The sequence below is a fragment of the Hordeum vulgare genome, chromosome 3H (genome assembly GCF_904849725.1).
Source record: "Hordeum vulgare subsp. vulgare chromosome 3H, MorexV3_pseudomolecules_assembly, whole genome shotgun sequence".
Lineage (NCBI taxonomy): Eukaryota > Viridiplantae > Streptophyta > Magnoliopsida > Poales > Poaceae > Hordeum > Hordeum vulgare.
Genome location: NC_058520.1, coordinates 582029272 through 582100422, shown reverse-complemented (window position 1 = coordinate 582100422; position 71151 = coordinate 582029272). Strand labels below are relative to the sequence as shown.

Here is a 71151-nt window from a genome sequence, read left to right as displayed (position 1 = left end):
CTATGACCGCATTTACTTCGTCATTGTAGTTAGCTTCTAACGTAGTTGAGGTACTGGACCTACTTGCATTTACATGTTCTCTGTATATATCTACGCACACGCGATTGATAAATACACAAGTTGAGTCCTCTCGTGCTCTTCTTCTCTACAACTCCGTGGAGCGTAGCCATCACGGAGTTGGACGACTACGCGTGCACCGCTGTGTGGTGACCCCCTTGACCTGCCCAGAGGCATCAAAGGTCGCAACGACATTGTTGTGGGTTAGGCGGTCAACTCCACCGCCAGCCGCCAATGTCCATGTAAAATAAAAATACAGTGCAGCGAGCGGGAGCGCGAATGTGTCCTATGTGATGGCATGTATCCAGACTTGGCCATCCGTGGTGTCATGGCACACATATATTGAGTTGGGGGTAGGGGTGAAGGGAGGGAAACAAACATGCAAGCAAAGCGGATACGGCGAGCGATCGCGACACCACCTTTTCTTTTCCCGCGTGATGGGTCAAAGGTCACTGTGCTCACCTTTGCTCTCCCTCCTTCACTCTTCCATGGCTTGCGGAAGGGACGGGAGAAACCCCTCATGCATGAAGATCCAAATCAAATGGGAGCTGGGTTTGGAAACAAAAACAGAATTGGGAATGAATCGAGAAGTATTTTTTTAAATGATGGATCAGGAAGGATTTATGGAAAGAAATCAAAACAAGTAAAAACAATCTGAGAAGAGGAACACCAAGTCAAAGGTGTGTTTCACTCAAAAAAGATCGATGGATTTGTTCCTTTGTTAAAAAAAATCGACGTGAGATGGAATAAAAATCGACGGGAGGTGTGACGAATGAACCGCCGACCTATGTACATCCCCTTTAGGAGTAGAGATACTGAAAAAAAAACTTCCTACTATTAATTATTTGCATCCCAAATTAAATTGTGGCTAATTAATAAATTGAATTAATGGCTCGATTTCATAATTGTTTTAGCGCAAAAAATCCCTACTTAGATGGATTTAATTATTTGTATGTGTAATTAATTTTCTGTCTATTAATTATAATAATGGCTTGATTTCCAAATTAATTTGGTTCTTTGTTTCTAAATTATGTTTGTATTAACGATTGAGTACCGACGAGACAACGTACAAACTCTCCAATTAGGACTAGAGATTCTTCGTTTCTAAATCATGTTTGTATTAATGATTGAGTATCAACGAAACGACGTACAAACTCTTCAATCAAGAATAGAGATTTCCTTTTTCCGCGTGATGGCCCAGAGGCCATCGTATTCGTCTTTGATCTCCCTTCTTCTCTCTTCCATGGCTTGTTGAAGGGACGGGAAAAACCCCTCATGTAGGGTCGGATGGGGGTTAGGTTTGGAAACAAAAGCAGAATCAGGAATGTATCGAGAAGTATTTTTTGAGACGATGGTTCGGGAAGGATTTATGAAAAGAAATTAGAACGGAGCGGAATCAATCTAAGAAGAGAAACATTAAGTTAAAGGTGTGGCTCACTCGAAAAAGATGGATGGGTTTGTTTCTTTGATTAATTTTTTTGATGCGAGATGGAATAAAAATCTGTGGAAGGTGCAATGGATGAAAGCCTAACCTATGTACTACCCCTTTAGGACTAGAGAGATACGATTGGAAAAAACTTCATATTATTAATTATTTGCATCTCAAATTAAGCGCGTGACTAATTAATAAATAGCATTGATTGCTTGATTTCATAATTGATTTGACGCAAAAAAAATATCTAATTGGATGGACTTAATTATTTGTATTTGTAATTATTTTTTGTCTAATTAATTGTATTAATGGCTTGATATCTAAATTGATATGGTTCTTTGTTTTCAAATTATGTTTGCATTACCGATGATGTACAAACTCCCCAATTAAGAGTAGACATAATGTTTTTATTACGTTTGTATGTGGTCATGTGTTTTTTCTTTTCTTTTTGACACATGTAAATTTGGATCTGGCTCTCGTTAGATGCAGTGATGCACCATCCGATCCGATTAAAAAAGACAGACGTGTCCATCCATCTAATCGATCTAAACGAATAAAAAAAAAACCATGCGTCCGCTTGAGACCCGTAAGTTGAACCATATTTTTGTTTCTCAAAAGTCATGTGCTTTCCGGCTGTCCGGCTCACCCGCGGAAACGTACCACGTTGGACTTGCCCCGAGTTACCCAAAACGTACCTGTTCCAAAACTGACCGGCGCCGACTTCCCAGCGGTGACCGCCGATTAGCAGCATCCATCCATGCATCCATCCCCACGGCATGCATGCAACCGAGCCTATCACGGAACGGATAAAGATCGTGCCCCTGCCGTGCGTGTCGCACGATTTACTTAACCACGTAACCTCCCGCCGTGAATCTCGGCTGCGGTTGCCCGAGACGGAGCGGAGAGATTAGCGGAGCACTATCAATTAGCCGCTTGATTCCCCACGGTTTCCCCCGAACCCCAAACCCCCAAAGCTCCCAAATTTTCCCGTCTCCCTCCACCCCTCCCCACCGCCGGCGCCGCCGCCCCGCCACGGATTAGAATGCCGGCCCCCGAAGGCTACGACCTCCGCAACGGCGAGCTGCAGGGCCCCACCTTCCTCACCGTCCCCGTCCCGCCGCACGCCCCGACGCCGCCGCCGCCGCCCCCCTGCGCCGCCTCCCCGCCCAGCCCCGTCCCGCGGCTCTCCTTCCGCCACCTCACGCCCTGCGCGCGCTGGCACGACTGGGTCGGGTCGTCCCTCGCCGACCCCGGCTTCGCGCCCGTCCTCCGCGCCGCGGGCGTCTGCGACGCCGTCGCGGCATCCACCGCCGCCGTCGCCCCCGACCGACACGCCCTGCCCGCGCTGCTCTCGCTCTGGCACCCGGGCTCCCACGCCTTCCGCCTCCCCGCGGGGCCCGCCACCTTCTCCCTCGAGGACGCGCTGCTCCTCGCCGGCCTGCCCCCCTCCGGCGCCCCGCTGAGCCGGCCCCTCACCCCGACCGAGGAGGACATCTGCGCCCGCCTCGTCGTGGAGAAGGAGAAGATCAGGGCGCTCCACCCCTGCGCCCGCAAGGCCCGCCGCGTGTCCGCGGAGGTCTGGCTCGAGTGGTTCGAGAGCCGAATCCGCCCCGGGGAGGACGACGAGCTGCGCCGGCTCGGCTTCCTCGCCTACTGGCTCGCCTTCTTCGTCACCCCAAGGCTAAGGTCCAAGGGCGGCGAGCTGCCGGAGCGCGTGTTCGCGCTCGCCGCCCGGCTTAGCCTCGGGGAGCGCGTCGCGCTCGGGCCGGCGGTGGTGGCCAATCTCTACGCCGAGATGGACAGGATTGTCACTACTGGGCTGGAAGAGGGGGCGAGTGGCCGCGTGGATGTCTGGGCGCCGCTCTGGCTGTTGCAGGTGTGGCTGTGGGAGCGGTACCACCGCCTGCAGCCGCCGGAGCTGAAAGCGCCGGAGTTCCCTCTCTCCAATGTCCGGGCGCTCTACTGGTCTCGGAGGAAGAGGAAGACCACACAAGAGGAGGCTCTGCGTGTCCTGCAGGAAGAGGATTGTTTCGAGTGGAGGCCTTACCTCCGCAATTCGCTCGACTGGTCTGAACCTGATTGGTTCAGCAAGGAAACTCTCTTGGTGAGCTCCAGAGGTAAGGATAAGCCAGAGTGGTTGGAGGATTACATTGCGATTATCAGACAGGCGGTGTTGACTGGATCGTATGGGGATGATATGGATAGTTCGGCAATGTACAATCCCCACATTGTCGCGAGGCAGCTCGGTTATGATCAGGATGCGCCTTTTCCTCTTGTACATGGGTTTGATTCCAAGGGGATCAAGGTGTGGGTGCCTGGTATCTGTAGACGTGGCCTTGCTAGCAAGGAATATGTTGCGTGGTTGAATGACGAGTTCGTGACGCACCAGGAAGCTGACCGGTATGTTAGTCCAGTCGACGAAATCGGTACTGGCTCATCTCCACTGAATGCAGATACAGCAGCTGGTAAATCTGGAGAATGTACCATGCAAGATAACAGAAAACGTATCAGAGAAGAGCAGCAGCTAGCTCAAGAGGTCAAAACAGAGCTGATTGTTCTAGACCATAGTCCATGTGATATGGACTCCAGTGCAACCGCGGTGAAAAGAAAGAATGGGAACAGCAAAAGACGAGATGAACTTTCTGAAAATGGTGATATGCACAAGAAAAGTACGGCATTTGCCAGCGAGTGCCATGAAGGTCTCCAGCAATATGATGACGGACCTTCCACTGTCGGTTATCCTGAGAAGAATTCCTTGCAATTTGACGGCCAGAAGTCCCATGGTCTCCAAAAAGATCCTAATTGTTACATTAATAAATGTGATGAGCTGCCACAGCCTGAGAGTGACGATGAATGCATTGTTCTTGAACCAACATGTGAAGTCATAAACCTCGATGATGATCAGGAAGATGAGGACAGGCAACTTGTTCTGGAGCTACAAGAGTTTGTGCGCTGTGGGCTTTTCTCACAATGGGAGGAAAGCTCTGATGAAGATGAAGATGAAGGAGGTGAAGGAAAGAAAGAGACGCCAAAGAAGAGCAATATTGACCCTTATGCTGAAGCAGCCATGAGTGAGTACCCTCTCTTCTTTGAGCTCATTCCCCAGAGACCACATTACAAAGGGTTAGTGAACACCAGTGACACTATACGAGATCTGGCCTGTAGAGGACTGTGGTTCTTATTGGTTGGTCTGGCTAGGGAGGTACTCAAGACATCCTGTGATACAGAAGCTTTAGAGGTTGCACATTTGATGAAAAAAGCTCGGCAACTGGAAAGAAATGGGTTCAATGTGAAGCATTTCGTTGCCCGTCTGAAGGAGCCACAGACCCGACTCAGAAAGCTTGAGGATTCCAGGGCAAGGCTCGAGGATGCCCGGACCAAAGAGCAAGAACCAAAAGGTGTTAAATCACTTTCAACCCATCTGAGTAATCTGAAACACAATGTACTAACAATGCAGAGGCACTTGGAGGGGAACAAGCAAGCTCGTAGTGCATCTGTGCGTGATGAGTCGAGCGAAGGAATCGATCTGGCCAGCCTGGAGAAGGAAGTAGAAGCTGCAGAAAAATACTGTCAGGCGATGAAGGATGAAGTGGCTGTGATGAGACTGAAATACGCTGATCTTTGACGCTTTCTTGGTCTGTACATACTAAATAGTAGTCGATGGATTCACAGTATGCACCTGGTAGCTGATCCTCTGAACCTGATCCAGATTTTGATTATGAGGTTCAGGCTCCAGTGGAACTTTGGAAAGGTGTCGTACTGAAACACAACCCCTGTAACGTTGAATTGGCTGAAGCATGTTTCTTGTTTTTGCTCCTGCAATAGGGCCATTGTGTTAGTGGAACTGATACTTTATTAGAGCTTGATTGTTATCCATGGAATAGAGATATCCTTTTGAGCACAGTACTGCATTTTGACTTTATGATTTACTAACGAAGTGTGTCAAATTTCAAACCCGAGCTTGCTGTCATCATATAAGGTGAGTGATCCAAGACGTAATTATCAGATTGCTAGTTGCAACAGGTAATTACTCATAAGATTGGAATTCAAATGAACAATTTGAAAGAGCATAGACATTACGACATTCCTTATGTTAGGGAGCATAACTCATTCTTCATCTTCTCTAGCTTCTTAGAGCGAGAAAGGCCGGACACAGGACGACGACGGGGAGGGCAGCCTAGAAACCCACCAGACTTACCGTCGGTGGTTGAGTTGTGGCGAGCAGCAGCCATGGAGCACTTTGGTCTAATTTCTGGCGAAAACAGGTGTCCCGAAACAACTTGCACAGCTTGAAGCAGTATGTAACCCTGGCTAAAACGCTTGTATTTTCCCTTCAAATCACTAACTCACAAAATGCTCAGTAGCCATTTTTCCTGAAGTCATAAAATCCTATAATCTGTGCTTGCTTTTAGGATCTTGGCAAAATCCTAAAAGATGCAAAGTTTGATGTCATTGTTTTTTTTACTGAGGCAAAGCCATGTCATAGACTCATTCCCAAGTGAAACTTTTAGTGATCTGGACCTGTAATGTGGAAATGGGCCAAGCTAAGATTTATGTATCAAGTCATTCAACAGTTAAAATCGGAAGAATTTAGAAACTTTAGTCCAACAACCGTTTATGTTTGTGAAGGCGTAGTGGTGGACATAGATCCATCTCCATGCTTCAAGTTGTTGTGCGGGAGATTGGCACGCATCGCGCCGTCAGGGTTGGTACTCTGCTCTACACGCTGCCGCATCTAGCCGTAGTTGTTGCCGGGGACAGTTCTGCTAGTGTTGTGAAGATGCATCCATGTCTGCCCAAGGATACCAACGATGCCAATACTCTAATTTTGACCAACTTTATAGGAAAGTAAGATTATTTTTTCTAAACCAAATCATCATCATCATCATCAATAATAGATTCGTCATAAACTATTATCTGTTTTAAAGTTGCTTAGTGTTACAAATAAGGGCGCGCTACGCATTCACGGGCTGGGTCATGGGCCGTCAGATCTGGCGCATCAAGCAGCCGAGCCACCTCCATCTTGCAGCAGAGGTTTGTTGCAAAAAAAATGGCAACAAAGATCTTGTTGCAGAAATATTTTTTTGCAACATAGAATTTTTCCCAATAGAGTTATTGTTGCAATTTTTTTACAACAAAGATAATGTTGCAAAACATATTTTTTTTCGTCTTTGCTTTTTTGCAATATAGATGTTGCCGTGGAAGGAACATTTGCAACACATGTGATGTTTCTGAATAAATCACAACAAAAATAAGAGCATATACAGTCGAACCCTTCATACCTGTTTCAAATGTCCGCACAGGCCGTTTGGTCAGTGACGGGCCACAAAATGCAACGCAACCGGACTCCTCATACCCGCCACAAACGTTCGCGCTGACTGACACCCATCATATCCAGCCCAATATAGGGCGGATATTGGGCGGCCCGGTCACGTCCAGGCACGTCCGCCTGACAGGCCCGACCCACCACTGACCCCATCGTTGTCCTAGCAAATCCCCACTCCGGGTGCCTCCTTCCAAACCCTAGCCCACTCTCTCTCTCGCTCTGTCCCCTCCTCTCCCTCTTCGTGTCCGATCCCATTGAATGCAATGTCGAGCTTCGGCAATCGCTCCGGCTCCGACATCGACTACGATGAGGGGTTGGCCCTCCGCAGCGCCTTGGAGCGGTCTAGGGTGGAGATCGGCGACAACTTCGGATCTAGAGCTCAGCCACAACTCCCTTGCCGGTGGAGCTATGACGCCGGAGCTAGACCCTCCCGGCCAGTGTGTAGCTTCGCTAGGACTACGCAGTACGCAACTGCCCCCCCCCCCCCCCCCCCCGCGCTATTCTTCCTCTGTCGGTCACTCCTCCACGCGGGCAGCGTTAGGTCCTAGTGCAAGCGTCGTTGGCCCGCACACGCACTCCGAAATCGGATGCGTGGCTCGCCTGTCGTGAGAGGCAACGGTCAAGGGAGAGGGAAGCAGAGCAATCCGCTCGGCGCCGCCTTGGGATGCCGATGGATACCGATGAAGACGTACACCACCTCGCATGGGTGTACCGCTGGTCCCTCACGCCGACGGAGACGGACGCTCGGCGCCCCCGATGGAAGAACACCAAGGCGCTCTGGCTTGCTATTGAGTAGTCGGAGCGCGAGGCGAAGGAGCTAGCGGAGGAGAAGGCCCGGCTAGCGAAGATGAAGCGGAGCAGGATAGGGCCGTCCGTCGTATGAAGGGCCTCATCGTCCTCTCGGACTCTGACTCCAACGACAACGACATCAACACCTCATCCTCCGATCCTCTTCCAGCCGCGAACGACTACAACTGCGTTGGTGGCATGAACGGCAAAGGGTCGGCGAGGAAGTGTTGATCCCCCTCTCCCCTTTGCAATGTTTATATAGTTTTTAGTAATAGTAATTTAATAAGTATGTGTGATGATCTGGAGATGATCTTTTGGTTGATGTTTGATGTTTGTTTGAAGCCGATTTTGCGTTTGTGTGCTTTCAATTTTGTTGTCCGATGTTTGATCACGTAGAGTAACTGAATGTTACATGGGTAATATGGATATAGGACGTTAGATATGATATATGCGAATATGGAGAGGAAAATTTGAGGCGCGCCCGATCAATGCCCGCGGACGCGTCCTTGACGTTTAAGGGGTTAGATTTTCAAATTTAAGGAGTTAGATTTGCAAGTTCCGACTGTAAATGATCTAAAATACAGAAATGCAGTCGTCGGTGCAGACTGCGGAGAGGCCACGAGTTGGACATACTTGTCTACTTGTGCGTGCGCCGGGAACGTATACGTCGCCTTGCGCTCGTCGTGTGCACATGTCACAAGGTGCGGCTGCCGTGTCATCAGCGCTTTGGGCACCGGCGCCCGTGCGATCCGAGGCCCGGTAGCTGTCGTCAACTTGCCGCGGTGCGGGAGGTGCTTAGAGCAACGCCAACCGGCTGACCCAAACCGCATTTTGTCCGTTTGGATCGGTCTGGCGGACATTCATGTTCGCTTTTGCAATTGGATTGATGCTTGCGTTCAACGCGGTCATGATTTCTTTTTAAGCGACGTGAAAAAAAACATATTGAAAATATAAAAACCATTAATTAAACATTAATGTCGGCCTGAAAGGCCGACGATAGTCCACATTACATTAAAAATAAAAATAAACTAAAAACGAGGAGGCGCGCTGCCCTAGGCGTCGTCCTCGTCGTCGTCGGGTTGGGTGAGGTCGACCAACGTCGGCGCCGGACCAACTCAGGGGAAGGCCGTCTCCCAGGCGGCGGCGACGTTGTCCGCCGATGGTTGCGTCCGCGGGTGGTTGCACCGGCGTTCGCTGGGCAGCACGTCGCTCCTCCTTCTCAGCTTCGGCCTCGCACTCCATCAGGTCGATCCGTCGGGCCTCTGCGCCCTCCTCCGACACCCGTCGCTGCCGCCAGTGCTCTAGGTAGGCCACCTCCTGCTTCGGCGTCACACCCAACCAGACGGGAGGTGCGCTGACCCACCCGCGCACCACCCCATCCCAGGCGTACAGCTCGGGCCTGAGGACCAGCGGCCCTAGCTCGTCGGGGAACGACGAGGCCACCGGCGGCACGACGCAGTCGCCGGCAGCGGAGAAGTACATGGCATGCGCTTCCTGGTCTTCTTCTCGCACGACGAGGGGCGGTGGCGGTCCAGCCATCACATCGCGGATGCCACGCAGGCGATGTTCCTCGTTCTCTCACGCAAACCAGGCCTCACATTCGGGAGAGTCTGTAGCGTACACGGGGTTGCGTCGCTACTCTGGTGTTAGCTGCTGCCACATGCGCCCATGCCGACCGCAGCACCGCTTGCACTGGGATCCTCTCCGGATCCAAATGCTAGTCGTGCGACAGCGTGACATCGGGATAGGGAAGGAGGACGCGGTGCTCCCAGTGCCACCTCGCCTGATGCACTGATACGCCGACCCGCTACCGAGGCGGACGGGAGGAATACGCCGGCGACGGGAGCGTCGGGGACTTGCCCTTGTCTTTGTTGGAGAAGAAACCAATGGTGGCTAGGGTTTGCCGTCGGTGGGGGAGCAATGGGTGGCCAGGTGTGGATGGGGACGACTTCTGGAAGAGGATGGCGCCCCCCCCCCCCCCCCGTACGGTCAGATTAGAAAAAAGACGTATGTGGGTCGCTGACGCGTGAGCCCGTGATGGGCGGTCGTCGTTAATAAAGACGACGCTAGCTTTGATTGGGCGCCACGTGTGGACGAACGCGGTCATGAGAAGACGCGCGCCCCGTTCATTTCATGTCTGTGCCAACACATTTCAGACGTAGTTTTAGATCGAAAATAGATTCGTATGGACGTGTTTTAAGTTTAGGTCTACGTTTGTGTGCGCCGAGTGGCGGAGCTACATTGGGGCAAACATGTGCTCTGGCCCACCCATCCAAACGGAACACTGCTCAACTAGCCTACCAACTGACCTGACAAATCTCTTTTCTATACTTTTTTCCTTAGGCCTCGTTTGACACGGGGGATTTAGGAGGTTTCGAAAGAAAAATCTTCAGGAGGGTCAGAAACGCCACAGAACTTCGGACGCGCATTTGGTAAGAGGGATTTGGTTAGCCGAATCCCCTCCGTTCCTTTTCAATCCTTTTCTATACATGTGTTTTAAGACCCTCCTCCACGGACTGGTGGAAGCAAATCCCCGAAGATTTGAGAGGATTTGGTGGAAGGAAGTGATTCATCAAATCCCCTCAAATCCCCTCCTCTCAAAACCTCCCCAATCCATTTTTACCAAACAAAGCCTTAGGGCTTGTTCGGTTAATCCCACCGAGGAAGGGATTAAAGAGGATTGGAGGGGATTAAGGTGGAATTTGACTTGTAGGGGATTTAATCCCTTCTAATCCCCTCTAAACCCATTTAATTTTAGAGGAACCGAACAAGGCCTTAGGCTGGCTCGTCCAACTAATCTAATGAAGCTCCGTCACTGTGTATCGGTCCAAAACGAACGATTTGGGTCACTGCGTGGGAGGCGTGGCGATGGCTTGCAAAATTGGATGGTCTCCTGCAGCCTGCAGGGCACAGTGGGCGGCGGTGAATATGAGGTTAGTGTTCTACAAATATCAATTTTGGAAACCTTCTTGAAGAGGGTTCATGAAGGCTTTTTACCGGTTTTAGGAACCTGGTCGTTATTTCTTTATTTTTTTACTGTTAATTTTCGTATTTTTAGTTTCTACTTTTTTGAGCACTTATGAAAATGTTTATTTTTTAGAATTTTAAAAAATGTTCAAATATTTGAAGAATGATCAGCTTTCTTTTTGCAGAAAACAACATTTTCGGTTTCCCTAGAAGTTCATGGTTTAATTTTTTTGCACATTTGAAAAAAAGCGTTTTGAAAAATATTCCATAATTTATGAAAAATATCAATTTTTAAAATAAATTTACTTTGTAAAAATGCTCAGTTTTGGGAAAAAGGCTTAATTTTGCGAAAACATGTTCACAAATTTGAAAAATATATTCACGTTTCAGTAATTTTACTCAAAGTATACAAACATTCACACCTTTTTAAAATGTTTTCCGTTTAGTTTAAAACTAAATGAAAAAATACATAGAGAAACTGTCTACAACAGGGCCCCAGCCGCTACCAAAGCCGAGGTTCGACTTTAGTGGGTTTGCTACAGTCACTCACGTTGCTAATGACTGAAAATGCGTAATATAGGGTCATGAGCTATGACCGTGCCTCCCGCGAATGCAAAATCGCGTCTTTCATAAAAAAACTTAAAAAATATGTTTTTGTTTTTGTTTTCAAGAGGCATGGCCGTACCTCTCGTGAAAGCAAAATCATGCTTTTCAGATAAACAAAACCATGCCTCATAAAAAAAATAATTTTTTTTTCATTTCTGATAGGCACGACACGGGGAAGTAAAACTACGCCTCTTAGAAAAGCAAAACCATGCCTCTCGCAAAGAAACAAAAAACACATTTTTTTTTTCGTTTTTGAGAGGCACGACACGGGGAAGTAAAACCATGCCTCTTAAAAAAGCAAAACCATGCCACTCGCAAAGAAACAAAAAATACGTTTTTTTCCATTTTCGAGAGGCACGGTCGTGCCTTTCGTGGAAGCAAAACTATGCTTATCAAGGAAGCAAAATCATGTCTCTCGAAAAAGACCGAAAACATTTTAGTTTTTTGTTCTCGAGAGGCACGGGCACGTCCATGCCTCTCTCGGAAGCAAAACCAGGCTCTCGCAAAAAAATAGAAAACATGTTTGTATTTTCGAGAGACATGACCGTGCCTCTCGCGAACGTAAAAACGTGCTTTTCAAGGAATCAAAATTGTGCCTCTCGAAAAAAAATAGAAAACATTTTTTTCAAAAGGCAAAATTGTGCCTTTCGTGAAAGCAAAACCGTGCCTTTAAAAAAAACAGGAAAACACAATTTTTCGTGCAAAAACTTTTTTATTTGAAAAAACAAATTTCATCGGAAATCTAAGAAAGACCGGTGAAAACCCGAAACACCAAAAAAGCCAATCTGAAAAGCCGAAATTGCGTTTGAAAAAATAAAAATACAAAATACGGAGGGCTCTCTTAGAGCGCGACACATGGCGACGGTTGAAAATGCGTCAAGTGACGGTGCGTGGGAGTGGCCGCTGTGAGGCTTCCGAAAGAGTGCTCGCTAAATCGTTGCTCTCCCTATATGACGCCTTGAGCGCCAGAAAACTTAGTTAGCACACACTAGCGATCCCTATTGGGGCTCGGTCCACCACTGGTTCACACACTAGCTCCTATTCCTTCGCTAGTTTTCACATTCACTACAGTCTTTCTTCAGTTTAAATTTTTTTCTGCTCCCTGCTTTCTCCTACATCACTTAAAAAATAAAAAAAGGAAAAATAAAAAAATTATAAAAATGGAATAAGTTCATCGATCTTTAAAAAAAGCTCATGAATTTGAAAAAAAGTTCATTCGAATTTGAAAAAGGTTCATCGATTCCGGAAAAATGGTCATCATATCTGAAGAAGTTCATCGTTTGAAAAAAAAGTTCATTCAATTTGAATTTTTTTATAAAATTTGTAAAAATTTCATAGTTTTTGAAAAATAGTTCATCGAAATTGGAAAAGTTTATCTAATTTTGAAAATGTTCGTCATTTTTTTTAAAGTCATAAAAATAGGAAAAATAGAAAAGAAAAAGAGAACCGAATGGAAAACTGCCCAACCAACCGGGAAAAACCGGTTTAGAAGGTTCTAGAAGCTTCCTGCGAACCGGAGAATGTATAAAAAGGTAAAAAGATATACTATTTCACATCGGTTGTATTTGCCATAGTGATCAGTGTGCTTGTTCATAAACCGGTCCTGAGTTTGAATCTTGTTCGTTTCTTTTTTACCTTTCAACCGAGCATGAAAAAAATAAATAAATGGGCCAGCCCATCTTACAGGGCTGCATGCGCTTGTTAGGAAAATTGCCTACAGCGCCGAATAAAATTGTGTTAAGAAAAGGTCCTGCCAAACTTTTCCGAGGGGTCATTTCATGTTAATGGTTGATACTTGAGTAATACTCCCCTCGTTTCTAAATATAAATTTTAAAAAATTATTTCACTACAGATTACATACAAAGTAAAATGAAAAAACATATACTCTAAAATATATCTATATACATTTGTATGTAGTTTACAGTATTTTTTTTTAAATACTTGTATTTAGGAACAGAGAGAGTATAAGACTATAGGTTATCCGCAAGAAAAAGAAATCTCATGCGTTAAGGGTCAAAACAGTGTTTTGGCCCCAAATCTGAACGGCTGCATGCGCGCTAATCAGGTTTTGTACATGTGTGACTGTTTTGACCCCAAATCTGAACGGCTGCATGCGCGCTAATCAGGTTTTGTACATGTGTGATGCGTGTCCTTGCGAAGTTACTAAACAAACATGCACATACAAGCACCGATTCATGCATGCATATTTCATTGGTGGATCGTCCATGCACATGCACTAGTGCAGGTAGCCATCACCAGGCACACGATTAATTGGTTGGTTGAATACTTGAACATTGCACTTCGCTTAATTATCTACTCCCTCCCTTTTTAAATATAAAACATTTTAAAAATTTAACTATTAGACTACATACAGAGTAAAATGAATGAATCTACCGATAATTCAACTCTGCTCCTAGGCTCATCCGCTCCCACTCAAGAAACAAATCAAAAGAAATACTAAAAGAAATTAAAAAAAAAATCCTTTTTTTGTGTGGTAGGTAATGTGATGCGTGAGGTCTACTTCAAATTTTATCTTATTTGAACATCTGATCAACTCTCAGCCAAAAAGGCAAATCGGGTTAGAAAAGTTCACGAACAGTTAACCTTTTTTACAGACTCAAATTTATCTTTTTTGCTGAGAGCTGCTCAGATGTCCAAATAAGAGAAAATTTGAAGCGAACCTCATGCATCAAATTGTCTAACACACAATTTTTTATTTTTTTTAAAAAAAAATTCTACTATTTGTTTTGATTTTTTTCGTCGACACGGGTGCAGATGAGCTCGGAAGCCAAATCGCCACTCCCATGAATCTATCACTCTACAATATGACTACATACATCCGTATGTAGTATGTGAAATCTTTAAAAGATCTTATATTTATGAACGGAGAGAGTAAGTAGCTTTGTACTTCCTTTCAGACACATATATCTTACTCCCTTTGTATCTAAATAATTATAGATGAGGAGAACTAGACTAGTTCTTTTCAACTACAATTATTTAGATACAGAGGAAGTACTAGTTACTCTATGAAGATTAACAAGGGTTGGCTATCTGAGGAACGTTCATCACAAGAAATGACATTTGCGAATGTTCATCTGGCTGTTTCAACGTATTTGAAGAAACCGGGTGGCTTTTTGCATAACTGCCATGCCATTTCTTTAAATTTGAGAAGAAGAAAACTATTCAAACTGCGTCGGATCAAGATCTTGTGGCAGTTTGGGAGTTCACTTGCAGTTTCTCCATGGAAAATGTTCACCAGTTACTATTTCCCACTAATAGAGGGAGGAAAGAGGGATTAAAACCCTAATCCTAGTCTGCTATGTTTAGAAAAAAGCCTTTCTTTGAATTAGAATCACATTATAAATTATTAAAAATATTATTCTTACGTAAACCTTAATTGTCACAATAATGATATAAATTGATGTGACTGCTACACATCGGCCGACAAATCTTTTTAAAAGATCCGACACCTTCCGAGCCGTCGGATTTGATACAATCCATCAGTCAGACTTCTTTCTCTATTTTGCATAGTCTTATTGCGGAAACATTTGCAACAAAACTTTTGTTGTGTTTCTTTTACAACATAGTTTGTATTGCGTTTTTTTGCAACATAAGTCATATTGTGAGAAAAAAAATGCGGGTTGTGTTGCAGATTTTTTTTCTTCCCTAGTTCGAGCCTCTACATCAGTCCCAGTTTGTTTTGCAGCAAGGGGCTAGTTGAAAAACCACTTTCTGAAACAATGAACCAATTGCAGAATGCCGGCAAGGAAGGGTTAGCGCCGAACGGTTGATTAAAATCCATTCAACGGACAAAGAAATGACGGACGCTCACATTAAATCAGCCTGTTGAATGAAATCATTTCGATAGATATAATGATACAATACTGAAAAAATAAGATGGATAATGGTTTCCAAAAGAAAAAGAAAAGATACATAAATGAATGCCTCTCAGCAGTAATGTGCACGATAGTGCATCACGACTGTTGTAGTGCATACGAACGGAGGTTTCTGAACTATATAATGGCATAGAGCAAGCGCCGGAAGTCGTCGAGAACAGCAGCCTCCGCAGACACGAGGACGCGCACGCCGCCGCTGAGGCCGTCCATGAGGTAGACGATCCCGCCGCGCTCCTCCACCGCGCGGTGCATCGCGAGCGGCTTCCCCCACCCGAAATCCGCGTCGTACATCGGCATGCCCAGCCAGCTGAACACCCTCAGCTCAGTCTCCGGCAGGGTGCCGGCCGGCTGCTTGCCGCCGTTAATCTCCAGGTAGTCGATCGCCGAGCGCACCAGCTCGTCGTCCATCCGGCGGACGGCGCCGCTGATCCGGCCGGCAACGGAGGCCAGCTCCTCCGACCCGATGTCCCGCACCTTGCCGGCGGTGCCCAGGGTGATGATCGCGTTCCCGAAGTAGCGGGCGGGCAGCGGCGGCCTCAGGACGCGCCGGACGTTTGCCGGGAAGGTGAGCCGCGTCGTAGCGTCCGGTGGCAGCCGGCGCGCGGCGCACATGGACCGCCAAACGTGGGCGCTCACGGCGACGAACGTGCTCACTCGGCCGCCGTCGCCGCCGCCGGTGCATGCACGCTTGAGGGCGGCGACCTGGTCCTTGGAGACGGCGAAAATCTCGCTGACGACGGGGCCCGACGGCACGGCTGATAGGGTTAGCTTCGGGCAGAACACGGTGAAAGCGTCCGGGTGGACGAAGGGTGGTGCGCGCGCGCGGAGGAGGGCACGGTCGTGGCACGGGAGCTCGAGCGCCGCCGCCGCACCCCTGGGTCCATTATCACGGTCTCTGGAGAAGGCGGACCACGTCTTGAAGAAGTGGAACACGCTTGCGGCGTCGACGGCGGCGTGGTGCAGCGCCGTCCCCAAGATGACCCCACCGCATCCCATGAAGGTCACCTGAATGGCGCACATGATGGACGGCGAGTCCTCGTAGCGGGGAACAAAGAGGCTCCTTAGTTCCGCCGACGGCTGGCAACCGACGAGACCGTTGACGGTGAGGCCCGAGCGAGCGACGACGAAGAGCACGCCCTGGCCGGCGCAGTGCACCTCTGCCCGGCCGTCGCCGTCCACGCCGATACGGCCGGCGAGAGGGTAGAAGGGCACGAGAGCCTTGGCCAGCGCCGCCTTGAGCGTGGCCACGTCGAAGAAGTCGTCGTCGACGACGCCGGAGGTGGAGCTGTAGAAGTAGACGGTGGGGATGAGGCCTCTATTGACAATGGCGAGGTCGAGCGGGGAGAGCCAGAGGCCATGGCTAGGAGTCTCCTCGCTGGGCGTCACCATGCAGGACTCCACCACCTCCACCTCCACCTCCACCTTGCGACGTACACCCATTTTCCTTGTGCTGAGCTCGGGTCGAGTGAAAGGAGGAAGATCGAGACCGAGATAGCAGCAGTGAGATGTGTAGTGATCTTGCTCTCATGCATGCAGGCTTCTCCTTTTATAGAAGATCGACCTACGATCTCTAGTTCTCTACCGTATCACACCAAGATCAGGTCTGTCTCCGATCACACTATGAAGTCCAAGTGGCCAACACGCCCCGCGATCTCCTCCATGTATTTTTTAGAGAATAAGCCTTGATCTGAGCTCAGATTTGATCTCCTCGATCTCCTTCTGCCACGCCTACGTGTCTAAGTATGGGCACTCGAGATCTTCCACGTGAACCTGGCTGGAGTAGTACAGTGAACCTAATCAATCCTCCTGCAATAGCATCCACAAGCTCGAACGTATCGATTCTATACCTGCAGAGCGAATTACAGAAAACCACCATATTCACTTATAGATTTACAGAAAATACCTACTTGTGAATTTGGGCCAGAAGACACTAACTTTTGACCTAATCTTTTGCAAAATTTGAACTTTTTAACCGCGATTATGACATGTGAGGCCGGCCGATACATTCGCATTAGAGTTTGTGCACTTTTGTGAGCTATATGGAACTGTAGGAATGATGTGGTTTTTGACAGACATACAAACATACATTTTTTGCAGGTACTACACAGAGTTGCGGCATCGATCCGTACATGATCATTACTCACTCCTATGGAAACCAGAGAGCCTTTGATTACTGGGTCTACCCGATGGAAGACGGTAGCGCGGGATATCTTCAATCGGTTTGGATAGCAGTTCACTAATAGGATAGATGAGTAGACATCTAGGCCTATTTTACTCTCATTTGTTGAAGACTATGTTGAACCGCACTTTGTTTGCTTGCTTAATAAAGGGACCATATGCATCATGCTGATGCAGAGGCCGGAGGTAACCCTCCTTTTTTTAAATGACATGTGAGGCCGGGCTGATCTTTTTCAAAAAGAACCCTCCTTTTAAGATGCTCTAACAAGCAAGCAGCAGCGGCGGTGCGCAGCATGGGCGCAACCCTCGTGGGTGTGGCAAGGGCCTAACTGCAATTTTGTTTTTAAATTAAAGGAAGCCTCTGCAAAAATACAAGGAACAAACAGTTAATATGTCTAAATAGACCGATTAGTGTTTTTCTTAAAACATTTAGCAAAAACCAATGGTTTCTTGCTTTAATTTGTAAAAGGATATTTTGTGCAATCCTGATGTGTTAGGCCCTGTTTGGTTCATAAGTCATAGGACTTTTTTTTAGTCCTAACTTATAAGTCCGAAGTTCCTAAAAAGTTCCTACCTGTTTGATTCTTAGGACTTAACATGGACTAAAAGATCATATTACAACTATAAGTCCCTATAAGTCTCTCCTTAAGAGTTTTATTTCATAAGTCCCAAATGACCACTTTAAATTCCTATAAGTCCTTCCTGTTTGATTTAGATGAAACTTAAAGGGACTTATAAGTTCTAAGTTTCTAATAAGTCCCTGTAACCAAACATCTCCTTAGTTTTCTGCAATTCACTCATACATGCATGCATCATGCATGGCCAACTCGATCGAGGGCACCTGCAGCAACCTGTGTACGTACGGTCAGCTAGCTCGGAGTTGGCGCGTCGTGATCGCCGGGAAGAACCGGGCGCACGTGTCGCATCGGCAAGGTCGGTCGGAGCACACGGCATGGGACGGAGATCGGGCAGATCACTAACCTGCATGTTACTTCCTCCGTTCCTAAATATAAATTTAAAAAAAATATATTAATTAATAACAGATGTATATAGACATACTTTAAAATATAGATTCACTTATTTTGTTTTATATGTAATCATTTAATGAAATTTGAGAACGGAGAGAGTAAACTTTTGGCATGATTTTGTACTCCAGCAAGGAGTATATACGTGGAGACTCCAGGTTCCGGCGACATCGGATCGCATCACATCATCAGGAAGCCAACCAGGTTTGCTCTACCACGAAGCCGGTCTTTCATCGGGAATCCATCATCAGAGGAGCCCGATCGCCCGACGGGGACGGTGGTGCGACGCGATCGCTCGGTGCAGACTGCAGAACCACACCTTGACGAACAAGCCAAGCAAAAAACCGGTTTGCCCCTTCGCTGCGGCTAAAGAGCCTACACACGCAGGAGGTCCTATTCGATCAGGGGTAATAATTCTAAACCTTCCCTTTTCAAAAACAACAATTCTAGGCGGCTGCTACGGATCAAGAAATCAGTCGGATCCCCAGCCATTAGATGCGTTCTACAGAGACGTTGGATCTGGTCAACGCGAGCAATGACCGTTCGTCGTGATGAAGCTTCATTGCAGCGCGGGCGCTGCATCGTCGGTGGATCTCCATTGCAGCCGCCGGTGAAGCTTCATTGCAGAGCTCTCGTCGCCGTCGGTGAAGCTACGTTGCCGCTCGGGGCACTCAGGACCGGTCCTGAGAACTCGGGGGCCCGGGGCGAAACAAGAACATGGGGCCTTATGAAAATGTGATTCAGTACACATATTATGTATGAAATATCCCTTATTTGTTATTAAGATTACCCTAATTTCTTGGTTCATAAATATCCATAGTAAACACAAGTTTCTCGTCTATATTACATTATGTAGGAGATGAGTTAAATATGGAATCATTGTGACTCACATTATTATCAATTGTGTTGATGTCAACATAGACTTATGTAGGATTCTCCTACTCTAGATTGATTAGTTTGTTCCTCCATAGCGACTATCACCGATTCATCGTGGATAAGGTGATTGTTCTCATAAGACTAATCGATGGATTCTTTCTCAAAATCTATCAACTCATGTACTCTCTCCGTTCTTAAATATAAGTCTTTTTACAGATTTCACTATGGAAGTACATACAGAAAAAATAAACGAGTCTACAATCTGAAGTATGTCTATATACAGCCATATGTAGTCCAATAGTGAAACCTTAAAAGGACATATATTTAGGAACGAAGGGAGTATATGTTTTCTGTTATCACCATCAACCACACTTTTCTAGTTGGCATGGTGGTGCTGAAAAAATTTCAGGTAATTCGATACGAGCACAAAGTTACTACATCTATCAAATATCCCTAAAACATTACTTCCTCCGATAATACGAGGGCACTTATTATGGATTGGAACTTTGGAAGGAGTACTGATTCGCAAAATCATACCTTAACTGAAATCGGCATCTCGCTTCTTGACGTTGCTGCGTAAGAATCGACGATTGGACATGTCCGCCTCTCCGCCTGGAGTTGCAGGCAGCAAGCCGGCAGACGGCGGCGATCAGACATCACACGAATCCATCAGCTACATAGGTAACGCAGCCACGTTAGATCCAAATCACGAAATTACGAGAAGATTTTTCAGTTTTGTTTTTGTACTTGGTGCAGCCGTGCCTCGAGTCCTGGTCAAACCATCATTCTTTTCTTCGGCCATCATAATGCCTCCAGCGGTCCAACCTTCTCGGTTGTTATTTTTTCTAGGGCCGATGCCTACATACGCAAGGCCCAGACTGCCTTTATTTTCATGTGAACCTGAGCGAGGCAATGGGATTTGCTTTTTACCTGCAACACGTTGAACTAAGTACGTGGTGGGGGCCCGGGGCGGCCGGCCCCCTGCCCCCCCCTCAGGGCCGGCCTTGGGGGCACTGCGTCGCAGCTCTTGATGCCGCCGGTGAAGCTCCATTGCAGCCGCCGGTGAAGCTTCATTGCAGCGCCGCACTGGCGCGGGGGTGCTCCAACGCAGCACCGGCGACCGATCGTAGCTCCGGCAATGCTTCACTAGAGGGCGACACCAGTATCGCGGGCTCCATCTCAACATCTCACCGGCGCCGGCGGCGGAGCTTCACTACAACGCCATCCCCGTGCATTGGTGCTGCTCCATCCCAGCATCGACTGCCCCTCGTTGTGCTCCATCCCAGCATCCTTGCTATGGAAGGAAAAAAAAGAAAGAAGATGAAGAGGAGAATGAGTGGAGGAGATAGCATTGAAAGGGATAAGATGAAAAGAAAATATGTGGATGAGGAGGACACGTGAAGAGCGACCCGGCGGTTGATCCAAAGTATTTCCCATAATTCTACACCTACGTTGAAGAAGGATGATCAAACCTGCACGCCCCAGGACACTTGCTTCGGTTTGCTGCCAGTCGCACTGGTCCTCGGCCCATCCCGAGAAGTGAAGTAAATAAAACAAAGAGAATATCTAAAATGTTTTAAAAAATGTTCATAGATTTTCAAAAACATTGTAAAAAGAAAAAAATGCTCATGAATTTAATAGATATTTATATTTTTGAAAATATATTGATGAAGTGAAAAATGTTTGCCAACTTTGTAAAATGTTTCTCAAATTCAAAAAATGTTCATGAATTTCCAAAAAAATGAAATTCAAAAAATAAATCATGGGTTAAATATGTTCAATTTATTAAATATTCGCAGATTTAAGAAACATTCCACGAATTTCAGGAATGTTCATGAATGTAAAAAATAATTATGAATTTTAAAGATGTTCATGAATTAAAGATTTGTTTATTAATCAACATAGGAATGTCACGCTCACAGCGAATAGGCCCGTCGGCAGCGCACAACCAATCCACTCCCTGGCATGTGGGGCCACAGATGAAAAACATTCTTGACGCACGAGGCCCCAGTCCTAGAGAGTTTTACCTAGAGATTTTGTAAAGAGGTAAATACACCAATGGTGCTTGAAGTTGCCACATATGTTCATTTTAGTGTTTGAACTTTAAAAATACATTGAATTGGTTCTATAACTTGGCACATACGGTGATAATCCCATTCATATGCGCAAAGTGCGTCGAAGTGGCATCGTATATAGCTTATGTGGCATGAGGCCTATTTATACATTCGAAACATGATTACTAGATGATCCTAAAAAAACATGATTATTAGATAATATATGTCTATGACTAATGGGTCTTGCTCGTCAAGGAAAATTAAAATGAAAAACAGCAACAAAACGTATTCGAACCATCAAACCTCAAGCTAAAGCGCAACCGATGCTGGCCACCATGCGAACTAGGTCTTATAGTTAGCAAGCGTTCCTTAAGCTTAAGGTAAATTGAAACAGCTGGGGTCTTTAAATGGATTATGATATTTGACTGTATATCTAAATGTTTGTATTAAGTAACATTTTTAAACACCTATGGATTATATTTAAAATTGTATTTTATGAATAATAGGTGAATACTTCAAAATAATATCATTAACATTTTAGTGAAATATTTTATTGCAAACCACTATATTTACTACACACTTATGTATTATACCTTCATCTATCTATGTATTTTTCTTAAAATTTATTAAAATTTTAAAATATGAGTTTTCAAGAAATTTGAAATTTGCTTTTGGAGGCCTCCCTGAAGCTCGGCCTCCAAAAGCAATTTCCGTCCTTTCTACACCATTTTTCATTTTAATTCACGTGACAGGCGGGCCTGCTAGTCATATGGACATATAAGTATTCAAATATCATGTTTTGTTGTTACAAGTAGACCCATGCCCGCCACATCAACCATATACGATGCCATGTCAGCGCACTTTACGTATATGGATAGCATCAACACCGTTTTTGCACGTCCGTGCCAAGTTTTAGAACCAGTTCGACATATTTTTCAAGTTCATGCACTAAACTGAACAACCATGACAAGTTCAAACACCATTGACGTATTTTCCTCTTTTGTAAACGCTGACAACTTCGTCACAAAGGGGAGTTGTGTACATGGTGCATTCGCCGGTTTAGATAGGATGTACACGTTTTTTGTTTGTGAGAAAAGGAGTTTGATTCAAATGCTACTTTATTAAAGACGTTCTTGTTCTGTTAGAAATGATTACGTGTAGATTCACTAATCAGCACATGTTAATTAGTGAATAATCATTAGTGTCCAATCACGAACAGTCACTTCCGTAAGGATGCCTATTCGTACAGAGGCGTCCTATCTCTAATCATCTCTATAATTGTAACCGATGTCTCTATAAGACGTCCCTTGAGTATGTATATATATCTTGATATCAATAGAACCAATGGACTAATGGTCCACTTCCTTTCAATTTAGTTTGTACTCCGCAACAGACCCGTCTGGACATATATATGAACTAATGGCACCATCAGTAATCGATGCCATCAGTTCCATGGCGCGGCTAAAGCGCGCCATTTCCTCTAGCTTGTTTATATCATGCCCCTTTGCAATGCTCTTGTGGTAGACTGTATTAATTGCTTAAAACCTTTCACTACCTAACCAGTATCTTGAGTATATTTTGAAATTGGTTATCAGGGCAGTACACAACTTAGGTATCAAATATCTTGTATATTTTTTAATTGGTTATCAGGGCAATAGACAACTTAGGGATCAAATATCTTGGGTATATTTTGAAATTGGTTATCAAGGCAGTGGACAACTTAGGGATCAAATATCTTGAGTATATTTTGAAATTGGTTATCAGGGCAGTAGACAAGTTCGGGATCAAATATCTTGAGGTTGCCCCTCCCTCTTTTCAATACAATGAAACGCAAAGTCTTTTGCATTTTCTCGAAAAATATCTTGAGTATATTTTGAAATTCGTTATCAGGGCAATAGACAACTTAGGGATCAAATATCTTGCAACTACTCACTTCATTTTTATATACAAGGCCGCTTCGTTTTTCATGTCAAACTTTGACTTATAGTTTTGGTCAAGAAAATACGGGTTGTATGTCATCAAAATATATTATAAAAAGGAAAATCTGCCGCTCCTATGTTCAGCCCACCCAGATGGCAGCAAGACTACAACTACAACGTTGGCGAGGCAAACTTCTTTCCAGTGATGCTCGCCGAGGCACGGAATGCTCAAAGGTGGATGGTTGGGCTGCACCTGCACAGGTTCACTGAGGCGTCGGACCTGCTTCAGTCAGTTCAATCAACCTTGAGCCTCAGACTGAAGACTCCAGCAGCTGGGTTTGGACTGACACAAAGAGTTACTCTGCTGCCTCGGCCTACCACTGTCAGTTTCCTGGATCTGCCGCCAACATGCAGTTTGACAAGCTCTGGCACACCACCGTCGAGCCCAAATGCAGATTCTCACCGCCCACAATCTTGCAGTACACGGGCTGCCTCACAATGATCTCTGCAACCTTTGCGGCCAGTGTGAAGAAACGGCCTTTCACCTCGTACTCCAATGCCCCTTCCTGCGCCTGGTTTGGCTGCTGGTCGCTGAATGGCTGCAGCTGCCTGTTCTTGCCACCAATGCCCAAGCGGCTCAATCTAGTCAGTGTTGGTGGAATGAGTTCACCTGCATCCGCAGCAATTTACACGGCATGGAATGGAACCTCTGGAAGGAAACGTGTCCTCGAGCACAGGAGATTGCACGAATTTGGGCTTCTTCAGCCGGCTCTGTCCATTCACTGCCTATCTGACGATGAGGACGATCCAGAACCGATGCCAGATTAGTTTTTCTTTGTAATTCCGGTGTGGGACACCGTTATCACCTCAGCCTATTGTATTTGTTTTCTGCTACTTAATATGTAGGCTGCCAATGCCTAAACAAAAAAAAAGGATGATGCAGACTACAGGTCTCAAGAAACCAGGAAACCAATATAACCTTTAAGACGTATATATAACTTCTTGATCATAAAACATCAAGAAGTTAATTATAAACAACAAGAAATTAATTTGAATTCATAAAACATCAAAAAGTTTATACATAACTTCTTGATGTTTTATGAATTCAAATTAATTATGAAATTTGAAAGACAGGTTTTATGCCCCCCCCCCCCCAACCTCTAAAGATTCCACTTTACTGCTGCCCCACATAACATATGCGTTATCGAAACACATGGACAAGAAAAAAGTATGTGTTATCGAAACACGTGATCAGGAAAATATATCAGAACACTATAGAGGAAAGCCTTTTATTAACAATCAGTCACCATTGTGTGGAAGATTCAACTTATTTTACATGTTTCTATAAGGATTCGAGATGGGCCAATCGCGAACATATTATCACTTTAAAGAGCTCTCTATGTCGATTACAAACCGGTACCTCACATCCCGGTTGACAAGCCTCTCGAGAGCCTGGTTGATGTAGTCTATCTTTATCAACTCAATGTCTGGGTAGATTTTGTTTGCCGCACAGAAGTTTATCATCTCCTGTGTGTCCTTCGTGCCTCCGGTTACACTCCCAGATAAAGTCCGTGCACCTGCAGAAGTTCAGATTGATTATTTTTCGATAAAAAAGTGGAAACCAAGTTTCCACTAAACTACTAACAAGGTAATAACAAGGTTCGAATGCTTATAGGTCCTCAACATGTCACCAAGTTCTGAACCAGGAAACCAACAACCAGTGGTCTGTTCTACGGCATACAACCTCATACAACCATAAAAGACAAAAATAAACAACTTTTCACTCGGAAACTATTTTAACTCTATTGGTAATAGTAAGGTGTTTTACCCAGATTAAGTGTTGCTGGATGCACTCTGATTTCTCCAGGGAAGCCAACTAGTGCCATCAGGCCACCAACTTTCAGAAGCGCAAGATACGGGTCAAATGGGTGGTCACCAGAGGCAGTATCGACAATGAAGTCCAGGGAACTTTTCAGGGACTGCAAAAGTAATTCATTTCGTTATTCTCACTTAGTATAAGCAGACTAAGAAGAATAACAAACAGAATTCAGCTATATGAGTCCAATGTGCAAGAGATATTCTGCAATCGATGCTGTTAGAACAATGCGTCAAATAATTTAAGAGCAACTCTATGCTTATGCCATAAGTTACCCACTGTATATGTAATATTACCAAAAAATATTCTGAAGTAAACATGAAAGGATGAGATCTTTTAAACGAAAAAACAAGAAGAGACCCTTCAAACAACAGAAGAGCAGAATTGTGGTAGCAAAGTGGCATCAATCCTAGTCTCAGAATATGTAGGTCCATTTCATATGTCACAAGTGTCTGCTGAATGAACGGTCCACTTTTCTAGGGAACAGCAGACGGCAAAAATAGTGGAGAGGAAAAGAAATTGTTGATAATGGAAGCATTGAGCCAATTAGTTAAGCACACTAACCGCCAATTAGTTAAGCACATTAACCGAGGATAAATTACACTAACAAAGCAGAGGAATTGTGGTAGAAAAGTTGCGTCAATTCTAGTCTAAGAATATGTTGGCCCATTTCAGATGTCACAAGTGTATCCTGAATGAACACTCCACTTTTTCTGAGAACAGCAGACAGGAAAAATAGTGGAGGTTGAAAAGAAACTGTTTGATAATGGAAGCATTGAATCAATTAGTTAAGCACACTAACTGAGGACAAATTTACTTGCATGTGTACTCCTTTGAAATATGCATTAGGTTACTAGGTTCTAGATTGTGGGGTTTACAGAGCTTGGTTCTTTTGTGCATTTAATACTTGTTCAATTGGAATCTAACATAAGGTAAGGAGATATGAGCTTTCAAGCAGATTAAAGATGTTCAGTACCTCCATCTGTTTTTTATCTGATGAAACCACAAAATTATCTGCACCAAGAAGGTTGATTGCTTCATCTCTTTTCGATTCACTTGTACTCAAAACAGTCACCTTCAGTCCAAAGGCTTTCCCAAATTTCACTGCCATGTGACCCAACCCACCAAGACCGACAACACCAAGTGACTTCCCTGGCTGGTTCATGTTATGTCGCGTCATCGGAGTGTACACAGTGATTCCAGCACAAACTAAAGGTGCGGCCTTTTCCAGTGGGTAGCCATCAGGTATTTTATAGCAGTACCTGTCACGAATTAGCAGGAAATGCAAAATTCTTATACTAGAAAATTGGGTTTTTACTTGGAGACAATCTACACCAAATTCAGAACATCCAGAAGAGAATGCATCCATACCGTTCATGAACTACAACGTGACTGGAATATCCTCCCTTTGTGACAGTACCATCCGTATCAACACCATTGAAAGTGAAAACAAATTTTGAGCAGTGGTTCTCGAGGAAGCTATTGCAGTTGTCACAGTCACGGCATGAGTTGACATATGTCCCCACAGCCACATGGTCACCCAGCTTGAAGCCCTTGACGTCTGAACCAACCTCGGTTACAACTCCAGCAATCTCATGCCTATACCATATTTAATCGTAGGCACCCGGCTTAGCACATAAACCTTTATTTGTATGAAATACTAGCAACTAAATGGGGTTAATGGACAGAAAGAACGCATTAACTGTTTCGCCATCGTTAAAATAAAAATCAAGTGCATACAATGATCTGGAAAGCTTACCCAGGGACTAAAGGGTACACCGAGTCATTGTGCCTATTTTTTGTCCAGATAACATCGGCATAACAGACACCACAATGTGTGATCCTCAAAGAAACATCATCATGTCGTACAGTCCTGGTAATCAGTCATGGTAGCAAGTATGCATTACTAGTAGTTATAAGAAGAAATTAACAGGTTAAGAAAGCAGAGGATCTAAGGAAGCAGCTATTCACTCGGCACCGGAAAGGTCTCTACTCATAATTTGAGTCGATGAATAACTGGGCTAGCACATACAGTAGAAGCCTATATTTATTCAGAGAACAAAAACAACCTATTTAAAGCACAGTTGCATAATGCACAGCATCTATGCGTTTTTTTTTGTGTGTGTGGGAGGTTGTGTCAAGTGCGTACTCTTATTTACCAGTTCCAGAAGGATCGCTCGTTTGATAAAGCTATAAGAGAGTGTTGTTAGCACGTGGTAGTTTATTTATTACCTACGGTTGAAAGTGTGCGGGGAGAGTAGTCCAGAAGGATCTTTTGCTGCCCAAGCACTGCAGTTGCCACTCTCTGTCCCGGATTCAGCAGCCATGCCAGCCAACTAAACTGCGAAAAACAACGTATGGTCAACCAAAAGGAGTCGGATTTATGCAACTTGTAGTAGAATCCATTCGTTTATGTTATGCTAATACCTACTCCGGTTACCAACGACGCATGTGAATAAGCAAGTACCAGTGCATAAGTTGGATTCAGAATGCAGGACAGGTTCGATTGAGGTATGGTCGTGTGGAGAGAACAAGATCTGAAGATGGCATGCTCGCCCACGATGCGGCTACGAACCGAACGGAAGAGGGACCTCCGAACTGATCGATCGAGCAGCGAATGGGTGTGGATCGATGGACCCGAGGAGATGGTAGCAGAGAGTACCACTGAGCAACCAAGCCAAGAGGTTGGTTAGAGGTCGTTACCTCGGTCGGGGATCGGGAGGAGCGGGCAGGGCGGCGGAATCAGGATCCAGCCGACGCGCGCGGCGGGCGCCAGTTAAACTGAGAGCGGCGGGGGAAGAAGCAAGCGTGGTGAATAGAGAAGAGGGGATCCCGTTCCCGTGTGCAAACGGAGGTAGGGGAGATGTGCGGCGGTGGTGAGCGCTGCCGTGGCCGGTTTGACTTGCGGCGCCACCGTGCCCTCACCTGCACTCCTTTCCCCCTTTCTTCGCAACAACAGCGATTAGGCCCTGCTTGAATGGTTGTAAATTTTTACATCACTATTTATTTACACTAGCAAAAAGGAAAAAGGCCCGTGCGTTGTAACGGAAAAAAAATATGACATATACTTTTCATTTACAAAAAGTGATATATAATTTGATTATTTGTAAGTACGACCAAAACAAAGATGATCTTAGCCTACAAAAACGTAGTTCAAGATTTCACATGTCTTTTATTTTAATACGGCTTGCATGTAGATTTAATATGTACAAAGAAACGGTCAAGTGATCTTCAATTTCGTCCCTAATCATGATTTTGCTGAGATCTTCATCCAACAATCCAAATTAGTATCGGTATGAAAGAAAGACGGGTAATGCATTATTGATTAAGATTGCATCCTAGATAATATATTTTAAATTTTAACAGGTAAAATAACATCATATTCAGATTCTACATATTTTTCTAATTAAAATTCATATATAACATGTTAAATTTGAAGTTACGGTTTAGAAGATATGAGTATTTAAAAAAAATATTTAATATGTATTACGTATTTAATATCAAAAACATCAGGATTTTTGCTATAAAATAACATGACGGACTAAGAATATCTATTTCCTTTATATAATTTTTTTATAGCAAACATGCTCGTGCGTTGCAACAGAAAACAAAAATCACCCCCTTATACATATTGGACAATATTTGTAAATTCTTTGACAATAAACAACATGATAAATAGTGTTACATAAAAATGTAATGACTGCATGAGTTTTTGTGAGAGCATTAAACTGTTATATCTACTCAAGTTAAATAGGACAAGAAACTTGTGTAATAGGCATTTTCAAGATAACCAATATAGAGAAGGTATTAATTTATATTGCACAATAAGCTTTATTGTGAAAAGTAACATGCAAAATAATAGCATATTTGAAATCTTCACTTTTTTCTGAGCGATTTTCATATATCACATGTTAGATTTGAAGTTAGGATTTAAATGATATGAATGTTTTAAAAGCATTTGAATTTACATAAAAAAAATAAAGCAATAGGAAAGGAAAAACAGGAAAGTAACATGCAAAATAATAGCATATTTGAAATCTTCACTTTTTTCTGAGCGATTTTCATATATAGCATGTTAGATTTGAAGTTAGGATTTAAATGATATGAATGTTTTAAAAGCATTTGAATTTACACAAAAAAATAAAGCAATAGGAAAGGAAAAACAGGAAAGTAACATGCAAAATAATAGCATATTTGAAATCTTCACTTTTTTCTGAGTGATTTTCATATATAACATCTTAGATTTGGAGTTAGGATTTAAAAGATATGAATGTTTTAAAAGCATTTGAATTTACACAAAAAAATGAAGCAATAGGAAAGGAAAAACGCGCCGATGCTGGAGTCAAACTCAGGTCTGCTAGTGGTGCAGCAAACTGTCGGTGCGTCTGCCACTGGGCTAGGTACATGAATGTGTTGAAACAGAGATGGAACTTTATATATACCAGACTAAACGAACCGTTTTTTGTTTTTTCCACTTAAAAAGGGAGTGTGGGTTGAATACACAAAATGTCAGGGGCTCTTTTGCAAAACCGCCATGACAGACGGCAGAAGCGCTGCGCGCTTTATTATTAGGGGAGATGTGTAAGTTATCGGCCATCTCTTGTTTTCTGTGTAAAATAAAAACAACGGGTCCAGGTCAGTATCTTAAACCGGTGAGAAACGGAGCACACACGTTGATCCAAATGCGGCCTTATTAAAGCAACTCGATCCATTTTCATTTCGTCCGTGCCCATTTTTGAAACGGAGCACACACGCTGATCCAAATACGGCCTTATTAAAGCAACTCGATCCATGTTCATTTCGTCCGTGCCCATTTTTTTTAATCATCGCGAACAAAACAATGGTCCAACACAGTTGATGCTTAAATTTAGATCCGATATGCATCATCGCAGATACGAACCGATGTGTCCCATGTCCTTTCCGCGGCCGTCACAGATCCACCACTCGGCCGCTTAACCACCACCAGTGTCATATTAAATGACCACGCCTACCTTGGGGCCCTCCTGGCAGTGGATGGAAGGTCCAAATCGTCGTTCTTTTTAATGAAAGTGTGTGACGGAGCCGGTCTCGTCCACTTCCAAATGCCCGTCCACATTTGGCCGCACCTGCTCCCTTGCCGGCGACCACAAACACTAGCTAGATAGCCATGGGCTTCTTCAATGAGAACGGGAAGGGGAAGGCCAAGCTTAGCGCCGGTGCGAGCTCTTCCCGCGGCCGCTCGCTGTCGTCGCCACCGTCGTCGTTGCTTCTTGCTAGACGCGGCTTGTCTCCGGCTCAGGAACGGCTGTACATATTAGTCCACCATTCCAACAGTATCCAAACGTCAACCTACCCCATGGTTGGCATTTGGATTCGTAGTGATCCCCATTCCGACAATGCCCCAATCGGCGCGGGCGCACGCAGAGGAGGTTCGTCGGCGCCACGAGGACCTCACGTCGGAGCAGCGGGCGCCGCGTGCCTACGCGCCAGACTCCCCCAACTAGGAGTGCTGGTTCGCGCTAGAGAACGAGGAGGAGCGTCGTCGGGGCGTCCACATCGACCACTTCATCCCTCCTCCGCCACCCGAGGTCTTGTCGGAGGAGCAGGACGAAGAGGCGACATACCAAGCGGCCCTCAAGTTGGCCGTGCAACATGCGTTGGAGGCCAGCAGGATCGAGAAGGATGTCCAGTGGGACGGCCTAGACCGCGCCCTCGCCTTGTCGGGTGCAGGGGACTCTGTCCACGCCCCACTCTTCGTCCCGGAGCCTCCACCGCCGCCCGCCCACCGTCGAGGCCAAGACGAAGCTGGAGCCCACGTCGCCGCCTCCGTCCCGCTTGGGCGGAGGAAAATACGAATGGTGGGCATGGTCCGGGAGTGGGTGAGCGCGCCGCCCTTCCACTACAATGCCACGCCGGAGGAGGAGGCGACCCATCTCAAACAGTGAAGGCACCACTGGCTCGCCGAGGAGAACGCGGAGGGCCTGCGGCAAACGCGATGGGAACAGGAGGAGGAGGCGTAATGCCTTAATGAGGATGAGGAGGAGCGTGCCCGGCTTGCCGCACTGCCGTCGTAGGAGGCTGCATTCGCGGCAATGAGAAGTTGGGCAGTCCACATGTGACGTCTGGCATCACGGCAATATCAACTCATAACTACAGCTAGCCTGGTTAATTGACGAGTATCAATCATATACAATATGAAAAGTTGACATCTAAGATATTTCATGACATGTATTTTCTATTCTAGATGTAATCGTTTTCTCCTCTATTAACATGCATTAGTAGAAAACATGGCTTTGGTTCAGGCGATGAAAGAGCTTTATTCCCGGTTCTATTACGAACCGGGATCAATGGGTGCATCAGTCCCGGTTCGTGAGGCCAGGGCGCCGGTCGAGCCATGGTCCCGGTTCGTCAGACCCATTTGGTCCCGGTTCCAGACACGAATCGGGACCAATGGTCCTCGCTCGTGGGGCACGTGGCTGGAACCGGGACTAAAGGTCAGTCTTCTGTCCCAGTTCTTGCCACCAACCGGGACCAAAGAGATGCCTATATATACCCTCGCCCCTGCCCACCCTCTCATGTGTGGTCCTCCCATTATTTCGGTGGGATGGGCTCGCTCGCCCATCAGAATATCGCCCCTAGCGGGCCCGGGCTCTATGCCCAAGCCGCTACCGTCCATCAAATGTGTTGTGACGGGCCCATGTCTGCCTAGAACACTCACCCCCACCCCGATGACGAGAAACTAGTATCTATGGTTTTTGGCCAGTTGTGGTCTATTCCCTCCCTCCCCCTCCCTCCCCCCGTCGTTCTCTATTTTGAAGGAGTTGTCATGTAGCTTAGGTGTACCAGGTTGTAGCGTGGTGGTATGTTCCGATCTTTCTGTGTTCTTTATTGATAGCGTAGTTGCGTGCGTTCTGCATGATCCGATTATTCTGGAATCGGCTTTATAAGAGGACGACCTCACCATCTTGTATCGTTCAGCTATGTATTGTCTTTGCTTGTTTCTTTATATATAAAGCGGAGCGAACACCTGTTGAGAAAGAGATAGACAGAACAACAATGGTGTGGTATTGTCGACATGTTTTGGGAGATTATAGATAGGGTTATCGTCGGTCGGCATAAGCAAGTGTTGATTGAAGGATTTTAGAACTTACAACACGGACTTGGAGAAGGAGCACCTGATGAGCAGGTAATCAATCATTTTTGGCTCTTGAGAGCAAAGAAGGCATTGTTACTAGGGAAGAAGTCCTCTGAGTGTGAGTCTCTGAGATGCCAATCATCTGTTCAGAAAGGCCAGCCCTGACAGTAGCATGGCCTGCAACAACGTCGTCATGGACTAGATTTCAGGCACCCTGAGGACTAGATTTCACAAGAGAGAAAGGACATGCTATTTTTTTTCTCAGGTCACTACTAGAAAAAGGCTTATCCCCAATATCTCTACTAGTGGCGCACCATGATGGTGATGCGCCATATAGCAGTGGCGCACCAAAATCAGGTGCGCCATTGCTATGTTTTTACTAATGGCGCACTACATGAGTAGTGCATCATTGCTATTTATTTGCTATTTGAAAATAAAAATAAAAATTAGCAATGACGCATCAGTGAATAGTGCCCCACTACTATTTTCCCACCTTCACAATTCAAAAAAATTGCAATGGCGCACGAGTGCAAGGTGTGCCACTGCTTAGTTGGGACAGAAGTTTAAAAGGGCCGGCCAGCCACTTACACCTTCATTCTTCTCCTCCTCTCATCCACTCCATCTCCTCCTCTCCTCCTCTCCTCCACTCCATCTCCTCCTCTCCGGCGACCTCCTCCTCCTCACGGTACTCCTCCTTCGATGACCTCCTCCTCACGATGCTCCTTCTCCGGGGACCTCCTCCTCACGATGCTCCTCCTCCCTCCTCTCCTCCTCACGGTGCTCCTCCTCCGGCGACCTCCTCCTCCCTCCTCTCCTCCTCACGGTGCTCCTCCTTCCTCTCCTGCTCACGATCCTCCTCCTCCTCTCCGGCGACCTCCTCCTCCCTCCTCTCCTGATCCTCACGGTCTCTCCTCCCTCCTCTCCTCCTCACGGTCTCTCCTCCCTCCTCCTCTACTTCCGGCCACACGTGGAACTCCCCCGACACAAAGAACGTACCAGATCCAGGTCGAGAATGAAATTTGAAAAAAATTCAAGCAACAAAAAAGAGCAAAAAAACAAGCCAAAAAAAATGAGCCTGATCTAGATCCAGATCCAAATTCAAAATTCAAAAATAGCAATGGCGCACGCTGGGGATTAGACGATGCGTCACTACTATTTTCCCGCCTTCAAAATTTAAAAAATATCAAAAAATTTCAAAAAAAAAGTTACCAGTGACGCATCTGTAGCACTAGTAATGGCGCACTACAAGGTGAGCCACTGTTACCTGTAATAAGGTGCACCATTAGTATTTGTTACTAGTGGCGTGGTAATAGTGGCGCACCTATAGTGCGCCATTAATAGCAAAAACTGGTGCGCCACTAATAACCTTTTTTCTAGTAGTGATGAAGAATGTTGAAATTGATCGTAGGTTGTTCTTGACACCCAACATAAATTAGCAACATCAAATATTTAAGAACCAACTCGCAGGGCAGCTCTGGATTATTATGGAAATTTGGATGCATTTAAAAAAACTGAGTGTTTTGTGAAATGCGAACACCTTTTTAATTTGAGAATGATTTTAAAAAAGGAAATATTTTAGAAAAGCATGACATTTTTTAAAATCACGAACACTTTTTCTAAAAACGGGTACATTTGATGAAATTCCGAAACAAAACTGGGCAAATGCGAATATTATTAAACACCCGAGTAATATTTGATAAATATATTTTTAAACCTGACCGCTCTACTGTAGCGAATTTGAATCAATTAATGTAGTTAACTAGAATTATTTGAATCACTTAATGTAGCGAACTAGAATTAGTTACTGCAGCGATATTTTTTGTTTGAAAAAAGTGTGCTTTTTTAAAGTGTACATTTTGGAAATGTGCAAACATTTTGTGAATTTCTTAAAATAATTCGGCAACAATAACATTTTTTCAATACATGTACAAAATCTGACATTCAGAACGGATTTTGAAATCGCAAAGTTTTTTTAAATTTTTGAACACATATTTAAAAAATTGAACATTTCATGAAATTCCGACAAAAAAAATAATAACTATGAAAAATTGCTGAATTTTTGAGAAATGTTCGAAAACAGGAACATTTGTTTAATATATGTACAAGTCATGAAAATTCTGTAGAAATTTTAAAACCATGACATTTTTCGAATCTGCAAATAAATTTTGAAACCGCAAACATTTCTCGAATTGTGAAATAATTTTGAAACATGAAAAAAAATTAAATTCGTGAACAAAATTATAAAAATGTGAACATTTTTTCGGCTGTGAATAAATTTTGAAACCTTAAATATATTTTGAATTGTGAACAAATTTTGAAACATGAATAAATTTTAATTTCTTGACAAAAGTTATAAGATTGTGAACATTTTTCATTAAACCGCAAACATTTTTCAAATTTTGATTTTTTTAAATATAAACAAATTTCAAATTCGTGAACAAAATTATAAAATTGTGAAATAAATTGAAACGTATTTTTGTTTCAAATTGTGAACAAATTTTGAAACCATAAACATTTTTTGAATTGTGCAAAGTTTTTCAAATCATAAATATTTTTCGAAATGTGCAGCAATTTTAAATTATTAAAAAACGAGATAGAAACAAAAGAAAAAAAGGGAAAAAATGAGAGAAAAGAAAAAAAAGGATAAGAAGAAAAAAAGGAAATAGAAAAAACAGAACAAAGAGAAAACCGGTTTAAAAAACCTTCTAATTTTTTTGTAAAACCAAAAATAACCAGCTGGGAACCTGTTGAACGTTGAAACGGTTAAACGGGCCGTCCTATTGGGTCACTGCTCCCTCGGTCGTCTGTGCAAAGCCCCAGCAGTTTGACGCAAGGAGCGACAAATAGCATTTGGTTCATGACATTAATTGTAAATTCTGGCTTTACCCCATTTTTTGCAGATGCTTTAGTGTTTAGAAAGCAGAAAAAAAAAATACGGGCCGGTCCAACTAAGCAGCGCGAGTGCCTGCTGCAGGCGCCGTTAACAAAAATTACTTATAACCGACGCCTAGCATTCCTGTGTTAAACCTCCCTAGAGGGCTAATTACTGACGCTCAAAAGAAGGAGCTGATGGCCACAAGACTGTCTCCACCGTCGGGCCGTGCCGGCGGCTACCTGCTGCTTTTCTTCCATGGCCATCTTCTCATTGATGGAGACAAGGTTCGGGCTACCACTAATGGATTCACCATGATTCTGGTTAATTAGTACCCAATTTTCCACATATATACGACAGGTGTTCTAATGTTAGGCTTAAATTCATGTGACGTTTATCCCTAAAGTTTTTTTTTGTTTTTTGTTTTTGCGATAGTATCCCTAAAGTTTTATCTAACAGTGAAAGGTGTGCAATTTGAACTTGTGCAATGTTCACATCAATTTGCCAACCCATTTTGTGCAGCGCGTGAGAATTAGGCATCAAAATTCAGCAAGCACAATGTGCATCAAAATTAGGCATCACAATGCGGTTTTTGGGGTTAAAGAGGAACGGGAGAGGGTTCTTGCGGAGATTGTCGGCGAGCTCCTCCACCGTTGGCGCGGCCAGGATCTGGAACGGGCCGCCGCCGAAGATGGCCACGCCGTCCCCGCCCCTGGGCAGGCACAGCGCGAACTCTTGCTTCAGGCGGAACCAGTTGGCGACCTGCAACGGCAGAGAGTTAGGCAGCCTCGCGAGCCCCGCGACGCCGGCCACGCCCGCCGGGAGCGATGCCAACAACTCCCCCGGCGCGCACGAGCCGACGACGGGGAAGGAGACCGGGAAGAGTGGGTTCCTGCCGTCAGTGGCGTTCGCGGCGACCGAGATGGTGGTGGCTTGGGCGGCGACGCAGCGCCCGTCGACCGGGTTGTACGGCATGGCGGTGCAGATGCACCGCCCCTGCACCTGCACCGGCCATTCTGCACCAGCGCAGATATCCGGGGCGAACATATTGCTGATGCCAAGGCAGTCGTTAGAGCTGCACTCGATGGCCCGGTGCCTACAGGGGCAGTTGGCGATCCAGATCATTGGGCCGGCGAGGTCGAGGAGGAGGAGCGGCACCCCTCCGTCCTTGATGGCGGTGGTGTAGAGGGAGGTGGAGGCGTCCTTGTTGACGCGCGCCACGAGGGGCGACCAGCTGCTAGGTTGAGCCGCTGCGTTGGGTGGCGACGTCGACCCCAGTAGCACCACCAGCGCCAGCAGCGCAGCGGCCGCGCCGCGGCGGCGCTGCGACATGTCACGAGCTTGCATGGAGTAATGGACTGATATATATATATATGTACGTGCCGATGGATCTGGCCGGGTTTTGATCACCGGCGCGGTTGCGTTTATATAGTTACAGAAGAAGAGGAGGAGGAAGAGCGGGGTTGACTGAGTTTGCGTAGGGCGAGTTGGGGAGGTACACAAAGACACAGACGGTGATCAATATGCTCCAGTTCCCGATCGACGAATCGCGTCGACCAACGCCATCGAGATTCCAGCGCAGCGTCGTCAACCTCCAGTTAGTTAATTAGCCACGTGCACCTCGTACGTTTGCTCGAGCTAGGCGTCGAAGCTGCAGTGCAAGCTCCGGACCCGGTCATGGAGAGAGATCCTGCATATCACCGTCCCCGAGCTTGCTACTTGTCCCCGTCCGCTGTGAGCTCCGGTAGAAGTGCATGAGCCGCGAGAACACACAAAACTGATCAGTTAAGCCCAAGAGGCCATGCCAGTCGATCAACACTGATGATTTACCCTCTGAGAGTTAACCTTGTTCTATAGGTCTAGTCTGAACAATGCTACACAAACGTACGCATCGGGTATTGTACTTTCCTGTTTCTATATGGGCTATTGTATTTTCCTGTTTCTATATGGGTTGTAGCGTTTTTTTTTCCTTTTCTTTTTCCCATTCCATTATTTGTTTTAACTTATGAACTACTCCCTCCGTCCCAAAATTCTTGTCTTAAGTTTTTCTAGAAATGAGTGTATATAAACAATAAAATGTGACTAGATACATTCATATCTACTCCCTCCGTTTTAAAATATAAGACCTTTTAAAGATTACATTAGAAGACTACATACGGAGCAAAATGAGTGGATCTATACTCTAAAATATGTCTATGTACATCCGTATGTAGTTTATAGTGCAATCTCTAAAAGGTCTTATATTTAGGAACGGTGGAAGTAGATAAATCTAAGACAAGAATTTTAAGACGAAGGAGTACTTTAAAATATTTTTTTTCTATTTCTATTTTCTTATTTTTATGTTCTATTATTTATTTATTTAATTCATGAACTACTTTCACTTTGTCATTTGTTTGCTTTAAATGTTGTGCAAATCTTGATTGCGGGTTGTTTGTTGTGCCGTACGTCTCGTAGCACATCATTTGATATATGTGCTTATGAGTCATGTTCATTGATGTTGTGTCGTGTTTTTTGTTTGTTCATTGTGAAGCAAAGAGGTCCGATCGATATGACTCTTTTAGTGGGCCGTTTTTATGTCTTGGGTATTGATTTATTTCATTGGCTGTGGTTTTTATTATGAAGCGTGATATATCCCTGGAAATCCCTATTTAGCGTCACAGGCGTCCGTTAACATGCATTTTCGCAAACGGGCGCCTGCAGCTGCGCTATCTGGGCTTTTGCTCGCTTCCCGTCCAGCGAAAAAAGGATGGTCCAATCGATATGACTCTTTTAGTGGGGCGTTTTTATGTCTTGGGTATTGATTTATTTGATTGGCTGTGGTTTTTATTATGAAGCGTGATATATCTCTAGAAATCCCTATTTAACGTCACAGGCGTTTGTTAACATGCATTTTCGCAAACGGGCACCTGCGGCTGCGCTATCTGGGCTTTCGCTCGCTTCCCGTCCAGCGAAAAAAGGATGGTCCAATCGATATGACTCTTTTAGTGGGGCGTTTTTATGTCTTGGGTATTGATTTATTTGATTGGCTGTGGTTTTTATTATGAAGCGTGATATATCCCTAGAAATCCCTATTTAACGTCACAGGCGTTTGTTAGCATTTTCGCAAACGGGCACCTGCGGCTGCGCTATCTGGGCTTTCGCTCGCTTTCCGTCCAGCGAAAAAAGGATGGTCCGATCGATATGACTCTTTTAGTGGGCCATTTTTATGTCTTGGGTATTGATTTATTTGATTGGATGTGGAAACAGTTCCACTTGAGGGACTTGATGTGCTAATGAAGGTGGGTTTCTGTTTATCAACTTCTCTTTCGACTTTACTAATTTCTGTTTTTCTGTTTTTTCTTTTTCTTCATTTTTTCTGTTTTCTGTTTTCGTTTTTCGGGTTTCTTTCTTATTTTTCCTTCTTACACGTTCGATGATTTTTTTTCAAATTTGATGATTTTTATTAAATCCATCCATATTTTGATTAATTTACGAATATTGTTTTTCAAATTTTATAATTTTTTTTTCAAATGAGACTGTTTTCAAATTTGACGATTTTTTTCCAAACTCGATGAACTTTTTTTCAAATATGATGAACTTTTTTCCAAAGTGGGTGAACTTTTTATTCAAATTTGATGAAAAAATTTCAAAATCGGCGAACTTTTTTTCAAATTTGATGATTTTTTTTCCAAAGTCGGTGAACTTTTTCAATAAAAAATCAAAGTTCGATCAATCTACAAATTTGTAGTTTCCCTGTTTTGTAAATTCATGAACAATATTTAAATTTCGATGAACTATTTACAAATTGATAGAATTTTTTAAAATTTGTAGTTTTCTTATTTTGTAAAGTCATGAACAATCTTTCAAAGTCAATGAACTTTTTGCCAAAATCGATGAAATCTTTTCAAAAGCGATGAACTTTTTTTGTCATAGTCGATGAACTTTTTGCCTAAACCGATGAACTTTTTTTAAAACCTGCAAACCTTTTTCAAAATGATGAACTTCTTAAACATTTTCAGAAAGTTTTTATAAAACGGGTGAACTTTTTTAAGTTTTTCAAACTTTTCTTGAAAAGCGATGAACTATTTCTCAAAATCGATGAATGTTTTTAAATTCATGATTTCTTTAAAAAAATATGAACTGCAAGTGATAAATAAATAGCGCGGATATACATATTATCACAAGTAGAAAATTACTAAAATTACTAAATAAATAGCGCGGATATACTAAAATTACAAGTGAGCAATGGCTGTGTTGGTTAGCTAAGCTCGAACAAGGACGTGGCGATGTGAGTTCAATTCCTGGAGAATCCATTTTTTGCCTTTTTTTTTGACAATTTTGAACGCTTCACACAGCCTTCGTGGGCCGGCCCAACAATGCATTGCAGCGGGCGTCATCTACCTGTTCGGGCGCTTAAGGCGCCGAACAAGAGATCCCTATATCCCTTTATTCTGTGTTTTTGTTTATTCTGGTTCGATTGTGTAGTTAGAGGAGAGCCCAACTAGATTTTTTCTTTCGGATTTGCTAAACCTCTTCTAGATGAGATTTAGCGATGCCTCATCTAAGTCTATAACCATTTGATTGTTTGCTTTAATTAATATTCCCACAAGTTTGATTATTGGAGCCTGGAAAAACTCGTTCCTTTTGTCGAGCATCCCTTTGTCCTGTTTTGTTTTATGTCGTGATGTTATCGCGTTTTCTTTTCACACAGGCCGATATATGTCGTCCATTCGAGGCGCCACCTTTTTTTTTGTTTATTTTCCCTATGTATTTGTTCCGGTCTGGTGGAGAATTTGAGTCCATCCCGATTCGTAAATAGGTTCATGGGAAAGTTCACTCTCGACTCGTAACTGGACATGTGTTTTGTTTTCATCTCCATTGGAAGTTAAGGCTCGATTTGCAACTGCGCTCGTAGTTTGTTATCTCTATTATTAAAGGAGAATCTGTCGTCGTGATGGTTCGACCTCTCCCTTATACGTAACTTCTACGTGCGAAAAAAAACAGACCATCTCACAACGCCTCCGCGCACGAGAAAAAAAAACACGTACGACCTCCTCACAACGCCTTCGTGCACAAGAGAAAAAAAACACGTACGCACGTCTCAACTCCCACCTCTCCCTCCCCTTTCCCAAATCCCCTCGCTCTCAATCATGCATCTCTGAAGATAGGAATTGCCGCCGCTGCCGCACGCCTCCTCCCGCCTACGTCGACCTTGAGCGGTAACACACTGCATCCAAACATCTATAGTAGAGATTGGATCGGTGGATCCGCATCTCATCCCACGAGGAGCTCGACATGGCGGGGCGACGAACAGGAGCGGCGCGGTGCATCGACAATAGGTCAGCAGCGACGCACTACGGCCCAGGTAATGGCATCCCCTTACCCTCGCTCCACCACTTCTTCTCCCCGTATCATGTACTCCCGTACCCCCCCCCCTCATTCTTCTCTCCCATGGCAGGGACAAACGAGTGGCAATGGACTGGTGGCAGATCGGTTGTTGGCGTAATGGACGAGGGGGATGGTAGGACCATGGATGAAGCACGTAGACGAAGGAGGTTGCATACATGTATTATGGTTTGAGGTTTGCCTTTTACCTAGGGGAATACTTATAGCACTGAATTTATGAATGTAGACTATGTTTACTTATTGTCGCAATCTCATGTATAGGTTGGGCTCATTCTTAAACTGCCAAAACACCCATGGATAGAAATCACTCTGGTTTGCTATTTTGTTGTGGAAACTTGTTGTATGTGTGAATTTATTTGTGCTCTCGGTCTCAGGGAGCATTGAGCCTACAAAATGTTGAATGGTCATGATGTTGCTATAAGCATTTCATTTGATTATGTTTTCACCTGAGGAGTTCATGATCTATTGAACATGAACATCAATTATTTGTACCGCTGAATCTATCTTATTTTGGTTGTGTTGATGGCAGGACCAAGTGAGAAAACACAACAAACAAGTTCAACTCGGGAAAGAGCATCAAGAGGATGAACTCGCTCGGTGGCTTGTATTACGTTTTGTGGTGGAGCAACATAGAAATCTCTGTTTCTTCATTATTTTTTTCTTATGGTTTATTTTTCATATGTTAGATTGGCAAGAGATGGGGTACCAGGAGGAGGCTTCAAAATCAGTGCGAGTGACAATGACGGTGTACATGATGAGCGAGGTGGCAGCGGCCGCCGCAACAATGTTGTACTCGTAGGCCATGCTTTCTGAGCTCGAGAATGCCAACAACTCAGTACTTTTGCAATCGTGTATTCATGTTCATCGACAAGTTGTCCATACAACACCTTGGCGTCAACAACCACGGCCATGATGATGCCGTCGTGCTGGCCGACGACCCTGCTTCCATGCACTGAGTAGTCTACTGATTTGAGATGACCGTGAGGGCTGCTGGGCTCAAGGGGTTGCTTCCACATGTGGTGGCAACCTGGGTGAGCTGGTATCTCTAGCCTGGTTTTAGTGCTCTGACAGCAATTAGCAATGCTAAAGTTGAGGCCAAACGGATTTGTAAGAAGCGTTCCTTCAAAATTGTACACTAAACTGCTTGTGCATTTCATGCAGGTTGGCACTCATCTTGGAGCAGAACTAAATGGAAATCAACCGCAAAACACAACCTGCATAGTGGTAATCTAATCCTAGAATCAAGCTTCATTTATTATATATTTATTAGTGGTTCCATGGTTTTATATACTTTGTACTATATTTGACTGTAACATATAACCTGGGATTTTAAGTGTGAGCATAGTTGATATGGGTTACAATTCAAACTTACATCGTTCTACTGAATAGAAAAGGTGTCTTCTGATTGTACTAGAAATTATTAAGAGATATAGTAACTTTATTATGTAGCAATCTGTTAATTTAGAAGTGATATCTTCCCCTAGCTTTGAAGTGAATGCAAATCTCGGTGTATACTCTTATCCAGTGCAAGCATCCGTAAGTGAAACTTCTGAAACTTTAATCTTGTCAAAAGAATATTGGAAAGTACTTTTTTGCATTAATTTTCTACTCCATTTGGTACACCATGTTAAATAAATTTGATGCAAATTGTTGTTGGTTCGGTTTTGCATGCTCCTCCTGCCTAGATCACAAGTGTCTATGTCAATATATTCCTTTTTTTCTATTTTAGAAAATACACTTCCCACCATGGAAGTGACATGTCTTATTCCCCAGAATTGGTTTAGTTTGAGTTGATACCATTTTTTTTCTTTTCCATTGGTTATCAAAATCTCCTTGATTTGTAGATCGTACCTTCTGCGAGACTGTTTTATTTTCTTCATTGGAAGACCTATGTAATACATGATGTCATTTTTTTGTAATAGAAACTTCATATTTGCTTATAGTTTTGTTGGTGTTGTTTTGCTCCTGATTCCTCAATTCGAATAGTAAGTTAGAATTATGATACAGTATGATATCTTTCTTTTGGGAATATCAAATGAGTAATTTCAACTTCTAAGCACACATGCATTTTGATTGCTCTTTGTGAACCAGAACATAAGAAAACCAAGAGTAGCCACTGTAGTTAAAGTTTAGCCAAATTGACACAAGTGTTTTTTGTCATGTTCAATGATATGCATTTCGTTAGCTATTGTTTATTGCCAATGCTCGATGTAGTGACACTCCAAATGTAAATGAAGTGATCAAAGTGGATGATTCTCACCATATGGCTTGATTACCGTAAAATTTACTACAAATCTTGACCTCTGTTGTGTTACGGTAATTTCCTTGAGATTGTCTTATTAGCATGCTATCTTTTTACAACCTAACAAAAATGGGTCAATTATTGAACTTGAGACAACAATGGAGCAACATCGGATGAACTAGAGATGATCATTTGGACTGTGCACGGATGTCCTGTTAGGTCTAATGGGTCTGGCTTAATACATCTAACAACCACATGTTTTCATTCTTTATGATGACTGATCCTTGTAAACGCCTACGCTGCACCCGTCTTGCTGTTGTTGTTCTGCGTTGCACCCGTCTTGGCCTCCGGCGGCCATGGTGGGCTGCACCCATATCGGCCTTGGGTGGCCATGGTGGGGTGGCGTAGGGAGGGGGGCAACGAGCAATGGAGGCCTCGGTGGGAGAGTGCAAAGGCTCGGCGCCAGAGTGCACATGCTACCAAATTGTGTGATTGAAGAACACTTTTGCTTGGCTTGAAGGGTGAGTTCCTCTCTTTCTTCTCTTTCTCTTTGGGTTTTTGTGCACATGCTACCAAATTATGTGATTGCGTTACATATCAGCATGTTTCACTATTAATTTTAGAGATATTTCCAGCACAGGATTGACGCTTGCTCCTGTTTTTTCATTCAGAAGGTTGCTACACTTATGTACTCCCTCCATTTACTTATACAAGGCCACTATAGAATTTTGATGGTATTACATTATTATTGTGTGTTGTGTCCAGAAGGACTTGTGTGTGCTTTCACACCACTGTATTGTTTTAATTTTGATATCCCGCTTGTCAACCATTTTGCTAAATTGTTTGTATTGTTTCCTAACTCTAAATTACCGCTTAGGTGCACGGCCAGGGCCATCTCAAGTCAGCCTGGGCTCATTTCTACTGAAAGTGATGTGCCCAACAAGAAACAATTGTTCCTTGGAAGGTAAATGCAAAAGGAGAAAGAAATAACTTGCTACAGAAATTGCAAAGATTCTTGTGGTTCCATGCAATCTGCACAACAAGCAAAAGATTCAACCCAGCCAGCCCTGCATTAGCGCACGAAGAGCAAAAGAAAGCTTAGCTTGTGATTGTCTTGGTTGTTATGTGTTTATTGAAAACTATTCATGCGCTCAGCCCGTCGTGTGAGCTTTTGCATATTGTTTATCCAAGCTCCATTTGGAAATTGTTTATGTACTCAGCTCATCATGTGAGCTTGTGAGCTTTTCTATTGTTTATGTGATGTATCATGTATGTATGTCTCCTGGAGGTACTTTATATGAAACTAGATGATTACGATAGTTGAGGATGTTAGTTGATGAATTATGTGCATATGTTGAAGATTTTGTAGTCATGTTGTCATGGTACTACATGAAATGTGTGCATAGATGAATATATGAATTGTTTACAGGGGATATGACATCAAACACAGGAGAGGTTATGCCCAGTTTTTTTAAAACTAAAATCCAATGATTTATCTCTATTTTTATAACATAATTTGTTCACATACTGCACTAGGGGTAAAACGGTCTTTTCAAGTCTGACTTAACACAGTTCATGGTCAAAACTGAAAGAAGTGTTGGGAACAAATTGAAGTTTGAGTGCCAAAAGGGAAGAATTTTTTAAGGCCAAAAAGGGAAGCAAATTTTAAGGAAGGGCCAAATAAGGAATTCTCTCTGAAGTTAGTGACGTTCGGAATGACTTTGGCAATTTTCCATACTTAGAGAGAACTCATGCAAATTTGGAGCGAATCTGGGAATAGCAATGGTAGTTTGGTGGACTTGGAGAAAACATGGCAGAATTGGCACACGGGTGACAACATATCAAAGCGACATCACAATGACCAAGGAGGTGTAGCCCAGGACTCGCCATAGATTCATTTGTTAGCCCGTGGCAACGCACGGGCATTCAACTAGTTGTCCTAAATGCAAGAATTTGTCCCAATTGCAAGTCTGTCCTCGCAACTAAGCCCGCAGTTTGTTTCATCCAGTTACAAGTCCATTCTTGACTCATAACGGGGCTTGTAGTTTCGTAATTATGCCAGTTGCAAATCAACCTTCAACTCACAACTGAATCCATAGTTTTGTTATTGTCCAAGTTGCAAGTGCACCCTCATCTCGCAACTCATATCGTAGTTTTGTGTAGTTATCCGAGTTGCAAGTCCACTCTTGACTCGTAACTGATATCATACTTTTACATAGGTGTCCTGGTTGCAAGTTCATCCTTGACTCATAATTACACGAGTAGTTTGTTTCATTCTAGTTGCATGCCCACTAGTGACTCGAACTCGACATGTGTTTTGTTTTCCATCCTAGTTGCAGGTCCATCCTTGACATGTAAATTGGCTCATATTTGTTTCTTCTTAGTTGTAAGTCCATCCTTGACTCACAACTCGGCTCGTAATTTCGTAGTTGCCCCAGTTGCAAGTTCATCCTCGACTCGTAACTGAGATCGTAGTTGTCCGAGTTGCAATCCCACCCTCGACTTGCAACTCAAGCCTACATTTTTTTCCTTCATCAGAGTTGCAAGTCCACTCTTGACTCACACCTAGGTCTATAGTTTGTTTCATCTAAGTTACAAGTCTAACCTTGACTCGCAGTTGTGCTCATAGTTTCATAGTTGTTCAAGTTGCAAGTTTACCCTTGACATGCACATGGGCTCCTAGTTGTCCCAGATGCAAGTCCATCCTTGACTGGCAACTGGGCTTGTAGTTTGTTACTGTTCCAGTTGTAAGTCCACGCAACTAAAAAATGGTATCGTAGTTTTGTGTAGTTGTTTCAGTTGTAGGTCCATCCTTGACTCACACCTAGGACTGTAGTTTGTTTCATCCGGGTTGCCAACCCAGTATTGACGCGCAACTAGTAATGTAGTTTGTTTCATCCCACTTGCAAGTCCATCCTTGACTCACAATTGGGCTTATAGCTACACATCTGTCACAGTTGCAAGTCCAGCCTTGACACACAACTGTGCTCATAATTTTGTTGTTGTCCCAGTTGCAAGTTCATCCCCCGACTCGCAACTGAGCCAGTTGTTTTCAACCCAGTTACAAGTCCACCCCTGACTTGCAACTGTTATCGTAGTTTTGTGTAATTGTCTCAGTTGCAAGTTCACCCTCGACTCGCAACAAGGCCCAAAGTTTGTTTTTCATCCCAATTGTAAGTCCGACATCGAATCGCAACTGAGATTGTAGTTTCTTTTCATCCCAGTTGCACGTCGAACCATGACTCACAACTAGGCTTGCAGTTGTCCCAGTTGCAAGTCTACCCTCGAATCTCAATTGGTCTCGTACTCTTGTAGTTTTGTGTAGTCATCCGAGTTGCAAGTCCACCTTCGACATAGTTTTTTTTTCATGCGAGTTGCAAGTTCGTCCTTGACTCCCTCTCATGTTCAAATGTTGAACCACGATTAGAGTTTGAACATGGTGTTCTTTTGGTTGGGAATTCACTCACCGACTACGAGTTGGAGTAACCTTCAATCAATTAAGCAATGGTTGAGCTCAAACGAGGGTATGCCACATAATTACATGAAGCTCATGTGTTAGAAGATTTGGAATGAGATGAATGCTAGGGTATTCCGTTCCAAAGCTTCCCTTCAATCCAGAGTGGTCTGCAAGTACAGATGAGGCCAAAACGTGGGTGGCCGCTGGGTCTAGATTATTGGGCAATTTAATTTTGGGAGAGTATCCTTTTTATTGGACATGTGTGGCCTTGTAACCTTAAAAGAATTGTCTTACCCCTTATTATTTAACGAGATGAGGCAAAACTTTTGCCTCTATTTAAAAAAATGTCAAAGATTCTGCAAGAACCTCGACAATCTATACAAGGGGAGACTCAGTGAGCTTTTATTCAATGTGGACTAATAAATAAAATTTGAGTATACAATCTATACAAGGTGAAGAATGGTACGGTAGTAGAAAACGGGGCTATAACCCCGGTTGGTAAGGGCCTATAGTCCCGGTTCTCCAACGGGGACTATTAACTTGGGACTAAAGACCCCTCCTTTAGTCTTGGTTTGCCACGAACCGGGACTAAAAGCCCTCCACGTGGCTGCTAGGGCTCGAGGACCTTTAGTCCCGGTTGGTGGTACCAACTCGGACTAAAAGTATTTTATTCGACTTTTTTTTAAGTAAATTCATTTTTTTATTTTTTACTATTTTCAAATCTTTGAAATATTTGACAATTTAATCTCTAATCACCCCTACTCACTCCTCGGATTAAAAGTATTTTTTTTTTCGATTTTTTTAAAAATAAATTCATTTTTTTTACAATTTTCAAATCTTTGAAACATTTGTCAATTTAATCTCTAATCACCCCTACTCACTCCTCCAGCGTGGATCACTCATTTCAAATCGTCTAACTTCCCGGTCAGTCACCCATCCTATCACTAATCCAACCCAAGCACATGGTCAGTCACCCATCCTATCACTAATCCAACCCAAGCACGCTTAACTTTTCGGTTCTATCTTCACTGGTTTCCAAGTCTCCACTTGTTGTTTTCTTGACAATAGTAAGCTATCAATCCTATTAACCCTTAGGTCTTGATGTCACGTGACTTAATTTTTTGAATTCCAAACAATTATTAAAAAAAACAATGTTTAATAAACAACAATAATTAAAGGTTGAAACTTGGCATGGTATCATACATCAAATGCTCCAAAATCTTGCTCACATCATATTTAAACAGGGACATAAATAAAAATACTCGTCCAAGCTAGAGATCCCCAAGCAATACATAATATATAATATCTAGAAATAGAAGTGTTCTCCCTTGCGAACACTACTCGTCTGAATCAGAATATCCCTAAATTGGTGGTGGTGGTGCTTGATGTACGAGGTGACGCTGGCCATAGTTCATGATTCAAATCCCGCGGTACAATTCGTATGCAACGTACACATCTTTTGCTGCATACTCAATGTTGATACCGTCAAGTGGGGTCGTCTCCCACTCTTTGTGCTGATCCGAAGGGAATTTGGTCTTCATAACAGCGTGCTCCTCGTCGATCCTGGCGACTGTCATATGAGCCATCGAAGTCCTCATATGTCCAACTCTGAATATGCCTTGGATATCAATGTGGCAGTCAGCTGTTATCTCAATACCGAAGCTGTGCCTCATCTTGAGCTTGCCATTCCTTATATCAACGCTAGCAAAATGTATACCGCTACGAAGGAAGTCCATGAGTACTGGATAATGCTTGTCACTACTGCAACAACAACAAATTAAAATGGAACAAATGTTACATACTGCTGCAAAACAAGTATATTTTGGCAGAAGTATAATAATTAAGAATCATAACAAGTATATTTTGGCACAAGTATAATATGCAACTATAAAGGAAAATTCGTTCACTTCAACAAAAGAGGAATCAAAAGAAGCCCTAGATGTTGCTATCCTATGCAATTTTCATATATGAATCAAAAGAATAAATATATGCAACAAGGAAAATTCTTCCACTACAACTAAAGAGGAATATGTATTTTTCATAGGATTCAAATGAAACATATTGCTATCCTATGCAATTTTCATATCCTATGAATTGATCAAGAAACCCTAAATTAAGTATGCCATATATGTTCTCCCAACAAGGAAAATTGTTTCACTACAACTAAAGAGAAATTGATTTTTTAGGATTCAAATGGAACATATTGCTATCCTATGCAATTTTCATAACCTTTAATCAAAGAAAAGCCTCAAAACTTACCTCACCCATTGGAAGACAATGACATTTCTGTTGAAACAAAGTTGGATGACGGCAACACCTTCTTGATTGGCCGTGTACTCGAGATCAAGCCCCATGAACTTGTCTTTGTCCTCCGCCACTTTAAGCCGTTCCTCGAAATAGGAAAGAAAACGCGACACCATGGCGTTGTCGTTCCCGTAGCGAGTGATTGGATCATCCATGGTGGAAGATATGAGGAAGAAGAGAGGAGAGAGCAAAGGAGACGAGAATGGCCGCGGTTACGGTAGCCCTCGCGGTCTATACCGCTTATCCTGTTTTTCGTCGCGCGAAACGACGCAGGATGCGAACGGTTTGGGCCTTAAGGCCCGGTTTGAAGCACCAACCGGGACTAAAGAGGCTCGCACCAGGCGAACGGTTGCCACCACCCCTTTAGTCCCGGTTCGTGGCTCAACCCAAGACTAAAGGCCCTTAACGTGTTGATCGGTCAAAAATTTCAGAAAATCGATATTACAATAATTGAGCATCCATATGGAGGTCTATTTACATACCTTCTGAAAGTAATACGCATATATTTACAAAAATCTTCTATCACGGACCGGAAAGCACACCAGAACATTACAGAGGAAAGCCCTATATCACCAGTCAGCCGCGATTATTGTGTGGAAGATTCAACTTTATTCTACACACTTTTATAAGGATTCGAGATGTGCCAACCGCGAAGATATTACTTGAAAGAGCTCTCTATGTCGATTACAAACCGGTACTTGACATCCCGGTTGACAAGCCTCTCGAGAGCCTCGTTGATGTAGTCTATCTTTATCACCTCAACATCTGGGTATATTTTGTTGGCCGCACAGAAGTTTATCATCTCCTGGGTGTCATTCGTGCCTCCGACTACACTGCCAGATAGAGTCCGTGCACCTGCAGTAAGTTCTGATTAATTATGTTTCGATAAATGGCCGAAAGCCAGTTCCATTACACCAAAACAACGGTAACAAAGGTTCGAATGCTTATAGATCCTCAACTCTTCACCAAGTTTTGCATCAGCAGACCAGTGGTCTGTTCGACGGTATACAGTCTCATACAACCATACAAGATAAAAATAAACATACTTTTCACTCAGTAACTATTTTGACTCGACTGGTAATGGTAAGGTGTTTACCCAGATTAAGTGTTGCAGGATGCACTCTGATTTCTCCAGGAAAGCCAACTAGTGCCATTAGGCCACGAACTTTCAGAAGCGCGAGATAAGGGTCAAATGGGTGGTCACCGGAGGCAGTATCGACAATGAAGTCCAGAGAATTTTTCAGGGACTGCAAAAGTAAATCATTTCGTTATTCTCACGAAGTATAAGCAGACTGAGAAGAATAACAAGCAGAATTCAGCTATATGAGTTCATTTTGTGCGAGAGACATTCTGCAATCAATCTTGTTAGAACTATGTGGTCCTTTTATCACTATTTTTTTTCTTTTTCCTATTATTTTTCTCTTTTTTTAGCAAATGCTCACCCATATAAAATTTATTCAAAATTTCAAAAATGCTCATCTTTTTTACAATTTTGTTCATAAAGAACATATATTCGCAATTAAAAAAATTATAGAAATATGTCAAAAAATGTTCGTTTAGATAGAAAAATGCTCACATCAGTGCAATGAAATTTCTAAACATATATAAAATAGTTTTTTTTTCATTTATTGTTTGTTTAAACAAAAATATTTGTTTATTCTTCGTTTAAATGGAAACATGCTCACATAAAAAATTGAACACTTTTCAATTTACCGAACATCTATTAAATAGAAATAGAAAAATGAAAGTATATCAATCAACGGTTGGATTATTGTTCTTTTTTGCTTCTTTTTCATTCTTGTTGTTTTTTGAATTTGTCATTTTTGCTCCTTTTCAAAAATGCTCACATCAATATAATAGACCCAAATTTTCCACACACTAGCATTATAGGCGAAGCATCGATGATAAATTTCATTGAGTTTTGATATTTTCTTTGTTTTCTAAGGCTTTCTCGGTGAAAAAAACTAAAACACTGGCGAGCATGACGCAACATGCGTTCGTTGTTCGAATTCCTTCTACTTCTGCATGGAGGCCTGCCATGTGTATGGCCACATGCTGGCAAAATTTGATCTCATTTTATACATGGCAAGAAGCATACCGTGTTTAAAGGTGGTGGTTCAGATAGCCAAGTATGATAAGTCTAGATGCACTTTTTTCCATAACAATAAAATGGACCCAATTTTTTTCCACACACTAGCATCACAATGCCAAACATCCATGACAAACTTCATTAATTTCTGACACTTTATGCATGTTCTAGGATTTTCTCGATGAAAAAACCTAAAACACTAGCCGGACGCGACACAAGATGCATTCAATGTCCGAATTCCTTTAAACTTTGCATGGACGACTGCCATTAGCATGCCCACGTGTTGGAAAATTATGATGTCATTTCATGCATGGCAATAAGCACACCATGTTCAAAGGTGGTACTTCGGGACCTCGGTTGCCTGGTAGGGCAAGTCTGGATGGACTTTTCTTAAATCAATAAAATAGATTCACCTTTTTTCTACACACTAGAATCATCATGCCGAAGGTGATAAATTTCATTTGAGTTCGGACATTTTATGCATGATAAATTTCATTTGATTTCAGACATTTTATGTATTTTATAGGGCTTTCTCGGTGAAAAAACCCAAAACACTAGCCGAACGTCATGCAACTTCGGTTATGTGTCCTAATTTCTTCAAACTTTACGTGGAGACCTGCTATGAGCATGTCCACGTGCTGGCAAAATTTGGTGTCATGTCATGTATGGCAAGAAGCATATCATGTTCAAAGGTGGTTGTTCGGGTTCGTCGGTAGGGCAAGTCCGGATGCAGTTTTTATCACATCAACAAAATGGACCCATTTTATTCACACATTAGCATCACCATGCAAAGCACCCATGATAAATTTCATTGAGTTATGACATTTATGCGTTTTGGTTGGGCAGGAGGTTCTGTCTCAGAGTCCCTGGTTCCTCATCGGTTAAATGGACCAAAATTTTGACATGAGTTAAATGGATCAAATAATGTTCATGCTTTGAAAATTTATTTGGAATATTCAAAATAATCATGTATTCAAGGTTTTTACACAAATATAAAAAAAGTACGCAGAAATTTAAAATAAACTGGTTTATGATTTTTTTTTCATATTTCTGTTTTTTCTTCAAATTTCGAATTTGAAAATGTCCATGTTCAAAATTTAGTCTCTCTTTTTAAAATATGTTCGTGTTATGACATTCAGAGTAATTTTAAATGAAACGAACAGTTTTTTAACATGTGTGTAGATTTATTTTGGAATGTGAATATTTGTACTTTATGAACACAATTTAAAAAGCATACATTTTTTAAAAATTTGAACAAATTATTATAGGCACGGGCATTTTTGGAAAAGGAAAAGGAAAGAAAAAAAAGTAAAATAGTGATTAAAGGATGGATTCAACAATGGGCCGGCCCTACCGCGATTTGAAATAGTAGAAAACAAAGAAAGAAGTAAATAGGCACAATGATTAGATGTCCTAGTTGGTTATTGTGGTCCTCCATAGACGGATAGATCTTGGCCTTGTATCGATGCGGGTGAAAAGACCATCCTAACCTTTATTATAAAAGGGTATAGGAAGATTACAGTCGTCAATGTGTTTAGAGGGATATACCGAAGCAAAAGTGAAAACGAAAAGAGACCCTCTGTACAAAAGAAGAGCATAATTGTGGTAGCAAAGTGTGGCGTCAATCCTTATAGCGGAAAATGATGGACCATTTCATATGTCACAAGTGTTTCCTGAATGATCATTCCCTATTTTTCTGGGAACAGCAGCCGGGGAAAATAATAAAGGAGGTTGAAATGGTTTGATAGTGGATAAATTTACTTACCTGTGTCATTTAACTGTACTCCTTTCAAATATGCAGTAGGTTACTACACTCTAGCTTGTAATGTGTACTGACATCTATTCCTTTGTGCATTTATGCTTTTTCAGTTGGAATCTAACATGTAAGAGATTAAAGATGTTCAGTACCTCCATCTGGTTTTTATCTGATGACACCACAAAATTATCTGCGCCAAGAAGGTTGATAGCTTCATCTCTTTTCGATTCACTTGTACTCAAAACTGTCACATTCATTCCAAAGGCTTTCCCAAATTTCACTGCCATGTGACCCAACCCACCAAGACCAATGACACCAAGTGACTTCCCCGGCTGGTTCATGTTATGTCGCGTCATCGGAGTGTACACAGTGATTCCAGCACAAGCTAAAGGTGCCGCCTTTTCCAGTGGGTAGCCATCAGGTATTTTATAGCAGTACCTGTCACGAATCAACATGAAATGCAAGATTCTTATACAAGAAAAGTTGATTTTGACTTGGAGGCAAAAAAGAATTGCCATCACTATTGTCCAAAGACAATCTACACCAAATTCAGAACATCCAGAAGAGAATGCATCCATACCGTTCATGAACTACAATGTGAGTGGAATATCCTCCCTTGGTGACAGTACCGTCCGTATCAACACCATTGAAAGTGAAAACAAAATTTGAGCAGTGGTTCTCGAGGAGGCTATTGCAGTTGTCACAGTCACGGCATGAGTTGATGTATGTCCCAACAGCCACATGGTCACCCAGTTTGAAGCCTTTGACGTCTGAACCGACCTCGGTTACAACTCCAGCAATCTCATGCCTATATCACATTGAATAGGGGCCAATCAACAGAAAGAAAAATGCATTAGCTGTTCCAAGTTTTTTTTTTCAAGTGAATACAATGATCTGAAAAGCTTACCCAGGGACTAAAGGGTACACCGAGTCATGGTGCAAATTTCTTGTCCACTGAACATCAGCAAAACAGACGCCGCAATGTGTGATCCTCAAAGAAACATCGTCATGTCGCACAGCCCTAGTAATCAATCAGGGTAGCATATGCATAAGCACTAGTTCTAGTTATAAGAAGAGAGTGACGCCCTAACAAAGCAGTTAGTTCAGTTGGCATCGGCAAGGTGTCTACTCATAATTTACAGCGACGAATGAATGACTGGGCTAGCACATACAGTAGAAGTGTATATATATTCAGAGAAGAAAGACAAGCATATAACTGGGCTAGAAAAGAACTTTGAAAAAAAAATAACTGCATAATAATATACGGCACAAATAATTGGATATTATTATGACGGCTTTTCAGAAGGATCGTTTGCTAAAATAGCTAACTGCATTAGAAGTTTAGAACTGGTGTGGAGAAGAGCAGAGCTTGACTGTTTTTCCTTGTAAATTAAAATCTCACAAGGGAGGGTTGCGTGGTTCATTACCTACGGTTGAAACTGTGAGGGGAGAGTACTCCGGAAGGATCTTTTGCTGCCCAGGCGCTGCAGTTGCAGCTCTCGGACTCAGCAGCCATGCCGGCCAACTGAACTGCAAAGACAACAAATAAGAAGATAAATAAGAGTGAATACAGAAGGCAGGTTTGGTTTGGTTGAGGTGTGTGCCGAAGACATAACCCGAGGCAATGGAATCTCCACGGAACTGATCGGTACCTCAGAAGGGAATCGGTAAAAGCAGGCAAACGGGGGTTCCAGCTTCAGTGCAGATGTGCGGCGGCGGTGAGCAGAGGCGTGGCGGCTTTAACTTGCAGCGCCACCGTGCTTGCGCTTGTGGTGGGTAGACCTACCCCATGCAGTCGCAGTGCACGTAGATACGAGTATAGTTTTAGAAATCCTAGTGGCAATTTAGCTATGTCACTAGTGACATAATGACTTGTTGGTGAAACAAATCGCTCCGCGCTTTCGGGATAAGGTTATATAACCATAGGTTATAATATCCTCATTGGAATCAAGTGACTGAAAGATCAAACGAATTGTATAATTGGCCAGTATTTTTATTGGCACTGATGACTTTGCGTGCATGCTGATCAACTTTTGGAAAGAAATTAAAATTTGGCACTGAAGACGGCGACGGCCACGGCATCGACGGGCGTTTTTTTAACTGCGTTTATTTACTTTTTATTTAAGTTTTTCTATTTTTTTAATCACGTCCAACACAGACATGATTTGGGGTGCGGCCGCGCGATGGATGCACGTACGACCCAACGGACATAAACGGACATGGGTGAACCCATTGCCGTCCCAAACGGACAAAATCCGGCCAAACCGGACGTCCGTTTGTGGTCGCGCTGTGGAGTTGGCCTTATGGTTTGACATTGTGCTAATGTCATTTGGCAACTCCACCTAACCCGGTTAGTGCGATACTATACATGCTAAGACTCGGACGGGACAATGAATGTTTTTTTTAACATAGAATAGACGTAAGTGCTCATGTATATGCGCATATATCCATCCCATGCTAAGACTTGGATGGGACAATGAATGTTTTGTTAACATAGAATAGACCTAAGTGCTCATGAATGATTTATACGAAGAATATATTGGTCCATCCTACCCTACGAGCACATGAATGATTTATACGAAGAATATTTCACTCCCACTCACTATGACACCATTGATCGACTTTTTCATGATGTCCCGAGGTATGGTTATTATTTTAGCTCAATCATGCCTCAATTAGCAGTCATCAATGACTGACAAGAAAAATAAGCCAAGAGTGACACAGGAATTGAGGTCACTGCTGCTGCATTATGTAGAGCAAGAATATGTTTCATTTTTAAACTGAAGACTTTTGACAAACATGAGCGCAAGTTCAGTTTCACTTTTGGTAAAACCATTGGCTCTATCCTCAATGCAATCAAGTGATTAAAAGATCAGTCTAGAACACGTGACCAATATGTTTAGGCCTTGTACAATATAAGTCGTTTAGGAGAGATGCTTAGAGATATAGATAAGTGTTTTTTAAGCACCGATGCTTATTTATAAAGGATAGGCACTTAATTAGACGTCTCTTTGGTAGAAATAGGCATCAGTGCTTTAGAAAAAACACGGTTTATTTTTTAAGCACCTCTCTAAGAACCTAACATTGTACAAGGTCTTATCGACACTGATGGCCCTATCTATGCCGATCTAGTCCACCTAACATTGTTTTTGAATGAAAATTAAGTTGGCAGTTCACATCTGACGCGTGGCATCGCGACAATATCAATTTGTAATTACACCTAGCCTGGTTAATTGCAGAGTATCAATCATATACAATATGAAAAATTGGCATATGAGGTAGCTCATGACATGTATTTTGTATTCTAGATGTATTTTTTCTTCTTCTATTAACATGATCAAAGTTTAGAAGGTTTGACTTTTAGAAAAAAATATATGCAATAGTATTTTATTGTAGTACATCTATTTATCCCCTATAACAGTATGCTCCTAGTTTTCAAGAGCCCACATTCAATTGAGGTTTTCAATTGAATTTGGGTCTCCGATTTTGACCAGGTCAACAATTTCTCAAATCTCTCCCCTTCAATTCTTCTATACTATACAATATGCTTCCAAAATTTTAAGGCCTCTCAACTAATTGAGGTTTTCAATTGGGTTACCTGATTTTGACCGGGTAAATAATTTCTCAAAGAACTCCCCATTTCAATTATTTTAATTCCCTAATTTGAAAATCTAAGGCCTCTCAATTAATTTTTGATTTACTTTACGATTTCGACTAGCTAGGCTAATGATTTTTCAAACCAGTTAGCAACAACAGGCCTATAAAAACACAACAATCCTCCACACCTTCCCATCACCTAAAAAAGAGAACCTGATCTACAAAAAACCTAGAAAAAAGAAGCACCATCATATGATATTGTAGCACCAATATAGTACGTACATGCAGTCAGTGACGCAGAGATTTCCTCACATATATATATGTTGGCTAGTGGATAACACAAAACCACACCACCAAAGACCCATGAAATCACCGCATTACAATAAAAAACACTCCATCATCTCCTCCACACGCCAAACTAAATACTCCATCATTTCCAAAATATAAGTGGTATTAGTTTCTTGGAAAGTCTATTTTCTTTAATAACTTTAATAAAGTTCAGAGCAAAAAAGACCGACTTCCACAATATTAAACAAAAAAGTTACGGAAATTCATTTCATGATGAATCTAATCGTACCAATTTGATATTATGGATTTTGATATATTTATCTATAAATTTAATCAAACTTAAATGGTTTGAATTTTCAAAAAAGCAATACACATTATATTTTAAGACAAAGTGGATAATATTATTAAGAAATCCAACAATGCAATCAACATTATATTATGGTTTTTTAAGAAACCACACGGTTCAAACATACGCATGCGATTTAAGGGTCAATGTTGGAGATGTCCTTAGGTCCTTTCTTCTTTCTACTCCACCTTACGTGTTTCCCCTCTACTCTCTCTTTACCCTAAATTAATTGAAACGGGAGACAAAAGGACAAATAGGGCCCCACTATTCTATTGATGATAAATGGGAATACTTGTTATTTTCTTTGCAACTAGGTTTTATATGAAACAGAATATATGACAAAATATCACCCCAAAAAAAGTAGGCTGCAAACTAATCACATTGGGAAAAAAACCCAGCTTAACTAAACCGACCTTCAATGGACCCTTTCTCGTTCAGTGAGCTTCGACTTTTATCAAAGTTCAATTTGATATAATGCATAGTTGTTTGTCTTATCTGCTAGCACAGTTATAAACTAGATCGAGCCATCATGAGTGCCACTATGCATTAGGAGAGAACTTCCCCATCCAGGGTAAATACACATTTATAATTTTTCCCTGGATGTTATAAGCATCTTATTTTCGTATCTAAGGGATTTACTCATGGAAATTATTGGGGCAGCTCCTATAATTTTGTCGGGCAACAGAAACAGCTCTTAAAACTAAATGGCAACTTAAAGTCTAGCTTACCAGACTGAAATTTGTGTGTGAGTTTCCTATGTGAATAAGGGTGTCTAGTTAATACTCCCTCCGTCCGGAAATACTTGTCGGAGGAATGGATGTATCAAGATGTATTTTAGTTGAGCGAATAGCTCATGTGCGACTTTTTTCTCTCTGTGAATTGACTGCAAAGCGACATCGTTCGTAAGAAAAGCTCTGCTGCGGCATCTCTCTGCGCACAAATAGTCCATGCACGATATGGGCCTTAGGCGCAATCTCACCACTTATCCATCAGGATTATGGGGAGCCGGGTGGGACCCACCGCTTACCCACGTCGGCGTGAGACAACAGCGTCGACCGTTAAATCGTTTTCCCATGCGCGCGCATCCTCCCTCTTCTTCTCCGGCGACGAAGCACGGCAACGTCGGCGAGCTCCGATTCAGACAAGCATAACAATAAACTTTACAACCATTCAATTGAATTCAAACAACACAGATAGGATCTAGCAAATATAGCAGATAATTATGGGTACTATTACACAGGGAGTAGTTCTAATGGTGGGCTCGTCGGAGCAAAAGCCACACAGTCAATTAGTACTTCGATTACGGTTCGATTACATACATCTACACTATTTCAGTGGATTAGATAGCTAGATCCCGCAACTCCTACCCTTAGTTCAATTCAAAATTGGGCTCACCTGAGCCCCAGGGGTGCGACGGTGACGAGGCAGCGGCGCCGCTCAATCGGAGTCAGAGTCGGAGGCGCCCCACCCCATGTCGGCGCGGGATTTCTCGACCGCTTCACAGTAGCGGAACTCGTCGAGCTCCTCTTCCATCTGCCGGCGCGCGAGGAGCTGCTGCGGCTCATCCTTGGTGTGCTCCATGATCTCGGCGATTACGCCGTCGAGGTCGCCGTCGTCGACGTAGTCTCCCGGCAGAAAATTGAGGCGCCCGACGCACAGTGCCAAGGCCTGCTCCTCCACCTCCCTCTTCGGAGGCGGCAGCGGTGCGCGTGCGATGGCGGAGCTCCCCGCGCCACTGCTACTTCTCAAACAACAACGTCAGAAATTGACACGTTGACGGAGACTTGCTTGCGTTGGTTTTTTCCTTGAAGAAGAAAGGGTGATGCAGCACAGGAGCAGTAAGTATTTCCCTCTGTTTGAGAACCAAGGTATCAACCCAGTAGGAGAATCGCGTCAAGTCCAGAGTACCTGCGCAAACACAAAATAGCTTGCACCCAACGCTATAAAGGGGTTGTCAATCCCTTCAAGATTGATTGCAAAGTGAGATCTGAAGGCGGAAAGTGCAACGAAATAAATATATCTCGGAATGGCTATGAAAATGCCATAGTAGGTAGGTATGGTGGCTGTTTTGAGGACGGCATATGGTGGGTTTGTGCACCGATGAAAGTTGCGCGGCGCTAGAGAGGCTAGCAATGGTGGAAGGTGAAAGTGCATCTATACCATGGACTCACATTAGTCATGAAGAACTCACATACTTGTTGCGAAAGTTTTTATTAGTAATCGAAACAAAGTGCTAAACGCATACTCCTAGGGGAAGGGTTGGTAGGTGTTAACCATCGCCCGATCCCGACCGCAACACAAAGGACGACAATCAATAGATCAATTATGCTCCGACTTCCTAACATAGCGGTTCAGCATACATGCATGTTAAGAGAATCACTAACTTCAACACAAGTATTTCTAGATTCACAACACCCTACTAACATAACTCTTAATATTACCAAATCCAATTCTCAAAACTAATTGAGAGGAATCAAAACTTCTCTTTATACTTAATGCACATGAAGTTGTAGGTTTTTGTATCCTCTTTGGGTACCTATCACCTTTGTGACTACTTTCATAGCACAAGCCAACTACCAAGTCACGCACCGCCATGCTCTAAAAGATCTAAGTGAAGCACATAGAGCAAAATTATCTAGCTCAAAAGATAAAAGTGAAGCACGATGAGCATTCTAGCAAAATCACGATGAGCGCATGTCTCTCTCAAAAGGTGTGCAGCAAGGATGATTGTGACACAACAAAAAGAAAAGACTCCTACGATACAAGATGCTCCAAGCAAAACACATATCATGTGGTGAATAAAAATATAGCTCCAAGTAATGTTACCGATGGATTGAAGACGAAAGAGGAAATGCCTTCCCCGGGCATCCCCAAGCTTAGGATTTTCGGTGTCCTTGAATTTGGCTTGGGATGCCTTGGGCATCCCCAATCTTGATCTCTTTCCACTCTTTATCCATTTGTCCATGAGAACATCACTCAAAACATGAAAACTTCACAACACAAAACTTAAACAGAAACTCGTGATATCTTTAGCACAAGAAAATAAACTACCACCTCCTTAGGTACTGTAGAAATCTTGATTTCTATTTATATTGGTGTTAGATTACTGTATTCTCACTTTTCCATGGCTAGTACCACCCCTATACTATCCATAGTTTCATCAAAACAAGCGACCAACTCAACAAAAACAGAATCTGTAAAAAATAGACCAGTTCTGTAGCAATCTGTATACTTCGTATACTTCTGATACCTCAAAAATTCTGAAAAATTACGACTGCCTGGGAAAAAGGCATATCAACTAGCAGCAAAAAGAATCAACTCAAAAGCTCTTTCTGAATAAAAATGAAAAATAATCTCGTGAGCAAAAAGTTTCTGTCTTTTTCCAGCAGGATCAAACAACCATCACCAAGACTAGTCATAAAGGTTTTGCTTGGCTCAAACACAAAAATAAACACAAAATACACAATCATAACAGAATTATGATAGTGTGGACGCAACAAAACAGAAAGAAAAAGATAAATTCACTGGGTTGCCTCCCAACAAGCGCTATTGTTTAACGCCCTTAGCTAGGCATTGATAATTCAATGATGCTCACATAAAAGATAGCAATCAGACACGAAGAGAGCATCATGAAACATGTGACAAACATATCTAAGTCTAACATACTTCCTATGCATAGGCATTTTATAGGAAAACAGATTGTCAAGACAACCAATAGTTACCATATGCAAGGAAGAAGAAAGAGACAATAGCAATCTCAACATAACGAGAGGTGATTTAGTGATATGAAAGTTTCTACCACCATATTTTCCTATCTCATAATAATTACATGTGGGATCATATTCGAATTCAACAATGTAACTATCACATAGGATATTCTTTCATGATCCACATGCATGCAAAGTTGACGCTCTTCAAAAATAGTGGGATTATCATCAACTTAAGTCATGACTTCTCCAATCCCACTATTAATATTGTTGCAAATACCATAATCATCATGAGGCTTAAACAAATTTTCAAGATCAAAAGAAAAATCATTACCCAATCATGATCATTGCAACAAGTAGAGGACATAGCAAAACTAGCATCCCAAGCTTAGGGTTTTGCATATTCTTAGCATGATTGACACTAATAGGATTTATAGTGAAACCATTGTAATCATGCTTTTCATTCAAGTAGCCCTCGCGAATCACTTTATAAATTTCTTCATCACGATTTTGAGATTCATGCATCTCAAGCAAAACTCCATAAAGATAGTCAAGTGCACTCAACTCACTAGCAATTGGATCAACATAATTGGATCTCTTAAAGAGATTAGCAAGTGGAAGAGGATCCATATCACTAGATTTTCAGCAAGCGAAGATGCAAGCATATTGAAGGTACATAGCACACAAGCGAATGGAAAGCAAGCGAAAGAAAAAGGCAAACGAAGAAAAGGGCAAATATTTTTGTAAATTTTTGTTTTTCAGAAGTGGGGGACAAGAAAACGAGAGGCAAAAAACTAAATGCAAGAGATGAGTTTGCGACACTTACTTGGATGAGTTCTTGACTTGATCCTCCCCGGCAACGGCGGCAGAAATCCTTCTGCTACTTCTCAAACAACAGCACCAGAAATTGACACGTTGACGGAGACTTGCTTGCGTTGGTTTTTCCCTTGAAGAGGAAAGGGTGATGCAACATAGGAGCAGTAAGTATTTCCCTCAGTTTGAGAACCAAGGTATCAATCTAGTAGGAGAATCGCGTCAAGTACAGAGTACCTGCGCAAACACAAAAGAGCTTGCACCCAACGCTATAAAGGGGTTGTCAATCCCTTCAAGATTGATTGCAAAGTGAGATCTGAAGGCCGAAAGTGCAACGAAGTAAAAGTGTAAGGCTGAAAATATGATGTGAAGTAGACCCGGGGGCCATAGTGTTCACTAGAGGCTTCTCTCAAAATAGCAAATATTACGATGGGTGAACAAATTACTGTCGAACAATTGATAGAACCGCACAAATTCATGACGATATCTAAGGCAATGATCATACATATAGGCATCACGTCCGAGACAAGTAGACCGATACTTTCTGCATCTCCTACTATTACTCCACACATCGACCGCTATCCAGCATGCATCTAGTGTATTGAGTTCATGACGAACAGAGTAACGCCTTAAGCAAGATGACATGATGTAGAGGGATAAACTCAAACCAATGATGAAAACCCCATCTTTTTACCCTTGATTGCAACAACACGATGCGTGCCTCGCTACCCCTTCTGTCACTGGGTGAGGTCACCGCACGGTATGAACCCAAAACCAAGCACTTCTCCCATTGCAAGAATCATAGATCAAGCTGGCCAAACAAAACCCACAACTCGAAGAGAATTACAAGGATACGAAATCATGCATATAAGAGATCAGAAGAAACTCAAATAAGATTCATAGATAATCTGATCATAAATCCACAATTCATCGGATCTCGACAAACACACCGCAAAGAAGATTACATCTGATAGATCTCCATGAAGATCATGGAGAACTTTGTATTGAAGATCCAAGAGAGAGAACAAGACATCTAGCTACTAGCTATGGACCCGTAGGTCTATGGTGAACTACTCACGCATCATCGGAGAGGTCATGGTGTTGATGAAGAAGTCCTCCGTATCCGAATCCCCCCTCCGGCAGGGCACCAGAACGTGCCCCAGATGGGATCTTGCGGAGACAGAAGCTTGCGGCGGCGGAAAAGTATTTTCGTGGCTCCCCTGATTTTTTCTGGGATTTTAGGGAATATATAAGTGAAAGACCTAGGGCAGAGGAGGCCCAGGGAGCCCACAAGCCTGGGAGGCGCGGGCCCCCCTAGCTGCGGCTAGGGGGCTTCTGGGGTCCCTCGTGACCCTTTGCATTGGTTCTCAAGTCTCCCGATCGTCTTCTGTTTCGGAAAAAATCTTTTTGGAAGTTTCATTCCGTTTGGACTCCGTTTAAAATCCTCCTCTGAAAAGGGTCAAAAACACGGAAAAAACAGGAAAAGGCACTTGGCACTGAGTTAATAAGTTAGTCCCAAAAAAGATATAAAAGGCATACAAAACATCCAAAGTTTGACAAGATAATAGCATGAAACCATAAAAAAATTATAGATACGTTGGAGACATATCAGCCATCCGCGCCAGAGGAGCTGCCATCGCCACCCGTGCCGCCGCCGCTATCTCCATCCAGCAGTCATGCTCCTCCACCTCTCGACGAGCGAACGCAGGCGGCGCCGCGAGCCCCCAGTTGGTGTACCTACGCGCGTCGCGCTTTCGAGCAGCGTCGGAAGATACCTGTGTTGCCCGTTCGTGGTCACAGGCGGGCGCCGTCCGCTTCGCCCCTTGCCAGTCCTTATCGGAGTGGTTTCCGCCGCCGAAATGGCCGCCACACGAGGTGGAACTTCCGGGCCTCATGATCGTCGAACGGCGACGCTGGATCTGCGGCGGCGGGGCTAGATTGCGTGGTTTTGTTCACCGGCATCGAGAGTGGCTCAGATTTTTATTGGAGTGATAATAGCTAGGGTACGACACATTTTACCCCATTTCACCGGATAAATAGAGGAGGGGGACGGGAGGCTGGGCCGTGGCCTGAGAAAGGAATTAGTACGTGGGTTGTGGCCCAAAGTTAAAAGGCGCACCGTGAGAATTAAATCATCGAAAAAATATTATCAGGCATAATCCTACTGCTGGCCTAGAACAGGGCTAGATCTGGCACATTTAGCGTCTTTTTACTAGGTTTTTGAAACTTGTTTGAAAAATGCTTGAAACTTGTTTGAAAATTGTTCATGTTTGAAACTTGTTTGAAAAATGTTAGAAACAGTGCAATCTTAGTTTCAAAAATGCTAAGTTTGACCAAATTTGAAATGAGCATAAAAAATTAAAAAGAAAACAAAAAAAATGGAAAACTAGTGCACATGTTCTTAGTTTGTCATATACTAACAACTCAAATTTATTTGGTTGTTTAAGACATGGTGGAAAAAAACTTGGTTAGAAATGAGGCTGTTTACCCTACCTTTGAAGCTGGTTTGGAACTCATGTATGAAGATTATTGGTTTTTGGTGTTGAACTTGAAACTTTCAAAAACCTCATAAAAGCTTGGTTTTGGAGTGACTAAGAAGGATCCAGACTTACTTTTTCATTTTCATGTTTGAAACTCGTTTAAATGTTGGTCAAACTTAGGTCTAAGTTTGACCAAATTTGAAATGAGGATAAAAAATTCAAAAATAAAATAAAATTGAAAACCAGTGCACATGTTCTTAGTTTGTCATATACTAACAACTCCAATTGATAAACAAGGTATAGACATATTGAAGCAAAATATGCTTGCATGTGGTGTGAAATCTCAAATCTCAAATTATGAACTCTCATGTGTGAAACAAGTGGTTTTAGGTGTGGAACTTAAAACTTTCAAAAACCTCACAAAAGCTTGGTTTTGGAGTGACTAAGAAGGATCCATGCTTACTTTTTCATTTTCATGTTTGAAACTTGTTTAAATGTTGATCAAACTTAGGTTTGACCAAATTTAAAATGAGCATAAAAAATTCAAAAAAAAATGAAAAACCAGTGCACACGTTCTTAGTTTGTCATATACAAACAACTCAAATTTATTTGGCTGCTTTAGATATGGTGGAAAAAAAACTTTCTCAAAGTGCCATTTGGTTAGAAATGTGGTGTGAAATGTGGGTTTGTATAAATGATAATAAACCATTTAAAATCAAAAAAGGAGAAACCTTCTACAGATGACATCTTTTATAAGCATGTAGATAAGGTTTCAACTTAAGAAGAAGAAAAAATCAACAGAGCAGTGCTAGATGTTCAACAGAGCTAGAATGCCACAATCCTAGCTAGATGGTGCCTCGCACGCCCACAAGGAACACAAGAATAACACAAAGTTAGCTAGATGTTCCTCTTGCTGACAAGATTTCACCTACAGGAACGTGCGAATACCAAAATCGGTATGTAACTGAGTACACACACATGGTGTTCGACAGAGTGATTACATGGCCAGTTCACCCCAAAAGTACTCCCCCAGCGCTCGGCAAACTAAACTACAGTCTTCAGTTAACAATATTCACAAACTAAACGGAACCCCAAACTAAACTACAGTCTGCAGCTCAATCTTCTAGCGTCCATCTTCCCTTCGAACGCCATGGCCCTCGAGCTGTCTCTGTTGTTGCAGCTGGCTCTGTAGCTTGACTGAATTTCATCTCGCAGAGAATTTCAGAGCACACCAATGTGTCCTCCGCCAGCCCGGCAACTTGACTGAAATCCTCTAGGGCCACCGCTACTTCGAAGTCCAGGCTCGGCTCGCGTTGAATCAGGGTTGAGCATGTTGAAATCCTGCTCAATGAGCTCTGGCCCGAGCTGCTCTGGTCGCCCGCATCAATGTTGCGCATCGAGGCAAACCTCTGTCTCGCCCTCCGCGGCGAATGACGACAAACTGGAAAACCCTCGCCGCCGTAGCCGTGACGCCGCCACGCCAGCTTCAACACCTGCTTCATTGAAATCCGGTTTCACTTGCTTGGATCCCTCATGGTTGCCCGAGTCACGAATCGGGCCGCCGGTCTCCTCTGCGACCATCGACACACACCACCCCATCCTCCACACTCCCTCGTCGCCGTTTCCTGCGATTGCGACCCCAAGCCTTGCGTCGCGGCCGGCCTCGACGAAGATTGCTGCTTCTCTTTTCGCGTCGCCGCTCGTCTCGCCCGCTCCATCTACCGTCGTCGCCAGCATTGATTTCCTCCAGCCCGAAGAAGCCGAGACAACATGTTGTAGACTAGAAAAACCCGCAGTGATGGACGGCGGCGCGTGGCAGTGAAAAACCCGCAGGGAAAAGGGCGTCACCAGGTCGAGACGGTTCCGCCATGAACAGAGGCATGGGTCGCTACAGTGCATGCCCCGGGTTGACTGGACGTGTGAGGTCCCACTCGTATAATAAACAAATCCATGTAACGTGGTTGACTGACGTGGGGACAAGGCCATGTCGCCGTCGTCTGGGTCCCACGTCGACGTGGATGAGTGGTGGGTCCAACCCTTAACGTCCGACGAGGGCATTAGTTGAGCTTAAGGGCCATGTCGTGCGTGGCTATTCACGCACTCCAAACTGTGGCACTATAGCCATTCTCGTGAAAAACGCCGCATTCCATCCAATTTCTATGAAAAACATCGCACAGGGGCTATAAGCTCATTTTAATTAGCTATAGATACATTTATTTTTATTCATTTTTACGATAAGTAAATCCAAACGGAGTGTGTAGTTCTCTGGCATTCTGTTCATAGTGCTCTGTCATTGCTGCTGGGATTATATTAAAGATCTGGAATAGGGTATTCCTGGTAGGCACAATTGCTGCAATTCCATTGTGTGCCCTTAAGCTCGCTTCTAGGGGCTTTTCACTTGAAATGTACGCTAGTAATTGTTCTCTCTACATAATGTTGCTCGCTTGGTTCAGACACCGGTCAATGATTTGGACTAAAATGTTTGTTTGGTTAATGTTTTATAAGTTGATATTCCCTTCATTTTTATATACAAGACCACTATTAAAATTATAATTTACAGAAATATAAGGCCACTAACATTAATCGATGCAATATTAATGAGTAACAAAGAAGAACATTAATTATCCCTTGCATGAATACGGGAGTGAGATCATTGACTTGATGTGAATGAGAGAAAAAAATACACATTAATTTACACGATAAATAAGGAGACAAGGTGTTTTACAACATTAACCTAAAAACAATAATTTTTGTCTTGATATCTATAATATGGATTTATAATCTTGTATACATAAATGGAGGAAATATGTTGCAAAGATAGCGATCAGCTTATTTCTTCCCTCATGGAGGTGTCACTCTCTCCCCTCTCTTCGCTTTTATTCATATACACACAAGACCGGCACTGATTGGTTAAATCACGGTATATGCCTAACGGCTGGGACCCGAAACTTTTTTTTTATTTAAAGAAGGATGATCCTGGGCCTCTGCATATTCTTTTGCATCTGAAGATGCATGCAACCATTTTATTAATTATTTATAAACATCTTATAAAATAGTAAATTCAAAAGTCTGAAGCCACCATCTTAACAACATTTATCGCTACTCATATCCACTTCATAAATGGGTGTCGATAGTCCAAACCTAATATCAAACAAACATCGCACAAATGCCTAACATCTAAAGCCGGATGTCCTAACCAAGCTAAATATCGGGTTTGGGACGTAAATCGATCTAGCACACTTATAGATCGTCATCGCCATCTTCCACTGATCCATCTTCAAAGCAGGAACTCACACATTAACCATGCAAGGCGTCTCATCAACGTCCCCATGGCGCCAGACAACGCCTCCTTCCCGCGCACATCCATCATCACACATCCTTCGCTGAGTCCCTACCACGCCACGCCGCCGAGACTCCACTTCGTCGATGCATCACAAGGAAAACCGCTCCATCGCTGGAACCATCGACCGGTTCCTCAAGCCAATGCACACCTTAAAGAATGACGCCCCAAGGAGGGAACGACACAAGTGTGTCGCCGTCATTCAATCGGCTGATCTTGAGTTTCCCCCAGAGGTAGCGGAAGGAGTTGGGAGTTTCACCTCGATGACGCCTTCAAGAAGGAAACAATACCGAGGGCATCACCATCACCGGCTCCAAGTTTTCACCCAGATTTGTCCCATGAGCATCCAACCAACACTACAAGAAAAATTATCAATTATGACCAAAAAAATGACGGTGGTTTCATTGGTCATTGATCCATGACCAAAATTCCGAAATTAGTCATGGCAAGTCTAAGAGGGTCCAAAGCCCATAATGTTATGACCTTTTGCGTCCATTAGGTCATGATACTATTGCACAAATTGGTCATTAAGTGCTACTGATTGAAAAAAGAAGAAGAGAAAAAGTGATAGAGGTGTGTTGTATGAGGGAAGGGTTTTGGAGCGTTGGATGTAGGAAGAGAGGATGGCCAGGACTTGTTTCTGGGGAGGGATCCGTGTCCTCGCATGTGATAGGCTCTCTTTATTCAGATCGACATATAGATCACGTCTCTCTCTCACACGCACCAGATCCAGAGCACCCCGCCCCTGCCTCTTTCCGCTTCATCCCCGCCGCCGGCGCCCTCGGCCCCAAGCCCCGGCGACCGCAGCTCCGTGCCCCCGCAACCTGGCCTCGCCCCCGGTCCCAAGCCCCGACGACCCCGGCTCCGTGACCCCGCGCACTGGCCTCGCCTCCGACATCCCACGGCCCGGCGACCCCCGCCTCGCCGCCGCACCCCGGAGACCCTAGCATAGGCCCCACGCCCCCGCAGGCCCACTACAAGAAATATGCTCATACATGATGTTTTTTAAGACGTCGTTGATGAATTCGTCATAAATCTATGACGATTTATCCGAGATTGTCGTAAACTGTTTGAGGGGATCAAATCTACATATAAATTACGATGATGTGAGTCAAAAACGTCGTAACCACATAAGATGAGATCGTCATAACTTTTACGACGATTATAAAAATGTCGTAACACTCAGAACCCTTCCCACGGATCGATGACATGGCGTCCATCCATCCATCCATCCATCTCTCCATCCGACATCCATCCATCCATCTATCTACAAAGAAAAAACTGAAAAAAGATAACCCCACCCACAACCCAAAACCCTAGCTCACATCCCCCATCCCACTCTTCCTCCCTCGTCCCCATCTCCTCGCAGCCGCCGCCGCCTCCTCCCCGTCCCCTCCCCCCTCTCGATCCCCACCTCCTCCCCGTACCCTACGAAGAGACCCCTCCTCCTCCGCTGCCGCCATTCCTCCCCTCCCTTCTCCTTCCTCGTCGTCGCAGCCCCTCTTCCTCCTCCTCCTCCACCCGCGGCCGCCGAGACCATCCCGCCACCCGCACCTCCTCCTCCCCATCCGATCCCGCCCGCATCGACCCTCCACATCCACACCCACACCCACCCGCTGCGGTTGCTCATCCGCCGCGTCCTTCAACAGCTGGGCCGACCTCCCGGCCGCCGACGACGACCCCCTGGGCCTCCCCTTCCTCTGCATCATGCAGCAGTTCCTCGCCGCCGCCCGACTCCTCCTCATCCCGGTCTGGACCTCGCAGCCCGCGACGAGGCGGCCGTCGGCGTCGCGCTGGTCGCGGCCTGGCGCTGCTTCGGGGATGGCGGACTCGACGCCCTCGTCAACTGCTCCTCCTACGACGGTATGCACACATACACACATACACATGCCGCTGACAGACACCGTGATACACATGCCCATTTTTATTTGTGACAGAATCACAAATGCACAAGCCCGACCCATCATCGTCCTAATCAATTCTTCAGAACTTCAGATCTTCTCTCCATCTCCCAGTCAGCTTACCTTACCATCCACCAATTCCGTCCATGAACATCTTTGAACCATGAATGTTTTGCTTGCCTACTATATATGAGCAGGGGAAGTGCAAGACTGCCTCAGCGTATCTGAAGATGAGTACAAGAAGACCATGAAAGTCAATGTAATCACACCTTGGCTTCTGATAAAGGCGATGGCGAAGCGGTTCCGGGACGCGCAGTCCGGCGGTTCCGTCGTGTGCTTGACCCAGATCATCGGCGCCGAGAGAGGATTGTATCCAGGGGCTGCAGCATACGGCACGAGTTTAGGCGCTGTTCATCAGCTCGTCAGAGTAAGCCTTCTTCCCTGTAATACCAGCCTGAATGCCCACATAAATCCTGAATACATGCACAAGTAACATAATCACAATGCTCTTTGTTGTTCCTTCAGCTGTCGGCGATGGAGCTCAGCAAGCACAAGATCAGGGTGAACGCCGTCTGCCACGGCCTGCACCTGGGGGACAAGTTCCCTGTCTCTGTTGGGGAGGAGAAGGCCGAGAAGGCGACCGGGGAGGAGATGCCGCTGCGGCGGTGGCTGGACCCGGACAAGGACCTGGCGTCCACGGTGCTGTACCTGGTCGGCGACGAAGGGAGTAGTTTTTTTCTTCTTTTAAAAAATACATGTTGCAACATTACTGCCTTTGTGGTGTGGGGAATAAGCATTGCTGCGTAGTTGCACTGTCATGTTGGTAAAATGAGAACGATAAACATCTATTCCAATTCTGTTACTACAAACATATTTCTCTCCAAACATCACTGATTAGAGATACACAAGAGAAATTATTTGACCCTTTTCATGTCACCAAAAGGCACTTCAGCTTTAATAGACACTCAGGCCCATTGTTGTTTGTTTAATGGATGATATATGAATATGGTGCACCTGGTACTGGATTACCATTGCTATACACCTGTATCTGTGTGTAGGCGCCAATAGTTGACCGACGTGCGGTTACCTGACTTGTTACTGGATCAGACATTCTTGATTTGTCATTTTCATTATTACTCCTAGCTTCTTATATGACGACGTTCGTATTATGAGCTGTTGATAGCCCAGTAAATTGCAAGATTTTTTTTCAAAGTAACCTTCCTTTAGGCATCTGTACAATCAACCATATGATAGAGAATTCGAGCTGCTACATATGCATCTTCAACTCCAGTTCCATGGTTGCCATGACTTCAATCTGAACCAAGCATATGTTCCTTTTAACTCCCCATTTAAATATCTGATTGTTGGTGCTTTCCCAGGCCGGTCTCCGTTGTGTATACCATGATCGGGGACGTCTGCCTGTACATTGTTGGCAAGGATGAATATGATGAGCTTGCTCGTGAGTGTCATTGAGTTTCAGACGTTGGTCGTGAGATCGTTTGGTAGGTAAGCTTCCAGCTATTTTTCTTGCCGTGTAGCAGTTAAACATGCCTTGTAGCTATTTTTCTTGCCATGGATGTAATGTGTACAACAAGTTGATGGGAATGTAATTTGGTATATGGTTTCAATTTCATTTCATGGCATGTGATTTGTAATGACCCAGTAAAATTCACATCCATAAATTGTCCTGCTCATGCACACGAAAAATTGATATTTTTTAACAATTTGTAATAAGTAACTAGTTATGCCTCTGTTATATTTGGGTTCTTTCTCCTGACCCTTGAATTTTCTCCATGACAGGGAAGTTGCTGTTGCAGCAAGGCCCTCTAAGAAAATATGTGATGCCTCTGCACTATTTCCTCACCCTCATCGGGATCTCATGCCGGTGGCAGCGAGCAGGGGACGCCGCAACGGCGGACAAGGGAAGGAGTTTCGGGTATCGACGCATCACCGGTTGTTGGTGATCTGGTAAGCATCTGGATTTATTAATCCTCTTATAAACAGGGAATATGCTAGGTTGTCTATTCAGCTAACGTAAGCACTCATCCCCTGCTTTTGGACTCTGCAGGCAAGGTTGGTGAACTGCTGCTTCTATACTTTTACTGTTGCGTGACAGTGTGAGTGCACATTCCTGCTGGAAGATGGCAAAGGGACACGAGAGAGACAAGCAGTGCCTGAATATTAGGCCAATGCCGATAGATAGGAGCCACAATACAATAAGTAGGAATTCTCATATTATACATGCTCACAAATATGACTTACCAAGACATTGATTTATATATAGATGTGGGGCTAATTGAAAAACTTTTCAACATGAGTTTATTCATAAAATTGCATATAGTGCACCCTATATCTTTGTACTAACAAAATTTGGCATCTTGCATCAGCTTAAAACTATATGAATCATCATAATAAACCAGAAGGGCCATCACCATGCTATGAAGTAGAAACACAGAGAC

At 43.4% G+C, this 71151-nt stretch overlaps 6 protein-coding genes across 8 annotated transcripts; 2 read left to right on the top strand and 4 right to left on the bottom strand.

Moving 5' to 3' along the window:
• Positions 1-2450: 2450 nt before the first annotated feature.
• On the top strand, positions 2451-5392 carry LOC123445339. The gene has a single exon (XM_045122312.1). It carries the CDS (start codon positions 2532-2534, stop codon positions 5112-5114), a length of 2583 nt encoding a protein of 860 aa, XP_044978247.1. The 5' UTR covers positions 2451-2531; the 3' UTR covers positions 5115-5392.
• Positions 5393-15010: 9618 nt separating this feature from the next.
• LOC123445338 (putrescine hydroxycinnamoyltransferase 1-like) lies at positions 15011-16573 on the bottom strand. Its single transcript, XM_045122311.1, has one exon. The coding sequence runs from the start codon at positions 16511-16513 to the stop codon at positions 15191-15193; it is 1323 nt and encodes a 440-aa protein (XP_044978246.1). The 5' UTR covers positions 16514-16573; the 3' UTR covers positions 15011-15190.
• Positions 16574-24387: 7814 nt separating this feature from the next.
• Positions 24388-27941, bottom strand: LOC123445337 (probable cinnamyl alcohol dehydrogenase 1). Of its 3 annotated transcripts, none has more exons than XM_045122310.1 (7): positions 27705-27941; positions 27234-27337; positions 26761-26874; positions 26373-26600; positions 25978-26263; positions 24954-25104; positions 24388-24702 (listed from the first exon to the last, which is right to left on the bottom strand). In XM_045122310.1, exons 2-7 carry the CDS (start codon positions 27326-27328, stop codon positions 24506-24508), a joined length of 1071 nt encoding a protein of 356 aa, XP_044978245.1. In that variant the 5' UTR covers positions 27329-27337; positions 27705-27941; the 3' UTR covers positions 24388-24505. The 3 variants fall into 3 exon arrangements, with proteins under 3 accessions (XP_044978245.1, XP_044978243.1, XP_044978244.1); XM_045122308.1 differs by having other exon boundaries at positions 27234-27342; positions 27705-27940; XM_045122309.1 differs by lacking the exon at positions 27705-27941 and adding an exon at positions 27429-27670 and having other exon boundaries at positions 27234-27342.
• A 7514-nt stretch (positions 27942-35455) lies between these two features.
• Positions 35456-36334, bottom strand: LOC123440761 (chitinase CLP-like). The gene has a single exon (XM_045117310.1). The coding sequence runs from the start codon at positions 36332-36334 to the stop codon at positions 35534-35536; it is 801 nt and encodes a 266-aa protein (XP_044973245.1). The 3' UTR covers positions 35456-35533.
• Positions 36335-48858: 12524 nt separating this feature from the next.
• On the bottom strand, positions 48859-54044 carry LOC123440760 (probable cinnamyl alcohol dehydrogenase 1). The gene is made up of 7 exons (XM_045117309.1): positions 53873-54044; positions 53648-53750; positions 53128-53241; positions 52801-53028; positions 52373-52658; positions 49472-49622; positions 48859-49230 (listed from the first exon to the last, which is right to left on the bottom strand). The coding sequence occupies exons 2-7, from the start codon at positions 53734-53736 to the stop codon at positions 49034-49036; spliced, it is 1065 nt and encodes a 354-aa protein (XP_044973244.1). The 5' UTR covers positions 53737-53750; positions 53873-54044; the 3' UTR covers positions 48859-49033.
• An 11391-nt stretch (positions 54045-65435) lies between these two features.
• On the top strand, positions 65436-69764 carry LOC123442090 (carbonyl reductase [NADPH] 2-like). The gene is made up of 6 exons (XM_045118193.1): positions 65436-65476; positions 65779-65864; positions 68505-68654; positions 68890-69119; positions 69218-69419; positions 69751-69764. Exons 1-6 carry the CDS (start codon positions 65436-65438, stop codon positions 69762-69764), a joined length of 723 nt encoding a protein of 240 aa, XP_044974128.1.
• The last annotated feature ends 1387 nt before the right edge of the window (positions 69765-71151 follow it).

Excerpts from the sequence above, each read along its gene's own strand:
- LOC123445339 (XM_045122312.1), top strand. The coding sequence starts at position 2,532 with ATGCCGGCCCCCGAAGGCTACGACCTCCGCAACGGCGAGCTGCAGGGC.
- LOC123445338 (XM_045122311.1), bottom strand. The coding sequence starts at position 16,513 with ATGGGTGTACGTCGCAAGGTGGAGGTGGAGGTGGAGGTGGTGGAGTCC.
- LOC123445337 (XM_045122310.1), bottom strand. The coding sequence starts at position 27,328 with ATGGCTGCTGAATCCGGGACAGAGAGTGGCAACTGCAGTGCTTGGGCA. Across the intron at positions 26,601-26,760 it reads GTGTACCCTTTAGTCCCTGG|GCATGAGATTGCTGGAGTTG; the intron begins GTAAGCTTTCCA and ends AATATGGTATAG. Across the intron at positions 25,105-25,977 it reads CAGATAAAAAACAGATGGAG|TCCCTGAAAAGTTCCCTGGA; the intron begins GTACTGAACATC and ends TTACTTTTGCAG.
- LOC123440761 (XM_045117310.1), bottom strand. The coding sequence starts at position 36,334 with ATGCAAGCTCGTGACATGTCGCAGCGCCGCCGCGGCGCGGCCGCTGCG.
- LOC123440760 (XM_045117309.1), bottom strand. The coding sequence starts at position 53,736 with ATGGCTGCTGAGTCCGAGAGCTGCAACTGCAGCGCCTGGGCAGCAAAA. Across the intron at positions 53,242-53,647 it reads CCTCACAGTTTCAACCGTAG|GGCTGTGCGACATGACGATG; the intron begins GTAATGAACCAC and ends ATTGATTACTAG. Across the intron at positions 53,029-53,127 it reads GTGTACCCTTTAGTCCCTGG|GCATGAGATTGCTGGAGTTG; the intron begins GTAAGCTTTTCA and ends AATGTGATATAG.
- LOC123442090 (XM_045118193.1), top strand. The coding sequence starts at position 65,436 with ATGTCGCCGTCGTCTGGGTCCCACGTCGACGTGGATGAGTG. Across the intron at positions 65,865-68,504 it reads TTCACTTGAAATGTACGCTA|CAGTTCCTCGCCGCCGCCCG; the intron begins GTAATTGTTCTC and ends TGCATCATGCAG. Across the intron at positions 68,655-68,889 it reads CAACTGCTCCTCCTACGACG|GGGAAGTGCAAGACTGCCTC; the intron begins GTATGCACACAT and ends ATATATGAGCAG.